We start from the raw sequence: 72089 nt of genomic DNA, 5'->3' as shown, positions 1-72089 counted from the left end.
AGTACTAAATAGTAAGTTAGGAGGAGACGAAGCATTCCCACATACACCACGTCCTTTAGAGATTCTCAGTTGAGTTCAAAGAGTCAGAAGAGTTCAAAGGCCAGTGACGAGGGATTCGGCATGCACCTCAGAAGCAAAGATCGCAATCCGAGCGGCACGTTGGCGTATACAGGAAACTCCGCCACGAGGCAAAACAAGTGGTTACAGCCTTAAAATGTGTAAGTTGCTGAGCTCAGTTGCAATGTGGACCTGCCGTAGAGAAGCTTCCGGGAGCCGGTGGGGGAGGGACGCACCGCTGTTCTCTGAGTTGGGGTGGATTCATAATCACGTACCACCAGGCAGGCACCGACGCACCCAAATAAAACAAAAAAGAGCAAATGCACAACCGTGTACACACGAGAATGATCAGACCCAAGAAGCGACGCTACCCTGGCATTATCTGCGGCTACTGAGTAAATCTATAGACCAAATTGGCACGGCAGCCCGCAGGGGGCACTGTCATCCATCAACGCGGAAAGTGTGAGAAGATGCCTAATGGGGCCGCAGCCCTTAGGTCTGTGTCCTGGGTGAGACCCCCGCTGGGGTGGACCGCAACAACCTGGAGGTACCTGCTGGTGGGACCGATCAGCGGGTGGCCAAGGGTTGCTTCTTTACCGAAGTCTGTGGGCATGAATCTAAACACCTCCAGGGGCCAAGGATGAGCACGGCTGGACCAGAGGGGAGTCTGACACACTCCTGAACTCCAGCACGTTAGTCACGAGAAGCCCATCTTGCACCTGCCTCTCATGGTGGACCTCCTCCATCCAGGCAGGCTCAGTCTTCTCCTTGGGTCTTGCGTCTACTATGAGCCATGTGGTGACCTCTTGAGATGCCTGGGGTTCCATCATTAGTGATCTGTTCCGAGGAAATATCGGTTTTTCTAGTCTTCTCTCTAGCCTTCAGCATTATGAAGGTACTATTTTATTTTCTACCTTGTAGAATCTTCTGAACACTCATCACTTCCAGGAAAATTTAACCTTTTCAAAGGTTAAACATCTCTTTGTACTTCCTTTTCAGGCTGAGATTGGTTGAGAGCCGCATGCCCTTCGTGGAGTTACCACAAAGGGATGTCTTCAGTTTCCTGCGGGAGAGTGGAAGGAGAGCACCTAGGAGTCAACACGGTGCAGGCTGGCTTGACGTCCAGGGTATGGAAGCTCAACTGAAATTCGCCGTTACAGGCTATAGATCCCTGAGGGGCTTCGCTCTCTCAGGTCCTTCAAAGCCTGTTTCTTTATTCACTGGAATTCCTCCTCTCTCTGGGCACCGGCGTTGTAACTGTCTCTTCCTATCCACCATCAACAGGGATTCTAGATTTATACAGAGGACATGAGAAAACACAAATACAAAGCCGTAAAGCAATGGCTGAAATACGTAGGGTTGATATGATCTCAAAAGGAAGAGTGCGCTCCTGATTCCAGGAGATCTTACACGGGCAGCCGTGCTCTGATCCTAGGCTTTCTGATGTCAGCTACCAACTACCCCAGAAATGCCACCACACACGTTCATGAAGCAAAGCTGAGTTTTTATTATAATTACTGTAGCAAGGGGAACACCACCTTGACAACAATGTCTTTTATTTTTTATTTTTTTAAAATGTTTATTTATTTTTGAAGGAGAGAGAGAGAGACAGAGTGTGAATGGGGGAGGGGCAGAGAGAGAGGGAGACCCAGAATCCGAAGCAGGCTCCAGGCTCCAGGCTCTGAGCTGTCAGCACAGAGCCCGACGCGGGGCTCGAACGCACGAGCTGTGAGATCATGACCTGAGTCGAAGTCAGACAATTAACCAGCCGAGCCACCCAGAAGCCCCAAGCATTCGGGATGTCTTGCTAGGGTCAAGGCAAGACAGAATGTGTGTTAGGTTACGAGGTCTCTTGTGCAACCAGTCGCTCGAGGCCTCGGAGGAACAGCGGGCTCGGAGGGTTTATTGACCAATTTTGAGGGTGCCCCATTTTCACATCTGTACCACCTCTGGAACCACACAGCGTACAAAACGTGGCCTCTTGAATCACTCCGTGGTATCCTGGATGCTCTTTCTCGTCATTTAACAAGGAATAAAGCCTGTTTGGCCTCATCCAATGGATGTGTCATCAGGTTCTCCATGTGTTATCCTTCCCACCCCCTAGAAGAACTGTTTTTGCCCTCAGATCAGAAGACTACGGAGGGCAATGCTTAGTCTCAGAAACTTCAGACAACTCGACAGAAGACTTCGCTCACAGAACATCCAAAACCTGAGCACAAAGCAGAGGCATCCCTCACGGGGATGACTCATCAGGAACATCTCTGCCAAAAGTGGCTTTGGCTGATGAAACGATCCGAAGTTGCTATTTCTGCCCTGCAGTTCCCTATTTCTCCTTCTCCCACACTCCTGTGAAAGAGGCACGGTTCCCTGCAGGATCTCCTTGAGCAGAGTAACTGACTGCTCTCTCTCATTTCTCTTGCCGAATGTTCTCGGCTTGATCGGATGCATGGCTCTCCTCTGCCAGAGAATTCACAGAGCCTTACACAAGCAACGGGAAGGCTTGTGTAGATCCCGAAAGATCCCCTGATCAAAATTAGCAAGCAAACACTCAGCATAACAAGCACTGAATCCGCTCCTGGTGACTCAGCCTCTGAACAAGTGGGCCTCTAGTATGCACCCTTGTGTCGATTGTTGAAAGCTGAGCCAACAGAATCAGAATCAAAGGTTTTGGGTCATGTCCCTTAGGGGCATAGCGCATCATAGAAGAGCCCCAGTGAGAATCAGGAGAGCAGGGTCATCTTTGGGGCTGCAGACGCGATGGGTGGTGAGTCAAGGGCTCACACCGCTGCCTGCCCATCAGTGAATCTCCCCTCTGCCTTGTCGATAAAATCCTGGAGTAACTCAATGGCGTAATATTTAAAATCCTCTTATAAGAATGTCATCCTGCCTGGTGCTAATATTCCGGCAGTTTCCAGCATGGAGGGGGCGCCCGGTACCTGTTTGCAGATTAGATAATTGGCACATTGGAATGCCAGTCTTTCTCGGGAGTGAGGCTGGGGTCTGCTTATTTGTACCTATAGAAAGTCACTTGTTTGCTTATCTCTCGAGTTTCTAGCACGATCTCTTTGGAGGGTTGGCATTCTGGAAGGACCACAGTTTAATAGCCAGATAATCCAGTCACAATGACAGGCGACCTTCAGAAAGACGAAAATCGCTTGGCATTGGGATTTAGCTCTGAAAAGCTGTTTGGAGGCTGCTGGCCACACAAAGAAAGCAACGTCTGTGCTGATAAGGGCTGGGGGGGGTGGGGGCGGGGGGAGCTTTCCAGTCAGTGCCGCTGATAATTAAGTGGCCTTGTCAGAAAGTTGAGATATACGTAGATGCAATTGGGGATATTTGATTTTAAAAGGGTATAAACACATAAAAGGGAAGAAAAACGATTTTAAAGAGTTGCCTTTAAGACTCTTTTGGTGTCAGTCAAACTTAAAATACGTTGCTGCCCAAAGACACTCAATCCCTGATTCTGAGGCTCCTTATAAAAAACGTGGCCGGGCTTGGCAAAAGCTTACAATGTACTTTTGTTCGCTTTTTTAACACTTAAATGTGTGCGTCGTCGAATTTTTAGTATGCGGATCTGCGTTCTGTAAGGATGGGGGCTGCTCCTGTAGCAAACGCGGCCACAGGACAGTTAAGGCAATTAGAACAGGAAGAACGTTCCATCAAAGCAGACCACGCTGGCGCAGAAATTGCTTTGTCCCGAAACCCGACGACAGCAGCGACACAGAAGGTAGTTACCAACATGCTGCCTTCCTAAAAACCAACGATCCTTGTAAAGTCGGCCATTAGCTGATTGATTTATTGCAACGAAGGAGACCTTGTCAACAGGCTTTATCGCTGTACCTCCCGATTAAGAAACAGAAGACAATAATTCCGCATCGTTCCGGATAATTTGCTCGAATCCGGTAGCTCCCGTGGTAGTTTACAGTTAACTCTACTTAGGTTTGGGGGAAAGCATCTTAGTGCAGGGGGGAATCACAGCTTTGTCACCCTGCACTGGCGGGCGGGGGGTGGAGGGTGGGGGGTGGGGTGCGGTGAGACTCAGAAGCCAGAGGACCTGTGTTCAAATTCTGGCTCTGTCACTTAGGGGGCACCTGGGTGGCTCAGTCAGTTGAGCGTCGAGTTCGATTCGAGCTCAGGTCGTGATTCCAGGGTCGTGAGATCGAGCCCTGCGTCCAGTTATGTGCTGGTGTGGAGCCTGCTTGAGATTCTCTCTCTCTTTCTCTCTCTCAAATAAAATAGAAACAGAATACGAAGAACTTAGAATAATGCCCAGCACATGGCACATGCTACCCTGTGCTGGCTTTCATTATGCCCTAAGGACCAGCCTAGTATAAATCAAGTGCCCCCAAGTGCTTCTGTTTTCCACTAGCCCCCTTCCTCCACGAGGCCACGAACAAAGGGCTGACTCTGCTGGACAGGAAAATGAGACATAAAGGGGGAGACAGGAGAAGATCATTGAAAAATGGTAGTATCTCAGGAAGCTATTTTAGCCACAAAATAATGTGATGAAATTCCAAGGAAATGTTCATACTCTGTGCTCGCCTTACTGTGACTTCAATGAACTTTTATGTGAAGAGTTACGTATGTGGCTTTTTTTTTTTTTTTCCATATAAGAAAGGAAGTAAGCAAATTTTCGACTACTTGGGTGTCCAGAGGTTACGGGCCACTCTGAGGGCTTTCTGTCTTGCTCTTTCTTTTTTCCTTCTTTCCCCGCTCTTCCCTCGTCCCTCCCTTTCTTTGTTCTTCCTTTTGTCCCTCCTTTTCATCCTCCCTCCCTCCCTTCCTCCCTCCCTCCCTCCCTTCCTTCCCTCCTTCCTTCCTCCCTCCCTCCCTCCTCCCTCCCTCTTCCTTCCTTCCTTCCTTCCTTCCTTCCTTCCTTCCTTCCCTCCCTCCTTCCCTCCCTCCCTTCCTTCTTCCCTCCCTCCCTCCCTCCTCCCTCCCTCTTCCTTCCTTCCTTCCTTCCTTCCCTCCCTCTCTCCTTCCTTCTTTCCTTCCTTTCTTCCCTCCCTCCCTCCTCCCTTCCTCCCTCCATTCCTCCCTTCCTTCCTTCCCTCCTTCCTTCCTTCTTTCCTCCCTCCCTCCCACTATCATTATCTGATATTCATCAAGAACCAGCAGTCCTGTTTGGAATGTACAAAAATAGCTTCCTCCAAGTGGCTTTTTCCCCCTAAGGGATGATAGATTGCTTTTCTCCCCTCAGTACAAGCCAGAAATTGAAACAGATGAAGCGTGGCTTCCACAGTGGCAGGCAAGGGAGTGTGGCCTGTGGAGAGTCTGAGCCCGGACATATTTGGCAAGCAGGGAGGGGAGAAGTGATCCCTGTCCACGACTGGGGGTGGGGCTGGGGGAGTCTGCTCTCTCCAGGGCTGCGAAAGATGCGGGCGCCTTCTCCCAACAGCATCCTCACTGCGCCATATGCCTTTTTATGGATTTTGCACATTCTTCCCAAGATAGCGACAGTGTGACTGTTCAGCGGTAAATAAATCAATTCGGTGGATTTAGGAAATTTATTATCAATACTCGTGGCACATTCACAGTTATTCGAGGACACGTGTGGCGTGGAGAAAACATCGAAGTGGCCCATGTGGATGTTCCCAGCTGAGGGCGAGCAAGGCCACCCTCAGCCTTTGGCTTCAACTCTCGGACTGTCAACACCGTGCTCTTTCCACGATCTGCGTAGTGCCAAGTTTTGGTTCTGGTTTATTTATTTTTTTGTTTTTTGCCTTTTTATGCCGTTGGGGATGTCTTGTGCAGCTAGTGTTGACGTGTTGCCTAGTGACCCTGCACGCAAGAAAGCTGCCAGGCGCCTCCCAGAGAAGGTTCTCTAGAAAAACTCCCTCAAGTGCTAGCTTTAACGTTGGCCCTGAGTTCCGCATTCATGAATCAGCAATATACGTTAAATAACGTGTCTTTAATCATAAAGGAACATTAAAAAAAGGTCATTTTGATCAGCTAATAAAAGTCAATAAGAGACACCCAGAAATCTCTATCTGTATTTCCCCTAGAAAAAATCGCTAAGTATTTGCTAATTCAGTGCTGGTCATGACTGTCTAGAACGTAACTACCGTGGACCATGAGAGTTGCCTTCGACTTGGGGAAACAGCAGTCTAGATTATTTTTCTTTCTCCATCCTTGTGTAACTTTTTTTCATGCCAAGAAACAGAACGTCATTTCAGGCTTAACGTTTGCCCCCACCTTCTATGGCGGACCCATCCTTTTCAAATACACTGACTTTTATTTCAGAGCTGGCTTAACTGAAACGATAACGATGAGGTTAGGAAAGGAAATGGTATTTCCAGGTCTGTGCATATGGTAACCTGCCTCGTTCTCGGCTGCTTGTGATATTTATTGTTCTTGGTCGGTTGGCACGTTTACGGTGCTGAGTCAAATTTTATAGCTGTTTTACTGGGCTAATTTTTCACACTGCGTTTGGTCAGCCCTTTCCAGACACCCAACGAGTTAACTCTGAATCACTTGCTGCTGTGGATTTCATACCCCCCTCCCCACCCCCCAACCATCTAGAAAACCTCTAGTGCTCTGCGCTCTCCAGCAGCCTGGAAACGGGTCAAGGAGGAGAGAAAAAGGTACCGTAAAAAAGATCCCCTAAACCTTTCCTCGGATAACTGTTAGGTGGTGAGGATCCTCCCTTTTCCCTGTAATATTTCTAAGGGTTGTTGACAGCTGTAAAGAACGGCCATGAAACGGATGGGGTCAACGTTGGATTGTGTACCAGATCTCCGCCACAATTAGTTAACATGGTTGAATTAATATTCTTCACTGTCTTGACAACAGTCCTTGGTGCAATCTCACTGCAATGTGGCTCAGATGGGGTATGATTTCATTTTCAGCTAGGGCAACAGCAAAACTGTAGTTTTTTTTTTCCAAAAAACGTTTCCAAAAAACGAGAGGTTCCAAAACTCACCTCTCGACTGTAAGGCTGGTGACCACGTCTCCCTCAACGACCCCGACCCAACTGCCGTGGGCGCCTGTTTGCATCATAACAGTGGCTTTGCACAAAAGCAGGTCGGGCTCTGTCCTGCGAACATCTCACGTTCCATCCTCTTGGTCTTCCAGTCCTTCGGGAGGAGAATTGTAAGCAGGGAGCATTACCTCTCTGTGTCCGGCTGTGTGAAAGCTGAAACAGAAGTATTCTAAACCTATGGGGACCGAGCACCCGGTGTGCTTGAGACCGTGGTGTTTCCCGGGGACACGGGGTCGTCAGTGCCAACCCTGGGAGGTCCCAGACAAACACAGGAGTTAGATCCTGGATGCAGCGAGATTATTTGCAAATCAGATGTGCCCTGCCTTCCTTTGGGTGTTTCCATAATAGAAGCCATCAAAGGAGCTCCAGACCACGGAGAGAAGACCAAAGAGGAACACTGAACGGGGGGCCCTTGTGTCTGTGAACTCACTCGGAGCGATGTGTCAAAGAAGTCCTCCGCCTCAGCCATGGTTTATCGCCCCGGACACAGCGGCTGAGGGCAGCAAGGGACGTTGGATGGCCGCTGCCCATCCAGTATTGAAGTCCCCCCACTGTAGAGGTTTCGAACAGAATTGGAAGAAATAAGAAATGCAAAAAAAAAAAAGGGGGGGGGTTGCATTTTAATCTATGTTCTTGGTTTTTTGTTTTTGTTTTTTTCGATTAAATTTATTGGGCATTTATACACACAAAAGAAGGCAAGGAGGACATCAGGGCTCCCAGCTGGGGGCTGCCCTCACTGGTCTCAAGGACTGTCCAGGCGCCGGCCACCCCATCCCCCCGCCAGGAAAGGAAGGTCTGCGCCAGAATTTCTGGCTGACGAGTTATTAATTCACGACTCGACACCTGCGAAGCCTGTTCTCATTAGTGGCCACATCTGAACAGACCCAGATCGGCACACTCTTATGATTATGCTTGCTCACATACACGGGTTTTAAATAATAGATGGTCTTGAACGTTTCCCAGGTAGTTTTATTTTGTATCATATATTTTATCCAAACGTCTTTGAATTATTTAGTTAGAATTTAAAAAGGCAGTAATCATGCCATTTACCTCGTCTGATGTCGCTAAGCAGGGTTTTGAAGGAGGGTCAGGAAATTTAGACACTACGACTGTTACTAATAATGTTGGTAATAGGAGTTCTGTTGGGCTGAAGACGATGGGGGCGGGGGGACTTCTTCCTGCCCCCAAATCTTGAGACTGTGAGATTCGACAGCCCCGAATGGGAGCACGAAAGTGGCATGAATGGAGAGATCCTCACTGTCAGTGAATCTCAGCACGCAGGGCAGATTTTTGTTTTACATGAGCTCCATTGCCTTGACCTCCATGGGTCAGTAGTTCAGACTTTAAGGATCATGGTTCATAGAAACTGCTGTCCGCTTTTATCCGTTGATTGAATTTCTTGTAAGTCTGACTGAAATAAAGCAAAACCTTCCGTCCACCAGCCCTGACAAGTGGAAGCTTCTCACCCTGTCGATGCCCAGGGTACACCTCACAGATTCTTATCGAATTGCACAGGGGTGGGGTCTGGGCATGGGGGATTTTTTCAAGTTCCTCAGATAGTTCTCACATATACCCTGGGCTGAAAACCACTTCCAAAGAGAAAGACCCTGGGTGCTGACATGACTCGGTCAAGAAAATGACTGTGCCTTCTTTTCTAGCAGAAGGTTGGTCCCCAGAGGGTGGGACGTGCGATTTTATTCCTTTCTCAAGGTAAAAAAGATCACACTGTGGGCTTCTCTTCCTAGAGATCTACATTTTCCTGGGCTCAGAGAAGAGATAAGGAAGTTTGACTTTCTGGGGTGCCTGGGTGTCTCAGTCGGTTGAGCGTCCGACTTCGGTTCAGGTCATGATCTCCCGGTTTGTGAGTTCGAGCCCCGCCTCGGGCTCTGTGCTGACAGCTTGGAGCCTGGAGCCTGTTTCCGATTCTGTGTCTCCCTCTCTCTCTGCCCCTCTCCCACTTGTACTCTGTCTCTCTCTCTCTCTCAAAAACAAATAAACATTAAAAAAATTTAAAAAAAGAAAGTTTGACTTTCAAAAGTCTGGGTGTTTGGTGGTGGGTATTTTCAACTGGATTTTCCTGGTTGAAGGGTGTAGCCCAGTTAATGGGTTTCTAAAGTAAGTCACCCAATGTGGAGCAGAATGCAGGAGCTGTGGTTAGGTTGACCAGTTGTCCTGATTTACCCAGAACTGGAGGGTTGCTGGAAAGTGGGGCTTTCTGATGTTCTATGCTAAAATAGGAGTGTCCAAGGCAAACTGGGATGATTGGTCATCCCATCTTGTCACTCAAGGATAGCACTCAAAAGGGCCAGAATGTCAAGCAGAGGCAGTCGGGAAACCTTCCCAGGCACGGCGAGCATCACATCTCCAGCCCCAGTGTGGCTCAAAGGTGGGAAGCTGACGTCTCTGAGTGGGTCGTATGGACATAGGTCGGGGGACCCCCAAGAGTGGCAGCCATGAGGGACGGAGGCCCAGAGGATTTCCTCAATTCTGGGTTGATCAAGCTCCAGGAATCTAGACAGTTCCATGACAGAAGGGGAAAGAGTCCCTTGAAAATGACCAGGATTGATTCCTGCCAAACCAGACAGATGGATCAGAGCCCAGCCTGGACTCGAGCCCTCTGAAGACTCTGCTCTAATTTCCTACATATTTAAAATTTTTTTAAATGTTTATTTATTTTTGAGAGAAAGAGAGACAGAGCGTGAGCAGGGGAGGGGCAGAGAGAGAGGGAGACACAGAATCTGAAGCAGGCTCCAGGCTCTGAGCCTTCAGCACAGAGCCCGAAGTGGGGCTAGAGCCCGACGCGGGGCTCGAGCTCACAAACAGTGAGATCGTGACCTGAGCCAAAGTCAGACGTTTAACGAACTGAGCCACTCAGATGCCCTTTTCCATATATTTTTTTTTAATTTAAAATGTAAAATTTTTATTTGAGAGAGGGAGCACGCACGTGTGTGTGAGCTGGGGAGAGGGGCAGAGAGGAAGAGAGAGAGAGAGAGGGAAAGAGAATTTAAGCAGGTTCCACACTCAACACGGAGCCCAACGTGGGGCTGCATCCCACGACCCTGGGATCACGACCTGAGCTGAAATGGAGAGTTGGACACTCAACTGAATGAACTGCCCCCAGGAGTTCTAATTTCCCATTTTTTAATCCTACCAAGACCATCTAGATGCTGTCCTGGCTGCAAAATACTTAACTGCACTTGTCGACACATTTTTCTGTCAGTCCCGTCGTGTTGACATTGATAAACAAGGAAATCTTTCTCTGCTCCAAAGTCTTTAAAGGCTTGAGATCACATAATGCCAGTCCACAGAGAGGTTTTAAAAGAACACAAGGACAGTTGTCCTAAAGGAAGGAGGAGGAACAGGCAGACTCCTGGCATCTGGGATGTTTGGATTTTAATGACCATGAGGGTGGAAATCTATGACCACAAGTGTAACCAGTAAAACCCAGTGAGATGGGAAATGATCGCCATTAACGTTCTCTTCATTTGGCTGGAAGTTGGGGAGAAAAAGAGTCCCATTGGACTCAACTGTTTCTTGGAAGACCTCGTTTCACTTTTGTAACTTCAAAAGAAGTTACAAAAATTAACCTTCATTTTGAGATAACATGACAAGGACATCTGTAAAGGGGAATTTACTGGGAATTATATAAGAACGTGGAAATCATTTCTTCTTGTAGTCAGGACCCGAGTTATTTTCTATTTATATGCAAATGTCAGATTCGTGAGCTTATTTTATTTTTTACAATGCTGAAATGGTATTTATTTCCTAAAATTTACATGAGTGGAGTCCTGATACGATAGCAGAGCCACTCTGATAGCAGATTTAGGAAATGCACAGGGAGTCAACATTGCTCATTTTAATTTTCCGATATGATAAATTATCCTATTTGTCACAAGAGCATAATGATTTATTGATTTTTAAAATCGGCACTGAATTTTGAAAAGAAGTACTCACCTCTTAGAAGCAAAGCCGATGGCCAGAAACACCGGCTTTCTCTTTAATTACCTGCAACCCGCTCTCTGTATAATGACTTCTGGCGGGGGGGGAGCCCTTTCTTCGTTGCTTTGTGTTTCCCTGGCAATCTGCGTATCTGAGTGCTTCCATTTTAACTGTATCTTAAGTCCTTTCTGGGAGAGCAACTTATAATTAAAATGATTGCTAATTGTGTGCTTTTAATTAGCAGACGCCTAATGAGAAGTGACAAAACAATTTGGTCCCTGCAGGGAGCTGAGTGACCAGAGAATAATTGCTATTTAGGGACAGTGTTCTTTGTGTGTAGCCTCCCTTCTGCGGACGAGAGCTCCAACGATTATAGCGTATTTAGAGCATGGTGGAGTATAAATAGGAGAGAAAACTAGGCAGTCAGACTTACCCTGCCTTTTCTCATAGTCTTTCACATGCACACAAGGCCAGGAAAATCAGGAGGGGTCTGAGACGTCTGCTTAGGACCAGCCCAAATTCAGCCTGGCCAGGCAACAGCTTCGAGAGGTTCTGCAGAACCAGAGCCCCCGCGGCCACCTGGTGATAATGTCAACACCAGCCTCAAAGGAAAGGTGACACTGGGAGGCGATGATCAGACCCTGTTGTTTTCTGGACTGTTAGTAGCAGGGCAAAGCACTTGCTTTATTCCCCCTCTCTTTCCCAGGCAGCCCCAGTCCTCATCAGCCAGGCTCCTTCCTACAAGATGAGAGATGAGAAGACAATCCACTTGCAATGAATGAACGTTATCAAGACAGGCGTGCCTAGCGACTTGCCTGCGACTGTCATGTCTGTGTGTGCAAGGGATTCACCAAAGTACCTGTGTCAACTTAGTCTGATCAATGCGGGGACTCACCTTGACACACAAAAGCAGAAGGAGATCCCAGCTAGAGATAACAGTGCCCCTGACGTCACCAGAGTGTGATCACTCCCAAGGCTGCCATCTTGGAACTTGCATAGAGATGCTTTTGTGAAGGAGCAACCCATAACACGCTTTCAAGCATGCTGTTATTTTAACACCCCCCCCCTTGGGAAGGTATCGTAGGTCAGTGGTTACCAACATCAGAATTACCTGGAAGGGTTGTTTGTGCAAACAGACAGCTCGGCCCCCACCCCCGGAGTTTCTGACCGGGTGGGTCTGGGACCTGAGAATTTTTACTTCCAACAAGATGCTGGAAGTAAAGAGACCACTCTGAAAACAGCTGCCTGGGTTACGAAGGATGTGGCTGGAGACAGAATAATTCCATCTGGAAGATACGGGAAATTAACGTGGGGCTTGGAAACAAAAGAGGCGTTGCAGAAGAATGGAGTGAAGCCGACATAAGGAGGGAGGACAAACATTTAATTATGGCAATCATGCTCACTCTTTTGATGGTGACTTGAAAAATAAATAAGCAGAATTAGAAACACATCAGCCTAGACGGGACAGTCGAATTATCTCAGGATCCTGCTGCCATGACTCAAGGGCCCCTGTGGTCAAGGCTCTTTGGAAGTTTAAGCCATAGTTCTCTCTCTGTAAAATGGCATAACAATACCACTCACGTTGCGGAGGCATCATGGCGAGTGAGTGGAACACTGCTTAGCTCAGGTAAGCAGGTAATCTTGGGAATTAGGAAGCCTTTCTAATACCAGTAAGAGAAAACTGCTATCGATGGGAGGAAGTCTGTTCTGGAATAGAAAGAAAAGTAGTGTCCGTGTAGGCTTTTACTCAGTTGTAAAATATGCTATTTATTTACTTATGATTTATTAACAATTATTTATTAATCAAATAATCATGCTAATGAGTGAATAAATATAAAAAGAGAGGTGTTTTCTGAAGGCAAAAGAAAGAACTGAGGTGGTTTGTGCAGTTATAACATGGGGAAAATGGCCCACACCAAGGGTTATAAAGTGGTATTTCATGACCTGGGAGTTAGGAGAGAAATCAGGAGAGTAGAAAAATAAATGACCACCCCACTATCCAAGGCTCCCGTAAGAGTGGGCTCCAACCTTCCTTTTGCCCCCGTCCGTATGCTTCTCACTCACCTGCATTAAAAAAGTTTGCTCGTTGGGGTGCCTGGGTGGCTCAGTCGGTTGAGCGTCCAACTTCGGCTCAGGTCACGATCTTGCGGTTCGTGGGTCTGAGCCCCGCATCGGGCTCTGTGCTGACAGCTCAGAGCCTGGAGCACGCTTGGGATTCTGTGTCTCCCTTCTCTCTCTGCCCCTCCCCTGCTCACGGTCTGTCTCTCTCTGTCTCTCAATAATAAATAAGCGTTAAAAAAAAAAAAGTTTGCTCATCTGGTCTCAAGCTCCCTGAATATCCTGATCTCAGCACCTTATTTTGTTCCACATCTTTCTAACTTGAACAATCTTTACTGTGCCTCGATTTGCTCATCTGTAACGTGCAGATAATAATACCTTCCCCAATAGAGTATTTGAACCGCCCTGGTTTTGCAGTCAGCGTGATATGAATGCTTCCTGCTGCTATTATCATTATTATTATTATTATTGTTACTTTCTCTGTGATTCTTCAAATGCCACTTCCTCGTGAGCTTTCCACAGTGGTCCCAGCTGAGTAGCCATCTCCTCTGTGGTCTGACGGGATCACTGACCAGAAGGACAATGGGCTGGATTGAAACAGGAAGTGTATTGTCACACAGAATGAACCTATAAAACGTGCTGGGTTATCATCTTTCTAAAAGTATAACTGAATAGAGGGCATTTCCAGTTTTGTTGTAAACTGAGGAGTGTTACATCAGGGGACACAGAAAACACACGTGCCCCACAAGAAGACGTGGGGAGGGGTCTGCAGAAGAAAACGGAGGACTGGCATTGGTACATTCTCTCAACCCCAGAGCCAAGAGTCTGGGCTGAGACACAGCACGAAGCATCACGTGCATGGGGTTGTCCTGGCGACAGGCGTCTCCTGTTCTCACAGGGATGATGCTAGAAGGAGAAAGGAATACACAGAAGAAATGACAGTAATCAGAGACCACAGCAGTACGTGGTCTGTGAGCTCCTTTTCAGGGATAATTTGAAAGGGAGTTCAAATTCGTTTTCAGAGATGATGAGAAGTAAAGGTTCTGCGGAACAATGAAAATGCTTCATGGCATCTCAGCACTGCCACCCGCTCCCCAGATCTCTGGACCACTGAGGGTGAGCCTTGCCGCTCCCCCGATCTTGCCTACACATCTGTAGAAGTAGGTACCTTTGGCTCTGAGTAATGACATTTGCGGAGGGCGTTTGAATTATGAAACCCAACCCTTTCTTGATGGGCACTACATAGCAAAATGGAAAAGTTTTTAATTGTTCCATTGATTGCCTAGTTATTTAATTCTTTGGCTTCCTAATGGAGCCAGTGTAGAATTTTATTGCCTGCACTTCTGTATTAGATAATAAAAGGAGAGGAGCCTTTAATGACCACATTAGATTAAGTTAAAACAGATTGATTTCTCCATATCTATTAGCTCTTTTTAATGAAAGACAGAATGTCTGCACTCAACAGGTGACCGCCTTTCCACAGCTGAGCTCCAGGAGCTCAGCATAAACTTGTATGGATTAGATCAGTGGTCAGTAAACTGGTCTATAAGCTGGTCACTAAAAGGGCCAATCTGGTCTGCTACCTAGTTTTGTATCACCCAGAAACCGAGAATGATTTTTACGTTATTAAATGGTTGAAAGTAAGTCAAAAGAAGGTATCGTGACATTTGAGTGTAATGTGACATTGACATTCTGGTGTTGTCCCTTCCCGTGTGGAACCTGTAGTCAACTGGGCAGTCCAGGGTTGCAAAATTGAGATAAGTAAACACAAGACCATTGGGCAATCAAGGGTTTAATCAGGTCTTTATAATGAGCAAGAAAAGTGTAAAACTCATGACTGAGCCACTAAGCGTTCACAAAATTAAAGAACTGTTAGATGGTTAAATGCTGCGGTCTCCTGAAGGAGCCATGATCTTTCCCTTCCCTACATGTGGACTGGGGCCCTAACTTCTCTGCCTGGACCATTTCTTCTCATTACAGGCATCACTTACCTAAGAATTTCCCCCTGACCAACACCACCTGTGTTAAGACCCCCTTTTTCTTCAGCTGTGCAGCCATTTCTGTATGAGACACATATTGCTTCATTGGAACTGATTATTTGGTGTATTTGTCTGTGGTTGACTCTGTTCTTTCAGGGAAAGAGCAAATTCCCTTCATTTCTTCATTTCTGGGGCTCAGCACCATAAGCTTGGGACATAATAGATGATTAAATATTGTTGATAAGTGAACACGAGAAGGGGTCACACATGGAAAGGCTTTCAGGGACTAAGCCTGTCATGTACTGAGCAGTCTGGGCATGAGAGACAAGACGGGGTGTTGGGGCTGTTGAGTGGGGAACCCCATTGAGAGGGGCAACAGATCTTCTGTTCCAGGTGATTGCTGCCATGGGGGCAGGTGGGGGCCAGTAGGGTCAGACTTTCCAATTTTTCAAGGGAAACAGTAAATTTTCTTTGTATGTCAACAACTATTTCAAAAATTCCACAAACAAACCAACAAACAAACACAAAATTAGACACAGATCAGGCCAAGAATTCAAAGAAACTTTTCTGTGAGGTGTTTCTGGCCAATGAGAAGCCATATTGCTATCTCTGCCTTCAACCTGGGGCATGCCAGCTTTGAAATATACTCGGACAACGAGGAAAAAGCCTGGGTCCCTACTCGTTCACTGTAAGCCGTACGAGCTCCAGATGGCCTGGTTCTGGACTTCTTGTTGGAGGAGAAAAATGTGCCACTGCTGGTTTAAGCCAAGGTTATTTGGGTGCTGTAGGCAAATAATTTCTAACTGATCCATTGGAGTTCCCTGTATCTCTTCAAAATTGGAACCCCATGATGCCCAGGGATCATTTTGTCAATGCCAGGCTTTTGTCAAGGAAAAAACAAAAACAGAACAATCTAATTTTTTTCGTTTCAAAAGGAAATATTCTTTCTCCCAATACCTTCCCACCCCTCTTCAGCACTCCTGTTTTGTGCAGACCCACCTGCCTTAAAGCTCATCTCTGGAATTACCCCAATGGTAGACTCTCATGTTACATGAGTCTCTTGGTATAGAGCTCCTAAGGGACAGTATACCTGGGAAATCAGTCCATCTTGGAACTGGTGATAACATACAGAATGGAATTGGGAAGGTCGATCACTAACCATCCTATTGTGGTCACTTCCTCCAGAAGAGCACAGAGAGAGGAGATACACCGTACCAGCATTGCATCTTGAGAAAAATTTCCCCTGACTCTTTTGAACTGAAGTTGTTGCCTCTAACCACACCTGACCTCTCTGTTCATGCCTCTGTGAAACTAGGAGTATAATTTATCACGTAAGAGTGTAATTAACTGCACATAAGGCAGCCTTACTAAGGAGCTCTTTGAGGTTAGGCTCATCCCACTATTTCCCAGAGAAGGCAAGTGACAAAGGCACTTGGATGGGGACTGTTGGAATGATAAATGGATATATGTATGGATGGATGTATGGATGGATGGATGGATGAGTGGATGGATGGACAGATGGATAGATGGTTGGGTGGGTGGATGGATGGATGGATAGATAAATGGATAAATGGATGGATGGATGGATGGATGGATGGATGGATAGATGGATATGTGGATGGATGGATGGATGGATGGATGGATGGATGGATGGGAGAGTGGATGGATGGACAGATGGATAGATAGTTGGGTGGGTGGATGGATGGATGGATAGATAAATGGATAAATGGATGGATGGATGGATGGATGGATGGATGGATGGATGGGGGAGTGGATGGATGGACAGATGGATAGATGGTTGGGTGGGTGGGTGGATGGATGGATGGATAGATAAATGGATAAATGGATGGATGGATGGATAGATGCATGGATGGATGGATGGATTGTTGGATAAATGGATGGGTGGATGGATACATAGAAGAATAAAAAATGAAAAAAGAATAAATTAAATGAAAACTCATAGTAGGTGTTAAAATATTTTTTGAAGTTAAATTTGAGCCATGAGTAAGTTGACATTTAGCAAAAGGCAGGGGACCTCATAACTTAAGTAACAACATTGTAGCAGGAGCTCAAATGGATGAGTCTTAAATGTCAAATGAACCACTTAAACCAATCTGGTCACTGTTCTAAGTCCAATGACGCTTTTTCAGTGGTCACTCCCTGGTCTGGTTCCAGACAACTGAGCAACACTTGTGAGGATGTCACATACAAAATACCCAGCTGGCCAACCGGAGTGAAGTGCCCGAAATACTTCTAAAATAAAGGAAATGCTAATGGCCCCTTTGACGGGTGGCAATTGAGTTGTGTCATTTATCTTCCTGAGCTAATGGAAGGGGGATCTCACATTAAGCCATCTTCTTGACTACGCTTGCCTTCATCCATCTGCAGAGATATTAAGGTTTTGGTATGCTGAATTTCTAAAGGCCAAGATGTGCATTTGGCTTAATGGTGTGACACCAACCAAGGAAAACAAGGCCATAAAGATAAAGAGAGACACTGCTCCCCTAATTCATGTCCTGAGGGTCAGGAAACTAGGAAAGAAGAGGGAGCAATTAGGATAATGCGGATGGACCCTAGCTTGGTCTTCCCCCTCTTGGCACAACTGGTTTGTGGTGGGTAACCAACCGCACAAGTGCCCCTGAGTCTGTGTGGATGGGACCCTCGCTCCACCTGAATAACAATGATAATAGTAATAAATACAAAAACGGCATTTGCACATGCCGATACCACCACAGGGGTTGTTCTCCATTCGTTAGCTCGTTTGATCCCCACACTGGCCCAATTTGGTAGAAAATACTATGATTGTCCCCATCTTCCAGACAGAAGAACTGAAAGCTAGACAAGCTAAGCAACTCGCTCAAAGTCATCCAACCAGGAGGCGCTTGGACCCACCTCACCCCACGTGCTGAGGACGGTCCTCTCCTGGGACCAGAGAGGGACCTCGACCCACAGGGGCAGCACTGAGCTGTCAATATAATTGCCCTCGCCATCTCTCTACTCTCCATGTCCAAACAGAAAGTTCACATAGGTTCTGGGCAAACACAATTATTTATTTGTATTGATTCATTTCACTTGCCTCAGAAGTGCTGTTAAAGTGACAGCCACTTTATAAAATCACCTTATGAAGCAAACGGGAAGCGGCACAAACCCGCAAGGACAAAGCAAAGGAAGTTGACAGATATCAGACTTGGAAGTGGAAAAACAGACGGATACCCCTTCTTTGCTCCAGTGGCTGAAGGTCACATGTGAATGACCAGAACATGACATTAAAGTCCTCAACGCATCCACTAAGTGGATTTCAGGAAATTAAAATGCATAATGAGAGAGAAACGATCATTTTTCTAAGGACTCCAGTAACCCAAACATTACCTTTCACCTTTTCTGTTGTTCCGTATGAACAGCTCTTAGCCGTGGTCAGAGAGGATGAAGTTACAAGAAGGAAACACGCACACACACACGCACACGCACACGCACACACACACACGCACACACACACACGCACACACATGGATTGCCCTGGTTCTAGAAGCCTTGGGAACCATGCTGTTCATACACAGACAGCCCAAAGCGTATAATGACATAAAGACATCTCTGCCACGATCTGCCACGAATGCTGATTGTTCAGCGAGACCAGTCTCATTAAGCATGCTGTGTTTCATTTGGATGTGCCTCTTGACTTGTTTCCTGGCAAAGAAAATTACCAGGGACTGGGCAGGAGAATATTAGTGTTAATAGAAAAGTTTATTCCATTGCCATCTGCTGACTTCAAAAAAGGAAGCTGGCGAATGAATGACAACTACTTCCCTCGGTCAGGTGGGGAGGAATGAGCACAGTGGGTCATGGAGGGAACTTCAGATGCAGGCCAGCTGGACACATGCTTGCTTGTTTCTTGTTAAAACTCCTTCCAACCCAAGCGGCCGTATTTTCAGCAGAAGGTAGGCTGGCGTGGTCGATATCTGCTCTCTTTGCCTCCCCATCATCAATTTCTCTTCCTCTGCGGCACTCCTCTCCCAGGATATCCCCAACAGGAGAGGTGGGGACAGCAGTGAGGAAGGGAACGCGTGTCCCATCCAAAGGAGACAGCTGCTACTCAGTAGGCATGAGATCCCAGTGGTGCACGGCTCTGATTTTCCAAAGGAGAGATCCTGAGACGGAAGCCAAATCGTAGGAAGACAGAGCCAAGAGTTAATGAGAAAGAGAGATGCCAGTCTTTGAGTCCCTTGATCAAGCAGTGCCTAAACCAATACTCAGAAGTTTGCAGTCATATGGGCTGTTTAATGTCTTCATTATTTTTTTTTTAAACGTTTATTTATTTCTGAGACAGAGAGAGACAGAGCATGAACAGGGGAGAGGCAGAGAGAGAGAGGGAGACACAGAATCGGAAACAGGCTCCAGGCTCTGAGCTGTCAGCACAGAGCCCGACGCGGGGCTCGAACTCACGGACCGCGAGATCGTGACCTGAGCCGAAGTCGGACGCTCAACCGACCGAGCCACCCAGGCGCCCCATTCATTATTTTTTTTTTATTAAGTTGATTTGAGTTGGCACTAGCAACAAAAAGGGGATCAAAGTCAACAAAGTCAACTCTGGTATCAAAAGGGTTGGGCCAGTTGAAGAACCAGACCAGACATCACTAGACCCACACCAACCGGGGACCAGGAGTCCTTACGAAAGGGGTGGTATTGGGCCTGGATGGGACATAATCACAGAAAGAGGAGAGGCATCCATGGAGAATGGATCGTAAGAGCTAAGGCAGGGGGGGTTCAGAAACACTGCCGAGTAGGATGTCCACACATTTCGTTTCGCCCCGGACAGTCTTGACCCGTGCCCGCTGTCCTAAGATGGGGTCACACTCTCAGTGCTGTCCTGGATTGGCCGTAATTATATGGTCACCCTTTGTTTAGTGAACTCAAAGAACCCAGGTTTCTGATACCCTAACTCCCAGATGCCCCATATATCCGATTCAGCCTTCTCCACATAGCCACCAGTGCTGTGACCGTCCGCCCCATCCAGGGAAGCAACATGGAGTCAGAGAGAGAGCGCGGCATCCTTAAAGCGGGCCAGGAATGAGCTCATTTTGGAAGCAGATGAAGGAAGTTTGCCTTCCTGGAAACAGCGGTGCCTGGAGGACAGGCTGTCGGTGGGAAGGATGACTCAGTTGTGAGTTGATGCTTGCCAGAAGTCTGCCTCTTTGAACGAATTATTGTCTTCCCACAACTGACAGGCATTTTAAAATAATGAAAAAAAAAACCCCTCGATTCAAGGACACATGTCAACTTGGGGCAATTAACATTCTGAAAGGTCCATTAGTGCAGGAGGCTTGGGAAACATCTTTTCTTATAAACTCCTAATCGTATTAGGCATTTCAGAAACAAGAGTTAGGAGGGAAGGAGTCGTATGTTGGTTAAATAGCACTTCCTGAATAAAGGGTGTCCCCGGAGACCGGGGTCAGAGCTGGGGAGAGTATTTGGTTTTGCAAAATATATGCTTTTCTCAATTTGCTGGTGTGTGTGTGTGAGACAGACAGATGGAGGCAAGGAGAATCATTATTTGTCTCCGTGTGTGGACATATGTCATTTCGTGCATGTGCTATCTCTTTCCTAAAGCTATGTTGTGCTGTGCAGGATAAATGTATGCAAGTTATTTTTTCAATCTAACGATGATGTTATATTTTAGTCTAGCATGTACTGGGAACACCCAGAAACTAGGTTCTAAGGATTAGGAGGTGCTCCTGAGAATCTGGGAATATTTGCAGGCACGCTACACCCTGTGTAATTGAAGTGATTTATTTATTTTTTCTCCCCTGGGTTCCTATGCCCTGGTTCTGGAAATATCTCCCTGATTTTCCATGATCAGACCACCCCCATCTCAGTGACTGCAACCGCCCTCCAGGGTGGGAACCTGACCCCAGGTCCAGCCAATCAGTCGATTCTATCCAGCTGGCATCGGTGATTGGCTTGGCATGGTCTTGTGACCCAGCAGCATCCCACGCTGCATCCTGCCGAGGGACAAAGGCAATGGGAAGTAAAACCTCTCTGCACACCCACGGGCTTCCACATGGTGATGTCAACCTGCCCTTGGCATTTGCCCCAGCCCAGCACTCGGGAGCCTAGCCTGTCTCAGGCTTTGAGATTTGGGTTAGAAGCCAGGTCCTGATGTGGTCGGTCGGGGAGGCTCCACGTCTGACGGCGTGCCGCCCTGTTTCCTCATGAAGGCTTAATTAATTGCACCAACATTTCCGGCATTGATTTTTTCCTATTCAGTTTTAGCTGTGAAGTAGCAATTCCTTCCCAGGCAGCCTGGAAGGCAATGTCTCAAGCAGTCACATGTCCAATCAAGCTGTTTACTCCGGTCCCTTCTGGTCCGAGCTCGCACCTGCACGTGCTCCTGTCTGATGGATGCTCGTTACATCTGGAAGAGGGAGGAGGCACCCTTGTCACTCTTACTGAAGCCCCTGTTTAGGGTCGTTCTGTGCTGGAGACTGGCTCAGTGGCCAGGGGGAGCTGATGAGGTCCCTCACAGTGGCCCTGAAAGGAACCTCAGCATCCAGAGGTGGCCTGGGGCTGCTTTCCCCCTTAAGGCAAGGCGAAGAGCCTTCAGCCCCGAGCTTTGGCTAGACTAGAGCAGTCGCCTATTCCTTGGGCACCCTGAGACAGGAAATGACTTCTGGGCATAGGGGCCCGGATCTTTGACAGGTCTCAGGTACATATACAGTGAATCAGCAGTGAATGCTTCAAATCTAAGTCTCCCACCTGAATGGTCCTAGAAAGCTCAGGACAGTGATAATTCACAAAAGGAGAGAGGAGAAAGTGGCTAGATCTGATGTGTGTCTGAACTATAAAATATTCCACTTCCAAATTCAGTGGCTGTTCTTTATCTTAGGTCTAAACGGGGGGTCAACTCTTAGCCATGACATTAATTTAAGGGACCTCATCTATCATTTTTTTAAATACGTGGACCAGGATAAGAAAATATCAGGGTACATGCTTGGAACAAACTTACACATTCTTTTTTTTTTAAGTTTATTTATTTATTTTGAGGAAGAGAGAGAGTGAGCCAGCAGGGGAAGGGCAGAGAGAGAGGGGGGGAGAGAGAGAATCTCAAGCGGGCTCCGTGCTGTCAGCACAGAGCCCAACGTGGGGCTCGAACTCAAGAACCGTGAGATCGTGACCTGAGCGGAAATCAAGAGTGAGATGGTCAACCAATTGAACATATTCTTTCTAATGAAATTTGCATTTTTAAATTAAAAAAAATTTTTTTAATCCTTATTTATTTTTGAGACAGAGAGAGTGTAAGCATTGGGGCAGAGAGAGAGGGAGACACAGAATCCAAAGCAGGTTCCAGGCTCTGAGCTGTCAGCACAGGGCCCAACGCGGGGCTGGAACTCAAGAACCGTGAGATCATGACCTGAGCTGAAGTCAGACGCTTCACCGACTGAGCCACCCAGGCGCCCCTAAGAAAATGTTCATTTAAACTGTGTATGCGTGTGTATGTGGAGTGTTCCAGCAAAGATGCCTTTCTGGTTGTGCCTTATGAAAAAGAAGCTGGGAAGGCACGAGACTAAGCCACTGCTCCCAACCCAGTCTTGCGGCTCCTTCGAGGCCATTTAGATAAAGTCTTACCATTTCCAGCAGGTTCCTCACTTGCCTCCAGCCTCCTCTGAACGTTCTCAACCGGCCGATTCCAAGCCTGATTTTATAGTTCCCTGTATTGACCTTTATTACTCTGCAAAAACCTTCCATCGACCGGTCAGCTGGTGTGCCTTCCCCCGCATAGCTGTTCCCCCTGACCTCATACAGCGCCTTCTAGCAGGAGCCCAGGCAGAAACCACTCAAGGCCAGGCTGGCGGGTGAATGAGTAGAACAGAACACGCCTCTCGTGGCACAGACACCACGGGCACAGGGGACAGGAAGGAGGAGTTATCCGCTCCTTTCCGTTGCACCTGAAACGCAGGGGCCCCTCCCTTGTCTTATTCTCTCCTGAGGATAGGGCCATTGGCACAAGATGTATTTTATCATTCTCGTAGCTCTGCTGTGCGGGAATAACAGCAATCGTAAATGGCCCGGATGCCCAGCTCCTGTGACAGGGACAGCGGGGAGAATTGCGGACAGCAGGGAGGCAGAGGGCGCACGACCGTTGCTATTCAGTGGGCTTGGAGGGCCACGGGAGCCACAACATCGGCTTTCCCGAGGGAATCCAGGAACCTCTGTGCAGAGGCCACCACGCTTGCGTGTGCCCTGGGGGAACTTCCCCGTGTTGGGGACACGAATGACAGATGCCGCTTGATGGGGCTGCACGACACTCAGGGACAGCCCGGGGGGTCAGGCAACCTCTGAGCTCTTGCCGGGGGTGAAGACTCTGGCTAAGGAGCCTCCGTGGATGAGGCACACGCACCCACATTTTGCTACAGATATGAAACCGCACAAGAAAAGCAGACTCGCCGATTTGGGGCGGCGACCCTCCTGAGCATCCGGCTGTTTTCTCCGCGTTTTCTCCGTCTTCTGGGTACGTGGGCCCCTTTGATGGCGAAGGTGACAATTCTCCTCCCCCTCTCGTCTAGCTCTGTTCTAAGCAAGTCCTGGGAGGAACCTCAGCTCCCTTCCTGTGTGTGGTTAACCAGGGCTCGGCCCCTCTCTGTGGTCTTGGACCTCAATCCAAACTCTTCAGGCTGGATCAACACCACCGGGTTCTCAGCAGGTGCACCTGTCTCCCTCTGACGGGGGGAGGGGTTTGTGTCCGTGGAGTGTCCGTCCTGCAGGGAGCCCGCCCCGGGGTCCCCACCCCTCCTCTGGCGCCTGGTGGGTGTTGACATCATTCTTCCCAGCTGCTGCCTGCGTTTCTTCCCCCGTGGCATTCGTCACCGCTCACCCATCTCCGGCTCTCGCAGAAGCCGGAGGGGACATGCTGTTTCCTGGGCAGAATAACTGAGAAAATAACTATCATTTGGGGGGACGTCCTCGGAGCCCATCAGGGCCTCCTCCTGGAGAATCGATCTGGATGTCCGAGCTCCAGTGTGGGGAGCAGCTGGCAGGACCGCTTACGTGGGAGGCTGGTTGGGGTCATAACTGTGAAATATGGCCCAAGAGAGGGGTTTCCAGTGATCGCACTCGGAAACCAGGCGCTCTGCTTTTGCTGTCGGAGGAACAGCCCCCGGGACAGGCAGCACTCAAGAAGCAACGTGCGTTCTGTCCTGCTTCCTTCACCCTGAGTCCTCTCAGGGCTCCTGGCAGGCATCCGGGCTTGGGGCCTGCGGAGCAAAGGTCCCTGCAGGGCCAAAGTGGGTCACCTGAGGATCCGTATCTCCTCTGTTCTTTGCCACTTGTCACTTAGGCTGTGGTATCTCCTTTGATTAATTCAGTGGGCATTATAGTTAAATTGTAAAATCGTGGGGCGCCTGGGGGCTCAGTCGACGAAGCGTCCGACTTCAGCTCAGGTCATGATCTCACATTTCGTGGGTTCGAGCCCCACGTAGGGCTGTGTGCTGACAGCTGGGAGCCTGGAGCCTGCTTCAGAGTCTGTGTCTCCCTCTCTCTCTCTGCCCCTCCCCTGCTCATGCTCTCTCTCTCTCTCTCTGTCAAAAATAAATAATCATTAAAAAAAGTTAAATTATAAAATTGTATCTACTCATTGTAAAAAGAGAAAAACCCCTAAAACTATACTACTTAAAGATAGCAGACTTATGTTTTAACTGACACACCCCAGGCCCGTCCTCTTTCTACACGCACACACACACACACACATCCCCCTCAGCTAAAGTCAGTGTGACCCTCAGAACTTAGCTAGCTAACCAACATGCCCTTCCTCCTCCACATCTTTGGGGGGGTACCCTATGTTCACCCTGCATTTCTGCCGAGGGAATTAAAATTCATTCTGGGAATTGTTGTGCGGGTCCCATGCCCGGCCCCCGGGGTGCGCATGGCAGGCAGAAGGGCCCCTGCCCCATGGGCTGCTGCTGCAGAGCAGACCCCCAGCTCTGTGTCTGGGTGGATTCGTGCCTTCTCCTCAAGCTTCTCCTGCTGTTTTCTGCTCCACCGATGCTCACGGGGACAGCCCCGTGCCGATCCCAAACGCATTTCCTCTCAGCTCTAAATTCACCTTTTTGGCCTGGTCTGTTTCATGGTTCCTTTTATGTGTCACCTTGACCGGGCTAAGGGACACCCAGATAGCCGGGGGACGTTACCTGTGATGTGTCTGTGAAGTGGTTTCTGGAGGAGATTAGGGTTTGATTCAGGAGACTGAGGGACGAAGATCATCGTCACCAGATTGGACGGACATCGCCCAGTCCTCTGACGGCTCAAATGGGGCAGAGTGGAAGAAGAGTGAGCTCTGTGTCTCTGTTAGAGCTGGGGTGCCCATCCCCCGCCCTTGGACACCCGCTGGGGTGCCCATCCCCCAGTGTCTCTGTTAGAGCTGGGGTGCCCATCCCCCGCCTTTGGACACCTGCTGGGGTGCCCATCCCCCAGTGTCTCTGTTAGAGCTGGGGTGCCCATCCCCCGCCCTTGGACGCCTGCTGGGGTACCCATTCTCCGCCCTTAGACACCTGCTGGGGTGCCCATCCCCCGCCTTTGGACACCTGCTGGGGTGCCCATCCCCCACCCGTGGACACCTGCTGGGGCGCCCATCCCCCGCCCTTGGACACCTGCTGGGGTGCCCATCCCCTGCCCTTGGACACCTGCTGGGGCGCCCATCCCCCGCCCTTGGACACCTGCTGGGGTGCCCATCCCCTGCCCTTGGACACCTGCTGGGGCGCCCATCCCCTGCCCTTGGACACCTGCTGGGGCGCCCATCCCCCGCCCTTGGACACCTGCTGGGGCGCCCATCCCCCGCCCTTGGACACCTGCTGGGGTGCCCATACCCCTCCCTTGGACACCTGCTGGGGTGCCCATACCCCTCCCTTGGACACCCCAGCGCCTGGCTCTCAAGCTTGTACCACCTGCTCTCTGGTTCTGCTGCTTACAGATTTCTCAGCTCCTGCGACCACCTCCATAACCAGGAGAGCCAGTTTCTATACTAAATCTCCTAAAAAAGCAAGCAAGGGAGGGGCAGACAGAGGTGGTGTCAGAGGATCTGAAGCAGGCTCTGCTCTGACAGCACAGAGCCGGACTCGGGGCTCGAACTCACCAACCGTGAGATCATGACCTGAGCCGAAGTCGGACGCTTCACCGACCGAGCCACCCAGGCGCCCCTAAATCTCCTCTTACGTATGTCCGCATGTCCAATAGGTTCTGTCTCTCTGGAGCCCCCGCTATAGCACAGCCTGTGAAAATGGATCTCAGCCCTTTGTGTTTTGCTTTGTTTTTTCCTTTATCAGCTGACACGGAAGCTTTTGCAGCAGAGGGCGCTAGAGGGACATTGAGGAAGAAATGTATGGGGCCAGGGTCCACTGTGTGCAGTTCATGGTGGCCAGCAGCGGCCCCGAAGCCCCTTCAGCCAGGTTTGCTGTGAGGCGCCTCTAACCCCTGAAGCACCAGGCTCCGGGGGCGGCTGCTGGCCCATGGTCACCGTGGTGAAAGTTCCAGCAGCTTCCCTGTCCTGTGCTTTTGTAGGGGATCACCTCTGGTGAGTAGCTTTCCCTGGCATCCTAGAGGACAGTTTTCCCAAGAAATCCAGGGGGTAGATTTCCAGCAAATTCCACCAGCAGGATACCGTCTGGCTGTGCCCTCTCCAGCGAGACCTCATCTGCAGCGGTGGTGATGAGTGGGTTCTGTCTCAGCCCTGAGGGTAGTGACGCTATTCTTACATTCCTCACAATTCCCTGTCCTCGTTCCTAGCCAACCCACCATGACCCCCATCTTCCCACCATTTCCCATCTCCTGTTATAGTTAAGAAATCTTTTTTTAGGTGTATTCATTGATTTTGAAAGAGAGGGAGAGAGAGAATCCCAAGCAGTCTCCAGAATGTCAGCACAGAGCCCGATGTGGGGCTTGAACCCACGAAACCTTGAGATCATGACCTGAGCCGAGACCGTGCCCTGAGCTGAAACCAAGAGTCGGATGCTTAACCGACAGAGCCACCCAGGCATCCCTATAGTTAATACATCTTTATATTAAACATTTCTTCTTCAAGGTTCCTTCCAGGTTGCAGCCGAACAGATACAAATTCTATTTAAGGCAAAGATGAAAAAGAAAGAAAAACAACTATCGTCATTTGTATGCATAGTATATTTCCCTGAGTATTTGGAGAGAAGTGGAATTTCCATCACATCATGGCCAACAAACCAACCTCGTCTTTCCTCCTTCCTCTCTAACCCAGCCCCTGCCTGCTGGCTGGCTACGTCTCCCTCTTGTTTCCCTCCCCCATTCCCCTCTTCTCTCCTCCTCCAAGGCCAATTTGTTTACAGAGCAATTAAACGGTTTCTTGGTTGCAAGTCACGGCTTCAAAACGTTCACATTCTACCTGAGAGAGGTCACTTTCCTAATGCATCCCTCACGCTCACAGAAGTGCATGCACACACACACGGACAGAAACACAGGCACAGGCACACACACATACACACACACACACATCTGCTCACACCCATTCTGAGGGTACCTTTGGGTGTCCCTACCCCCTCCCCCGCCCCCCAACCCAGGACAAGAGCAGTGTGGAGCTGCGAAGTGACTGTCAGAGCCCTGGTGGTCCGCTGGCTCCTCACAGGGGGATGGGCACCTGCGCGGCCAAGGGGGATTATCTGCTTTGTGTGTTTCAAGGGTTTTCTTTAATGTTCTACTGGGTTTATTTGTCTTTGGGGGAAAGAGATGACCTGAGAGCTTGAAGCATACGAACGTTGCGTATGATGTTTATGTTTTGATCGTGAACATAGACTTAAATATATAATCACTCTAAAGTACTTAAAGAGATAATGGAGACAATTACAGAGTCATTATGGAAGGAAAAGTGCCTTGTGTTACTGTTTATGGTAATCAGTAGCTACTAATTGTGGTATTTGGAATGGGTTCCAAAATCTTCCCATCGACATTAAGGGCACCTCTGTGTTTAACACACGGTCGTTGGAATAGCAGGGGTATTTCAGGAGAGTAACACACAGGTGAGGTAAGGTGGGGGGTCCTGGACTCTATGTATCTGGAGTTGCTTTCCAATGAATCTCGAGCACCCAGATTCAGGTCAGACATGTGGTAGATACTCAACGGATGTTTGTTGCATTAATTCGCTGCTGTTATTCATGCTTTTCTGGAGTTCCTTTATAGTCTCCACTCAACAGTGGGGAGGGAGTGAGATGGTCTTGGGGACTGGACCGCCTCAAAGGCAAAGGGAAGGCAGGTGGCTTTACCCTGAAAGCAGACTGTGAGCTGTTGAAGGGTTTCCGGCAAGAGAGCAAGCGATGGGATCTTGCTGTGTTCCTCCAGTCCCTCTTCCGTAATGTGAGGGGAATCGATGAACGGAAGCAGGAGTGGGTTTGGTTCCAGTAGCTGGGACTAGAGACAGTGAGGTGGGGAGATTTGAATGATGTCGTCAGGGTAGAGCCAGCAGGGTGTGGTTGGACTGGGCGAGGAAGGGGATCTGTGAGTGGATTCCAGAGTGATGGCTTGAGTGCTGAGTGGAGAGCGACGCAGTTAGCACCACAGGAAACCCTGGAGGAGGGGAAGGGTGTGGAACCCAGGAAGAGATACTCTTAGATCAGCTCTTAGATCCTCTTATGACGTAATTCCCCTAAGAGATGTGCACTAAAACCAACGCGCATGGGCTCAAAGAACATTTCTGAAAACTTCCTGTGTCCAGAGAGCTCTCTCCCTGCCGCTTTTGGGAGATGCTAAGTCATGAAACTGGCCTTTAAGAAATACGAGGACAAATGAAACGCAAATGGCATTTATGTAATAAGGGAAATAATTATTTTCATGAAAACGAATAAGAGAATTATGAAAGAGAGAAATGAAGTCCATATAATCATTAAATAAATTTGTCCGTATTGCAAGAAAAGCATTTGCCTTTCTATAAGAGAAACACACTCGGATTGGGGAGCCTGGGTGGCTCAGTCGTGAAGCGTCCGACTTCGGCTCAGGTCATGATCTCACGGTTCGTGGGTTCGAGCCCTGCGTCGGGCTCTGTGCTGACAGCTCAGAGCCTGGAGCTGCTTCCAATTTTGTTTCTCCCTCTGCCTCTCCCCTGTTCGTGCTCTGTCTCTCAAAAGTAAATAAACGTTAAAAATTAAAAAAAAAAAGAAACTCGGATTAATGATGACATGATACAGATGAGTCTAATTTATAAAAAAGAAATTTAATCTGACTTCAATGGTAATGGAGTATAAATATTTGCTTGCTTTTCCCTTTACTTATCTAAATAGTCACGTCCATAGCCTCGTAACGTTGCTTTCAGAGTTGTTAGAAATTGTTGTGATTTTGTCCGTAATTTTAACTAGGGCCGACTTAAGAAATCGGTGGTTAATTTATAATCCTTATTGTTGCGTCTACGTTTTGTCTTTGATCAACCCGATAATAAGAACTGGGATGCCCAGACGGTTAGAGATGAGGTTTGGGTCACTACCCGTTTGATTTATAGCTATTCCACAATCTTCCACCGTGTATGCCTCAAATAATAATGGAAGTTGCAGTGAGTTCTTGATCGAGTTAGTTTCCCCAAGATTCCATTCATTTTCTCCCTTGTTTTTTCTCTACTAATTGTCAGCAAAATATTCTTTTCTGTGGGCATGAGTCTAGCATTGGAATTTCATCAAGTTTGTTTTGTTTTCCTCTGTGTATTCTTCTGTTTTTGCCGAAATATTTGTTTTGTCTACATTAATCTGACAACCTGGGTGGGAATGGATTCAAATTTATATTTTTGCTGTTTTTGTTGCTTCACTTACCCTGACTGCAAATGCAGTATAGGAATTCACGCTACTGTCATTTATTTCATATGGTACCTTGCTTTCTGGCCACCGATATTCTATGAACTACCAGACTAGCATTTGTCCTCATAATAATAAAGATAAGGAATAGACCCAATTTACTAGCACATTTGTGGTATTTCTGGTGCCGTATTCCGGTTTATTCATTCACTGATGCCAGTATATTTCTTTTGACTATGTGATTTTATAATTTCTCCGCACTAGCGGACTATTAATTCAAATCCAGAACTGTTCCCTTATATACGATATATGGCATATTGTATTTACATAAGCAACGCTGTACATTTCCCCTACAATCCCATTTTAAAATCATTTTCCATCCACTTGTGATATAAAATATATGGATTCCCCGCCCCCCCCCCATAAATATCTCCTTAAAGAAATACGACTGTGTTTTCTACTCTATTATGTCTTATAGACTAGGAAATAAACTTCCAGATTGTCCTGCAAGGAATACTAAATGGATGAAAAGAAACTAGCATTTACTAAGCACACATGTTTGTCAACTCCTTAGTTAACCCTCAGTAGGATTGTTAGGCACACTATAGCACACCTAGTTAAATTTGAATTTCATATAAACAACAAAGACTTTTGTTTAGTATAAGTATACCCCCAAATGTCGCATGGGATATACTTACACTAAAATCATTTGTTGTTCCACTGAAACTCAAAATGATCTGAGTGCCTTGTATTATATTTTCTAAATCTGGCAACCCTCTCCTCAGACGACCCTGGACGGCTCCTACTTGCATAGCTTTGTCTACTCTCCTTTTATTTCCACGTCCCCCAGTCTAGAGGAGAGTTCTTTGGGAGTGTGTGGGAAACTTGAAATAGCTTCCACAATGGAGACTTGGATGCTTAACATTTTTAAATAAGGTTATTTTTATATTCTTTCCTCCCGTGCCTGAATATATAGCAAAATGAAGACTATCCTCACTTCATACGGCATCAGATTACGGTTTAGAAGGGACAATCATGGCACGATCGTGCTGGAAGCCACGTTGGCGGTCCCCTTACCCGCTGAGTGTGTTGTGCCAATGGAGGGCACGTGCCCTCTTCGGGAGGCCTTTCGGTCATCTCCAGCATGGGGGACATTTCTACTACAGTGATTTTTGCTGACATGTGATTCGTGGACGATGTGTGAAATAATACGTAAATGGCATCCTGACCAAAGGAAAAGCGATACAGGTTGAGGATCAGACAGGGGGTCGGACTGAGGGAAGAGGGGAGAGGAGGCAAAAGGATGGAGGGGGAGGGGCTTGCGGAGCCACACCCTATATGCTGTCTGTGCTCCTAGACCCTTGTGGAAGGTCCCCCAGGCTCTCCACCCGTTTCTCCGTTTTGGGGGGTGGGCAACAACGAAAAATGCCCAGAGACAGACCTCCTTTGAATATCCTCCCAAAAAAAGCCCAAAGGCATGTTATGCCACAGACACAGCTCTGGGACATAATTCTGATAAATCCCATTCCTTTCTTTTCACGTTAGCAGACAATGTGGCCTCTGTCTTTGAATCTCCAACGCAAACTTAACACGTTAGCTTTGTATTTGCCATATGCTCCCACAACCTGGCTTTTAAATTCCATTCAGCACCACTTGAGCATCCGCATCGGGCCGGACTTTTGTAGCTCATGATCTGTAAGGAAATACAATGCTGCGGACCAGGAGGGCTCACCCTGAAAGAAAGAAAGGGAGTCTCTTTTGGAATGTGAATAAACCATCACCGTCTTTATTAATTCTCCGAATGCAAGCTTCCACGCTGAAAGTCTTTTCAAAGTTGGACCCAGCTGGGGACTCATTCATCTTACTGCGCATACGCTCATTCCAGACTAAAATGATATCTCTGATTCAAGGATAATTACAATTGGACACGGCACCAAATAGCTCCCTAACCGTGTGTGCTGAAATTCAGGAAAGGAGTATCTGAAGCCATGAGGGCTTTCTGAGTTGATGGAATAATTCTTTTTTGAAATAAATTAAAACTAGGGAGAATATGGGTGACCCAGAGTCTGATCCCTGCATTTATGAAAACATTTGGAGATTTCAAACTAGCTTCCCAGCCCATGCCCTGCTGATGCGAGTATTAGAGATGTCTCTTCTCATTGATTTCAACAGGGACATGGGCCTGATTATCAGTGTTTTTGTTGCAAACATCTCTTTTTTAAAGAGCGCTGTCTAGGAAAATGCTTTCTAATCAGGCATTTGTTTGATTTAGTCTGCTGAATTAAAACTCAAAACCCCAAGACATTCTGTAAAGAAACACTAAGCATAGAGAGGCCAGCATGCCATAGGTTTTGTCTTTCTTCCTTTCCTTCTTTCTTTCCTTTTCTTTCTTCCTTTCCTTCTTTCTTTCCTTCTTTTCTTTCTTTCTTCCCTTTCTTTCTTTCTTTCTTTCTTTCTTTCTTTCTTTCTTATGATTATTTTTTGAGAGAGAGAGACAGAAAGAGACAGAGCACAAGCAGGGGAGGGGCAGAGAGACAGAGAGAGAAAGAGAGAGAGAGTGCAACTAGGGGTGGGGCAGAGAGAGAGGGAGACACAGAATCCCAAGCAGGCTCCAGGCTCCAAGCTGTCAGCACAGAGCCCGATGCAGGGCTTGAACCCACGAACCGTGGGATCATGACCTGAGTTGAAGTTGGACACTTAAGCGACTGAGTCTGTCTTTCCAGACCAGATATGCACACACCAAATTTCAATCTTTTTTTTTTTTTCCCAATCTAATTCCTGTCACTACTGCCTGATTTCACGAGCAGTCATCAAGCTTCAGAAAATAGTATCCTTCACACATTCATCTCAAATGTCCTCTTAAGCTTTTATTAAAACTTGATGAAAATGCTTGGTTTGTGGCAACAGACTCAAATTTTCATTGGAAATATGCTCTAAAGACAGTAGTGAATTCAGGAAGCATGAGATTTGTGTGTATTATTTATTTATTAAAAATTTTTTTTTGTTTATTTTTGAGAGACAGAGACGAAGCACAAGCAGAGGAGGGGGAGAGAGAGAGGGAGACACAGAATCCAAAGCAGGCTCCAGGCTCTGAGCTGTCAGCACAGAGCCCGACGCGGGGCTCGAACCCATGAACCCTAAGATCAGGACCTGAGCCGAGGTCAGAGGCTCAACCGACTGAGCCACCCAGGCACCCTGTTCGTGTGTATTTTTTAAAGGTGTACACTAGATATTTCAAAATCCAGGTTTGGGATCATAAAAAAGTATGACCAAAATACGTCAGTCAGAATAATTTAGGGAGGAAAGCAAAGATCGACCTTTTGGGAGTCATGTGATTTTTATTTTCCGAGTGTGTTTGGTGCAGGAGAGACGGGCTGAGGTGGAGGTGGGTCTGGGTGCAGGGGTATCACCTGACCCTGGACGACAGGGGGTCTCTGTTCTCTCCCCAGGAGCCCTGACTTCCAGCCATGCTCACGGCGAAGCTTGGACGGTTCTGCCTCTCATGCCAGTGAATGATGGCCAGGCCGCCGGGATTGGTGTCTCCAGTTTGCTCCGTTCAGGTCAAGGGGGGCATTCCGTGTCCCTCTACCAAAGGCCAGGGCTGCTGTCAGATGGCCTCACGCCTGCAGCCACCACTTCCTGGTTCTAGAAACTCCTCCTCCTCCCTCCTCCTCTTCTCGAGACACAGGAGGTACATACGCTCTCCACTCTCACTAGCCCTGTAGTCGGTATTTATTCGGTTGTAATAAACACTGCTCCTGGGGCGCCGGGGTGGCTCAGTCAGTTGAGCATCCGACTCTTGATTTCGGCTCAGGTCGTGATCTCAGTTTGTGAGTTCGAGCCCCAGGTCGGGCTCCGTGCTGACAACGCAGAGCCTGCTTGGGATTGTCTGTCTCCCTCTCTCTCTGCCCCTCCCCTGCTCTCTCTCTCTCTCTCTCTCTCTCTCTCAAAATAAATATGTAAACATAAAAAAGTAAGTAAACACTGCTCCTGCCTTGATTTAACTGTCTTCAAAGTAGCCGGTTGGATGGTGCACCTGTTTCCTACTAGGACCCCAGCTTATAACGTTTCTTTTATACTTCATGCATTTCTGCGATTGGGGAGCAGCCCGAGACTCTGGCCTGAGAGGCTCCGGTCCCTTGGCGGGGGGGACACCGGGACACTGGCAGGGAGGCCCCAATAACTCCATTGCTTCTGTTTCTCCCTGGTTCCAGTGTCATTTGATTGTTTTTCATCTGCTACGAAATCTCAGGCAACCACGCTTCCTTGCAGTGGCCAAGTGAACCCATCCTCCTCCGAGTGTGACCTTCCAGCTCTGTCTCGAGCCAAGTTTTAATTGTACACGGCTGTTGGCAAGTCCCTACCGGCTGTTGGCCAGAGACATCAGTGGCTTGCGACGGGAGCTTTATCCCTGGGCAGCCTAGGAACTGGAAGCTTGCTTTTTCTCAGAGCAGAACTCTAGCGAGAGAGCAGACCTTTCATCCAGTCCAGAGGTGATTGAATCCTGGACCGCGGCTTGATTACACCCTTGTCACAGACCTCAGTCACAGGCCACCAATTAAGCTGTCTCACAGAAATCAAGAGATGATAAATGGTTGCCGTCTTAAGCTATTATAATTTGAGGTAATTTCCCTCCATCTTGATCCAAGTGTAATTAACAAAAATTGTACATATTTAAGCCGTACAACTTGATGTTTTGATATACACGTACATTGTGAAATAATCACCAGAGTCCAGCTAACGAACGTATCCGTTCACCTCACATGGTTGTCATTTACTTTTCCTTTCCTCCTCTTGTTGTGTGTGTGTGTGTGTGTGTGTGTGTGTGTGTGTGTGTGTTGAGAACATTTAAGATCTACTCTCAGCAAATTTCAAGTGTACAATCCAGTACCATTAACTATAGTCACACTGTGGGACGTCAGATCTCAGACACTGGTTCATCTTATAACTGAAATGCTGTACCCTTGACCAACATCTTCCTACTTCCTGCCCCCCCGCCTCGGACCCCACACCCCATTCTGTGCTCTGCTTCTACGAAACAATCACGAAATGAATATTTTAGTACTTGTAAGTGTAGTACTGTCCCCACCGAAACCTACGAATTCAGGGGTGGGTTGGAGCCAGGCGGTGGGCAGGGTCTGTGAACATAAGAAGCCTGTCAGAGAAAGCTCACATCGCCTGAGTAGATGACCGCAGAAATCTGGTTCTGGATGCTGAGGACGATGGCAGGGAAGGTTCCCGCTGGGTGAGGAACATACTAAAACACGAGAACAGAGAGGGTCTCGTTATGTAGAGGCAGAAACCTCATGGCACCTGCAATACTCTGGAAAGTAGAGACTGTGTCCGACGAACTTGGAGATTTAGCCTAGGACGTTCTCTAGCAAAACGCTGAAAGTACTGTTTATAGTATAGTGTGTGATGAAAAAGACTAATAACAAAAGAGACAGTCAGTGGTTTTGAAAATTCTCAGCTTCTCTCAATGGCAAACGACACTAAAATTAAGAAATGATTCCCAAGCAAGGAAGAAATCCGGAGCACTAGCAGGAAAATGTTGTCTTGAAATGAGAGTGAGGGTTTGATCGTAAGATATTTGTTAAAATCTTAGGAAGTTCAAAGAGGGTGCCTTGGAGAATTATTCAATCGTTCAGAAAAGGCTCTGTAGAGAGACTTCACATCTGTCTCTAAATAGAACAATCAAAGTCTGTAAGATTATATCATATCAAAGAGGCTCACTGTTGTGGCTTTTATCAAATGGCGTGAGCCCCAGTGTGATTCACAGGAGGTCCACAAAGAGTTTGAGAGAATTTTATCAGCAGGAAAAACCACTCGCTTGAACTTAAAGAAATAGAGACAATAATATGCAAGAAAGCATATGGATCCCCCAAATTCTACAGGTAGGAAACCAGCCAAGAAAAAAAAATTCAGCAGCAAATAACATGTCTGGCTTTTGTTTTGTTTTGTTTTGTTTTGTTTTTTCATGTATTCTCCACTCAGAGAGTGAAACTGAGAGTCATGAGAGAATTATTCCCAGGCCTTTGAGCTCTAATATCAAGAAACTTCCAGTGTTTTCCTGGCTCTATTTTTGAGTTACTACAGTAGATCAGGGACTCTCGGTTTCCTTCCTTTTGAAGAGAAGTGTCTACAGTGATCATCCTATGTCTGTTTACACTTTGTACAGTGGTCTGTGGGAGGGAGCAGGTAACTTGCCCCTTTAGTGTCAAAAGTCTCCATATGGAAGGAACACACAGCTGCCTGCCTTTATGGCATCGTTTTGTGGGGCTCTCTTAGACGATGGGCTTCTGGACTGAGAGCCGATGTCACAAGATGGAAGGAGACGGGACTTGGGGGCAGCAATTTGTTATGAATCGATGCTACCTCATAAAGTTGCCAAGGTCTCAGCATCAGACAAAAGAGAGAGTATTCACCACCCGCAACGCCAATTCAAAGACTAAGAATGGTCAAATCTATTTTCATGGCTGTTGTGTTTCCGTTTTGGGGAGCGGAGAAGGAATCTGCAGTCAGGCCAGAAAGTTACTCTGCCATTTTGGTTGTCTTTGACATTATTACCAGTGTCAAGAATGCTAATTCACCTGCTTGATTTCCCACCTTCCTTCTGCGCCTCTGGACCTCCCGGAGAGCCCACATCTGACAGCCCAGGATGATCACTGTCCTAGAATACTGATACACATTTTGAACCTTTTCCCGTTAATTAAAATTCTCATCTGGTAAGAATTACTTACCCAGATCCCAGGGATTACACACTGGAATCGTTATTTCTTGTACAACCGGAGGGTTTTCTAAAGACGGAGTAAGATTTTATGAAAGCCATTTGACCTACTTGAGTGAACAGGCTTTGTTTAGGATGAATTAATGGTGATTTGTAATCACTGTTCCCTAAAGTCAGCACGATCTTCTCAGAACCACTTCATCAACCTCTGTCGACAGTAAGGAAGAACCAGATTTTTTTTTTTTAAGTTTATTTATTTTTGAGACAGAGAGAGAGAGAGAGAGAGAGAGAGAATCCCAAGCCGGTACCACACTGATAGTGAGGAGACCAATGTGGGGCTTGAACTCACCAACCATAAGATCATGACCTGAGCTGAAATCAAGAGCCAGAAGCTTAACTGACTAAGCCACCCAGGCAACCCGGAACCAGCTTTTTCTTTCTTTTTTCTTTTTTTAAATTTCCTTAATGGACACCTTCTGTTTGAACAGCACTTGTGACTTTTCTGTGAACTTTGGCTTTTCTCTTCCTTCAAAACCACCCTGTGACGATAACCGTGGTAACTGACATCGCCATTGTTCGGGGCAGGTGAAATCTCCCTGCAAAGTACACGTAACTGTGGAGGTGCCCCCCCCCCGCCCTGTCCAGGCTCAGGTAAAATTTCCACTTTGGTCAGTGGGTGAGGTGTTTTTCTCTTCTCACCCCCAGCATGTCCCCAAGATTGCCCAGACCCTGCACTCTGTTTCCGGTGTCTGTTTGCGTCTGTGTGGGGTGACATCCACAGAAAGTCCCCTACTCAAGGGAAGTCCAGAATGGAACGGTCGATGTGCGGCAGATGACTTAGGGCTCATCCCCAGGGCCCCCCACCATCCCTCCCCTTCTAGTCTCAGCCCCTGTCCTTCCTTCTGACCCCCTTTCCTCCACCCAGTCTTTCCTAGTCTTTGGGATCAAAAACTGACTTCACAAGTAAGCACTGGGAGTTTTTGTGTCAAACGCCTGTGTTCTCGATCTACTCCCTCCTGGATGTGGGCTCCTGCAGAGGCAGGCTTGCTGCCCTCTGGCCCCTTCCACCTGCACGGGCCACGGGCGTCACCCCTGGAGGTGCAACAGCCACGTTGCCACCAGGATGCAACGGCCCTGATGGCGATGGGAACACAAAATGGACCGGCCCTGGGTCCTGCGATAAAACTGGGACACGACACACATCCTGGGCTCCCTACCTCCACCGCCCTTGTTATGTGAGTCGAGCAGCCCTTCTTCGTTCAAGCTAACTCTAGTGAACGGTTCTGCTCGTTCTGCCAAATCCCACCTGATACCCTGGATGTGGTTCTTTCCGATCTTCCACGGATGTTTTAATCCCTCCCAAGTGCACCCATGATTCCTCAATCGGAGGGAGACCAGGCAGCCAGAGGCGATTTCTCCTGGGCTCCAGGGTTCTCAGCATCGAAGGGCACAACCCAGGAGAAGTGAGAAGGAGGATGCCTTTCTCACCGGCGTCAGGGACTCCAGCTTCACCACCCAGCTCCCCCTCGCCCGTGGTAATGACGCCTCTCCGTGTCTCTTCTTCCGCTTCCCGCGTGCATGTGAATTCAGAGCACCGACCCTCACAGCAAAAGGCGTCACCTTATTCTGTCCCTTCGCCAGCGAGGAGCCTAATGAGATCGTACAGGTGATAGAGTTTCCTCCTGCCCCTGACCTGTCAGGGCAAGTTGAGTCTGATCTGATTCTCATTTCATTAAAGCAGGCTCCGGAGGGTGACGAGATCTAATGATTTCCCTTTGTGTTCGAGAAAGGGCCCTCGGGTTTTGTTTTGGTGGTGAAATTGAAGAGGCATCTCCGGACCTTTCTGCAGAACCTGGGACCTTCAACTCTGAAGTTTCTGCTGTATTCCGCAGTATTGGAGAAAACATCTTCCGAGTGGTCTATGGGTTCCTACTTCGTATCTATGCAAGTCGAAGCCAGATGTCCTGGATTCCCAGAACCGGAGCCAAAGGAGACATGACTCTCAGGATCCAGCTCACGTCTGTGATAAGGTTCCTGGCAAATGAGCGGGTGAATCGAAGAAGATGAAGTCATGACTTAGGAGTTCAAACACATATTTAAAATTACTTAGACACTTCTATCTGAGCCTTATACCTCTTTTTATTATGGAAAAGCCAAACACAATGGATCCCGCTTACAAAGGCACTGAGACAGTGTGATTTATTCACCGGATGAAATCAATCAAGTCCTGAGTCACCTCTCCAGAGCTTATGAATTGCGTCTTCTGGCAATATTATCAGGAGGCTGAACGGCCTGATTGAATTTAGTGGTGATGAGAATTATTATATTGAGTCCAATCTCTGAAGAGGAGGGAGTGGATGCCGTGTAGACAGGCTGAGTGGCTCATAGTGACTCAGTCTCCTTGCAAGAATGTACGTTTCACACGGGGACTAGGAATCTTCCTAGATGTCAAAGGCTCTTTTTCTTTAATTCTCTGTCATCCCAAACATCTGGGTGTTCAAAAACTTTACAAATACAGTGAAATCTGAAAATGGCTACAGTGTAAAAAAACAAGTCTCACTAAGGTCTTAGGGAAAGGCGATCCCTTTCCTGCTCTCCCAGGGAGGGAAACAGGAGTTTCCTACAGGTGTTGGGATTCAGTCAGACCTGGGTTCCAAGTCCTGCTCTGTCCAGCGGGGTGCCCTGTGACAATTGACTAACCCTCTCTGGGCCTTGATGATAATGTCTGTAAAATGGGACATGCCGTAACACCTGCTGGGGTTACTCCGATGGGTTAAGTGAGGCATCTTGTTTAAAGGGCCCGGAGAATGACAGCTGCTCCTTCTTGCACCTCGACTCCCTCCAAATTGGGTCCTGCTGACAGAAAAATCCAGTGTGCTTTAATCCTGGAGACGGAATGAGTTAAACTCTGAGAGCTTAAAATGTTAGAACTCACACGGTGCTTAGAAGTTGTCTGGGGTTAGACAGCCACTTTACAGACACAAGGGAAAGAGAGCCAGTGTGGACTCGTGACCCGCTCAAACTCACACGCACGGTGAGCCGCGGAGCTGGGCTGAGCCTAGGTCTAAACAGTCCTGCGTCTGCGGACTGGGCTCCATCACAGAAAAGTCAGGGACGTGGCTTAAAGGATGATATTTAGTATCTCGGATAACAAGGGGGCAGACGCACGGCTGATGAAATAGCTCTGTGTTACTATCACAACCCATGTCTCCCCCTGTCATTTGGTTGTATCGTCCCAAATACCAGCAGTGTCATCAACCAAGCTCAAGTTCAAGGACCTGCATCCACCCTGGCCATGCGCACAGGAAGAAGACCAACCCAGGCATGCTTAGGCTCAAGATAGAACAGAACGGCTACTCTTGGGGCACACAGGAAATCCTGGAGGGTCTGGAATGTACTACGTGAAGTTAAGGGATCAAGGAGGCAGAACTTTGACTCCCCAGGGCATCGCGATGCTGGCTGCCCTTTTACTTGAAAGCCCAGCTCCTGGGCACCTGGGTGGCTCAGTCAGTTAAATGTCCGACTTCGGCCCAGGTCATAGTCTCTCGCAGTTCATGAGTTCGAGCCCCGCGACAAGCTCTGTGCTGACAGCTTGGAGCCTGGAGCCTGCTTCGGATTCTGTGTCTCCCTCTCTCTTTGCCCCTCCCTACTCACCCTCTGTCTCTCTCTCCTTCAAAAATAAATAAAGATAAAAAAAAAAAAAAAACAACCCAGCTCCAAACGCTTTATCCAAGAGGGTGCCTGTTACTTCTCTCAAGCCTCTGCGATCACTCCAGCAGGACAGAGAGGACAGTAACCAGGATGACATAGTATGTGTGCAATTCTTTCCCTCCTAGCATGTGCTCAATGACAAATGCGTGCAGAGTGATTTTAACAACGTTTGAGTATTCTCTGTGCCACATCTGTTGGCCAAAGAAATGTGAGTGGAAACCATGTGGGTCCCATCAGGGCAGAAGCTCCAATGGCCAGCGCGTGATGTCCTCTCCTCCTGGCACATTCTCTGCTCCATCCGCCTGGGTTCCAGAGAGGAGGACGCAGGGCAGAGAGTTCAGCTGATGTGCAGGGGACACGAAGCAAAAGCGAGGACCGAACTGTGTTTCTTTACGCCACTGAGATGGTTGGGTCGTTTCTCGTCCCGGGGTGACCCAGCCTGTCCTGGGTAATAAAGACAGTGCGTTGGGACAAGGGGGTTTTGTGTTCTGTTGTTGCTAAAGCAGATTGCTACCCACTCAGGTGCTGAAAACAACACAGACTCATTGTCACGCAGCTTTGTAAGTTCAGAAGTCTGCTGGGCTCGGCTGTTCCCCCGCCGGGAGTCTCGTGAGGCTGAAAGCCAGGCGTCATTGGGACTGTGTTCTTTTCCGGAAGCTCTGCGGAAACTGCGTTTCCTCGCTAGTTCACATGGTTGTTTGTCTCTTGTTCCTTGTGGTTTAGGACTGAAGTCGCCATATCTTTGCTGAAGGAAGGCTGGTCCCAGGTCTTAGAGGTCTCCACGTTCCTTGGCCTGTGTCCCCCTCTCCACCCCCCTCCCCTGTTCCGTTTTCAAAGCCACCAACTGCGCCTCAAGCCTTCACACTTAGAGTCTTTCCTGGATGGATCCTCTCCTGTCACGGTGTCACTCCGCACTCTTACTCTCCTGCCCTCCTCTGTCAACTTGCAACTGCCCGTGTGATAATCCGGGACCACGTCTCTGCTTTCAAGTCCTCAATCTTAATTTCCTGTGCAGATCCTTTTAGCCAAGAGAAGAACCATATTCTCTAGCTTCAGGGATCAGGACAGGGACACCTTTGGGGGACATTATTCTGTCTACTACCCTTGGGGTCACACTAGGTCCATCATGACACGATCTCCTTTTTGTGTTTCCACCTGCAAATTTGGGATTCTGTGTGTGATATATACTAAACAGGTATCATCGTTTGATTGCAAAATCAGTAAGGTGGTTGTAACAGAGCACCGTGGTTGTGCTAAGGCACTGAGGTGCATTAAATGCAAGGGTGTGAGAGAGAAAAAATGGGCTTACAAAAGCAGTACTTTTGGATAGATTAGGATTGTTTCCTGTGATACTGAGATATAATTAGATATATAAATTTTTGGGTCTTTGTCCCCAGTTCCTGACTCCCTCTTCCTAAATCCCTGGGAATTTCCTGCTGGGTACGAATGTCTTTTCTTCTAATGAGGTGACTCTTGGTGAGCCCCTGGATGGGGGCTGGTCACCAGAGACACCAAGCCATGATTAGAACCCTAGAAATTTCCGCCCCAGAGAGGGGAGAGGGGCTGGAAATTGAGTTGATGGTCTATCGTGCCTGTAGGAAGAAGCCTGTATAAAAACCCCTAGAACAAAGGGTTCTGAGAGCTTCTGGGTTGGTGAACACACAGAGGGGCTGGGATTTCGGCACGCCTGGGAGGTCGTGGAAACTCTTCATCCTCTCCCACCTACCTTGCCCTCTGTGTCTCTTCCAGCTGGTCGCCCTGCGTTCTGGCCTTTTGTGATGGACTGGTAACCTAGTAAGTTACTGTCCTCCTGAGTTCTGGGAGCAGCAGCTCAGGGGAATTATCGACTCCCCGGAGAGGGTTGCAGGAACCACTGAGGAGGAACTGGTTGGCCAGTAGCACAGGTGACAATCGGGAGGAACTGGTTGGCCAGTAGCACAGGTGACAATCGGGACTTGTGATGGGCGTCTTGACGGGGGTGGTCTTGTGGGACTGAGCCCTTGCCGTGCGGGACCGGACGCACATCCACCTGGGTCAACAGAGAATTGGAGAATTGCTTGGTGGGAGAAACACGCACGCCCTTGGCAGCCAGAGGCGTTTGGGGCGTGCGGAAGTGAAGGGAAACACGAAAGAGAGGTTTTCCCAGCTCAGGTGCCTGGCCTGAAGGAAGAACTTTAGAGACGCAGGCCAGTGGGGTGGTTTCACACGCGGACTCTGCAACCAAATTGCCCGGGTTTGAACTCCGTGCCTTCTCATTGCCGGTTTTTATAAATAAGACTCCTGTCTCTACATTCTTTCCCCTTCAAAAAAAGATGAGGAAAAACAGTAACCTGGTGGGGTTGTTGTGAGGTTTCGATGAATTAATGTATTGAAGAGCAGTTCATCAGAAGGGCCTCGCTGTCATGAATGTCGGCTCTCACGATACGGGGAACGTCGGGGTGATGACTCAACTCCATGGTCACAGAAGCTCTATTACACAATCTTTGACACTAGATGGGTGATTTCCTGACCTGGAACCCAGAAGGGAAGGTCGTGGGTAGACATCTGGTGCTCTGAAACTGGCAAAACCCTGAGCTTTAAGCAGTCACCCAGCGGAGACAGGCTGAGGAATGGGAGGGCATTTGGTTGGCGATCATAAAAAGCTGATTGCTCAGACAAAAGCTGCCCGAGTCTTACTCAGAGAAGCCGAGTGAGCTTCCCTTGTGGGGACAGGGATGTCCACAAGGACTGATGTCAGGATAGGCTTCAACCCCTGAGAACAAACTGCTTGGGGATGCTTTCCCACGCTGCGCAGTAGGAGTGAGAAACCAACGTTTCTCCTTTTCTTCAAGGCAGAAAAATCTGGCTGAAAAGACCCGACACAGAGGGGTGACCCAGGAAGGGAGAGTCGACACAGGTCATGAAGATACTTGGTGCAAAGGATTTTGTGGGATTTCTAGGCACTTCCTAGCACAAAGGAGCCTATGAAGGGGTTACCAACGTGGGCTCTGAAGGTAGGCTAGCTCTGTCTGAAGCCCAGCTCCCACACACGCAAGCATTACCCTTGGGCAATTTATTGAACCTCCTTAAATCTCAGTTCCTTGCCTGTGAAATGGGTATAACAAGAGCCCACGCACGCAGGTGTTCATGAAGACGGGCTTCACCCAAATGTTACACTTAGAATAATGTCGTACTTGAAGCCAGTGCTCAGTAAATATTACCGTTAGGTGATTTCCACTTGCCATTTCTTCGTCTAGATTCCCTCATTGGTAGAATGGGCCCTGATGCTATGTATGCAAATGCACAAGATTCATCCATTTGACGATTGTTTACTTGAGACACACTGTGTAAGTTGCTGAGAATTCGGGGAGGGGGACAAATACGAAGGTATCCACGTTGAGCTTACATTTGGGATGGGAGGAAAGGCAGCAACAGGAGTTGAAGACAGACTATACGCAATGCCCAAATAAATAAGCAGGATGACAGACAGCGAATTGCCTATTCAACAAATGCTCTGTAAACTGGGGTTACATTCTCTGTATCTAAATTCCCTGACCTTTTGAAAGGGATAATAAAAACAGCAAACCCCAGGGTTGTCCGTGAGCATGAAATGGATTTAATAGATGTAATACCAGCTCCTAGGGGATAGATGGCTGGGGGATAGAAGTCTTTACCTACAGGGGAGGGAGTGGGCTTCTCTCAGTCAGTCACTCCCCCGCTGCCTGCGGGGACCTCCGGGATTACTCCCTCCCGGTAGTGGATCTGGGATCTGCATTTGGCTCTCCAGCTGGGAGGGGGATATTCTCCCCGGAGAGGAAAGAAATGATGAGTGTTGGGAACTGCAAATCATAAACCTGCAAAAATATGGCACTTCAGGGAGTGACAGTGAAGGGGACACATTTTCTGGCTTTTAAAATATTACCTTTTCGGACAGGAGGGACGGTGAAGCAGGCCCCGAGCCCTCAGCCAGGAATAATGGGATCTATTTTATTTCCCACTGATCGTGAGAGGCCAAAAATATTGCCTACGATTAAACAACAACAAAAATCCTCCAGCCCTTTAGGCTGCAAAAATAAGCGTCCCTGTCGCTATAGGGCGCCACAGGCAATAGGCCCCCCGGACTTCTCCCCTGGGTCCTGTCTGCAGCAGACATCAAAGTGGACAACGGGGAATTAGCATCATTCCTTCAAGACAGTAATTCTCTGCTATCATCGGAAACTGCGCCCGGCCTAGAGGAATTCTCCCCGCCGCGCCTCGCGCCTGGAGGGCTCGCGTTCTCTGCCTTCACTTCGCGTGGGGCCGGACTAGGGACTGGGCACAGGGCACAGGGGCGCGGGGAGAGATCTGGGACCCGGATGGGACCAGGGTCCCCTTGTTGTGGCGCGGGTGGGCGGGGCGAGATCTGGGCCCGGGGCGGGTCGGAACGCAGGTGGGCGGGGCCGAGGGGCGGGTCGGAACGCAGGTGGGCGGGGTGAAATCTGAAGCAGGGGCGGGGCCGGGGCTCGGGCGCAGGTGGGCGGGGCGGGGGCTGGGACCGGGGCGGGTCGGAACGCAGGTGGGCGGGGCCGAGGGGCGGGGCGCCCCGCAGGTGGGCGGGGTGAAACCTGAGGCAGGGGCGGGGCCGGGGCTACGGCGCAGGCGGGCGGGGCGGGGGCTGGGACCGGGGCCGGGCCGGGCCGCGGGTGGGCGGGGTCGGGGTGGGACCCGGGCGGGGCCGGGGCGGGGCGCAGGTGGGCGGGGCGGAGGCGGGAGGCGGGGCGGCCCCGGAAGCTGGAGAAAAGTTGCAGGGATCCGAGCGCCAGCAGCTGCTGGAGCTGGAGCCGCTGGAGCGAGGACCACCCCGCAGGTACAGAGCGGGCGGCGAAAACTTGGGGTCTGAGGGAGCGCTCCAGACCCACCTCCCGGGGATGTGCGGGGCGCGGAGCCTGGCGCTGGCGCGCTGCTGGGCACAGATGAAGCTGGAGCGGGCGTCTGTCGCGCGGCCCTGCGGCGGGCGGGGCAGCCCCAATTTGGGGGTTTGTTGGGGAACTCTGGCGGGGGCGCTGATGCCACCAGCAGTGCCTCTGCGGGGCTCAGGGCGGCCCTTCCCCTGGGTGGGGACAGGGGTTTGGGACAAATTAGTCCGTTCCAGGATCTTCAGAACCCTTACCCGGAACCTTGGGAAGCACCTGGAACCAGACCAGCTTCTGTTCCCAGAAGTGAGGAGGGGGCATGACTCAGGGGAAGGGTTTACTGTCCCCCCCAAGCGGTTTCCATGGGGTCTACCCCCACTCCACACCGACCACATTGTGGCATTTAGGCTCCAGGAAGTGGGGCAAGTTACGTGAACCTCCGTCCGCAAAGCACAGGATCACATCCTGACCCCGCATTCGTACCGCAGCTCGTCACACTGGGACTGGGGAGCCGCCGCGGATCGCGGGTTTTTGCATCTGTTCCCTCCACGCCAGGTCCTAGAGTTGAGCTTGGACCACCGAAGAAGAAGGCGCGTTCACAAGGCAGCTCACAGCTAACTCTGGCTTGGCAGAAATCTGGGACCCAACCCCTGACACCCCAGATTGAGTCCGATGTGATTCGGGGGTGTCTTGCAGTACAGCTGGTCGCGCTCAGCGACGCTGGGGTCTGGGGCGAGCAGGTGTGAGTCTACCTTACAGGACTGGGCTTCCAGAAGTCCCATACCTGAGGCTGTCCCGTCCTCCACGGAGGGAATGAGCCTTTTGGAGTTGAGGGGATTTTAGAGGCACGTTGGGCACATAGCAAGGACCTGGAGCGTTCCAGAGATCAGCTGGCATTATGAGTCTTGCTATTTTTATTCTGCGCACGTGGGGCCAGGGTCAATGCCCCCGCCTGGCGGGAGGGGCGGGGAGAGGTGGTCTCTCAGCCCCAGGAGCACCCCGGCCCTTTCCCCGCACAGGTGCCAGTGGTCTGGGGGCGGGCAGCAGTGAGGTCTCACCTCCTCAAGGATGGTGCCTGCTCCTACAGCTTATGCCAGGGTCCTGGGGTGCACATCCAGGAGGAGAAAAAGCAAGAATACCTCTTTCTTGCTGCCTCGCAGGGGTGAGGGTTTGCAGGACCTCATGGATTCAACTGTCCGCAAGGTGAACACATTTCTGTGTCTTGCTTGTGGGGCCACTGGTTCCACCCCCAGCCTCTGGACTCGGTTGCCAAAAGCCAAATCCACCTTAGTGGAGATCATTTTTTCTCTTCTTCCTGAAACTGTTTGAGCTGGGCTAGAGCACTTGGTAGAACGCTGGGACGTGTCGCCAACCGATGTTGAAAAGTTGCATTTGCTTCTCAGAAGTCTGCGTGCACAGCCCGGAATTCCAGAGAAATCCACCCTCCTTGCCAGGTTCCTTGACAGCTTCATACCCTCAGTTCTCTCCAATAGTGTTCCCTAAAGCTTATAATCGTGCCCCTTGCCACAAACTCCAGAAAAAATACGGCCTCACATACGCAGAGGTGTGGTAGTGTGTAAGGGGGTTATCTTTCTGGTCTGTTTCATTTGAGTATATATGTGTCCCTGGAGTGAGCCCAGCCCATCTCTCTCCTCCTCTGTTGGTTTTATTAGTCTAGTCTTTAGAGACAAGATTTAGTGTGTGTGTCTGTGCGTGTGTATTTGTGCACACACATTCACTTGTGTATTTATGTTTTTTATTGTATAAAAAAGTTGCCTAAACTGAAGTTCGTCTAGAGATGGGTCAAAGAAACAGCGGTCTGGCACAACACTAGCAAAAAAACTGGTTATGCTGGATGTATTAAGAGTTGAAATTGTTTTGTCCTTAATGGGAGATTTAAGATACTTTTCGAGAGTAACTTTGATCCCCTACTTGCAGACTTTAGAAATTGAGCCCCGCGTCACATGAGAAGAACGGGCTTTGAAAGCTGTTTCAACAAAGTGCAGCTTATAATGTCTGGGTAACTTATCCTCTGTGAAGCAGGCTTCTCCATATACCTTATTATTAAAAAAAAATAAGTTGCCAGGGTCAGGTGCAAAACAAATCTTTCATATCTATGACTCAGAAAAGCCATTGCACCACTGGGTCGACGCTTAGTGTGTAAAACCATCCTTATTTTGGAAATTCTTTCTTTATAACGGTCTTATACTCCCCTCCCACTCATACATGCAAATAGCTCATCTTGTTCAAGGAGACTGTATAGAAAAAAGAAACACCTTTTGAGAGGTTCCATTTTAAGTCAGCGAGGAGGCCAGATCAGAGAAAGTGCTTGTAGCATTGGAAAAATAATGCCAAGTGCAGTTGTCACATGGGAGCAGGACAAGGAACCCGCGTGGAGTGCAAGTATTGCTAAGTTCTCTCAGCTCAAGGGACTATACGCAGTTTATTAAGAACCAAACATCCGGCATCCGGAAAGGCATATAACGAAAAGCGAAATTGTCCTTGTCGGTTTCTCCTTCATCCCAGCCTTGCTCCTAAAGGGGAGCCATTTTAAACCCTATCGGTTTTGTTTTTTATTTCTTTCGGTGATTACCTCCTCGGAGGGCTATTTACTGACGTGACTGACGCTCAGTTACTTTGACAGTAAGTCGTCTCCCTTCTTCACTTCCAGCCTCCGGACTTTGTTTGCAGAGCAGCGTGCCACGCTTAAGGGGGAACACGGTTCCCAGCTACCCTTGCAGCTCGCGGTGGTCACGTGACACGGATCTGCCCAATGGGATGCTAATGAAGGTCTGGAGGCGGGGCTTCTAGGGAAGACCAAGGCCCCGGATCCAAGACGGCAGCCCAGGAGAGCCGCTGGCCCCCGGGTTCTTGGTGGCTCGGCTTCTCGCATGAGCATGAAGGTTCCAACCGAGAGCAAGCTTCCGTTGCCCGCGGGTCCCCTGCGGCGTCCCCGAATTAACTTCCGTGACCAACTCCCCGCCGACTTCAAGGTGACATCGGTAGACACGTAACGCCCACCGCCAAATGTGGGGGAGAACGCGGAGAAACCGGATCCGTCCCGCATTGCTGGGCGGAATGTAAAATGGAACGACCAGTCTGGGAAAAGTTGGCAGGTTCTGAAAAATTCAGATCCGTCTACCAGGCGGGCCAGCTACTGCGGTCCTGGGCGATGGGCACAGATGCAGACTTACGCCCACACGCAGACCTGTCTGTGAATATTCACAGCAACTTTATTGGCAGTCACCCCACACCGGAAACAACCCGTGCGCGGTCTCTAATGGGTGAACGATTGATGTGTAGAACATTCCTACGGTGGGATGCGGGCTCTAGCTCTCTTCTGGAACCTCTGAACTTAATTTTTATGTTTATTTTAAGTGCGTTTATTTATTTTGAGAGAATGCGTGTGCAAAGCGGGGGAGGGGCAGAGAGAGAGAGAGAGGGAGGGAGAGAATCCGAAGCAGTCTCCGTGCTCAGCGTGGAGCCCAACAACGCAGGGCTCGATCTCACAAACCACGGGATCATGACCTGACCTGAAGCAAGATTCGGATGCTCAAACGCAGAGCCCCCCGGGCACCCTTGAACTTATTTTTATTTAAGTCGGAGGTATCAGTACCAATCACTCTGGTGATAGATGGGCAGATAGATAAATGGGCGGATGGTTGTGTATGCACATAGATGCATGGGTTGATATGCACCTGCACATTCCCCAGCTCATGGCTCGTAAGGAGGGCAGTGACAAGGCCCGCTGGTAGCCGGGCCTCACGAAGGCTCTGTCACGCTCTCCTCTAAGGACATGCCTCCTGCAGCGGAGTGGTGCAGGCAGTCTCAGAAAACGCTGGAGCAAATACAGCTTCATTTCTCATTCAGTATGTGGACAAGCAGCCGCGGCACCTATTAATGGAAAAAAGACTGATGGTGCGGTAGCGGGTTTTGAGATTAAACAGAGGGATGATGGCTTGTCCGGGCATGAGGCGTTCTATCAATACACGTCCCTGTGGCTTCATAACATGTTCCTAAATCCTGATGGAACATTTTGTGGTCAGCTGGTTCTGGGACAAAACGAGGACCTGCCACCTGATGTTTATGACTTTCCATATAAGCTCTCGGACAAAATTTGTCTTACGTTATGCTTGAGGCAGAGCGAAACAGAAGTATAAACCACCTCCAATTCCCAGGGGGATGGGCCACAGTCCTCAAGAAAGAGAAGGCGCCTGAAGCTTGTTGTAAATTGACCTCTGGGAGGTGTAATGAACCTGGCTGTAGTTAAAGAAAACTTTATGTAAGGTTCGTATTTCCTTGCGTTAACTTTTCTGCATATGAGACCCCCAGAGGATTTAAAGGTTTACTTAGAAGATCCAATCTGAACCTTTTACCCTCAAATCTGGCTGGCTGTGTGTCCACTTACTTTAAATGGAGAACATTCTTATGCTGTGCCAGGGGTTTTAAGGAGTGTGGTCCAGCACTGCATTTCACTGGGCTCAGCGCTAGGCTCCCTGGGTGTGCCTAAGCCCACTCTGTAGAGGGCGCTAGGAAATGTATGTGTGCACGTATCCCGACACACACACGTCTGTCTATCTATCTATCCTTTTTGAGAGAGAGAGAGAGGGAGAGACAGAGGCAGAGCATGAGCAGGGGAGGGGCAGAGAGAGAGGGAGACACAGAATCCCAGGCAGGCTCCAGGCTCCGAGCTGTCAGCACAGAGCGTGACGCGGGGCTCGAACTCATGAACCGCGAGATCATGACCTGAGCCGAGGTCGGACGCTCAACCGACTGAGCCACCCAGGCGCCCCTACATCCTGACTTTGGAAAATGGTGTATGTATTTATTTTTAGGATATCTGAAGTTCTGAGTCAAAGCTACCCACGACGTCTGCTCAGGGGGGATGTGCCTTCCGTTTCATCTCCACCCCCTGCTCCCCCACCCCCTTCTTTCCCCACCTCTCCACACCACCCGAATCCCCTTCATTTCTGGTTTATCCTTCCTATGAGCATTTTGCACCACTGAGCAGATGCGTGTGCGGGAGTGTATTATAGACAGCATGTCCTGGAAATTACTCCCAATTCAGTTCCTTGTTCCTTCCCCTCTTCCTTTTAAACAGAGTTTGGTCTTTAGAGCAGTGTTAGGCTCACGGCCAAACTGAGTGGGAAGTACAGAGACTTCTCATATGCGCCAGCTCCTGACGGGCACAGCCTCCCCCGATTCCACCCCCCCACCCCCCATCCTCTGCTGTAGCTGCCTAGTACTTCGCTTGAGGATGTACCACAGGTTATTCCAGCACTCCCCTTTGTCTGGAGATTTTTCACGATCTCCGGTAATTTGCGGCTACAAACAGTGCCATAAGGAGTCAGCTTGTGTGCACGTATTTTTATATGTTTGGGGGAATATCTTGAGGCGGCTTCCTGGCGGTGGGGTCTCTGGGTCGAGACATCAGTGCATGAGCAGTTTACCTAAGACTTGCCACGTCGTTTCCCTCCAGAAGGGCTGGGCCAGTCTCCCCTCACCATCCACATACGAGAGTGCCCGTTTCCCAACAGCCTCACCAGCAACGTGTGTTCGCATGCTTTGTGATTTTTGCCTGTTCGTTAGGTGAGAAATGGGATCTCCGTGTTGTTTTAATTTTCACCTAACTGTGAGTGCGTTTGGATACTTTTTTGCATGTTTAAGAGCCATTTTCCTATCTTTTCTTGTGAATTTTCTCCTCACACGTCACGTTCTATTTCAGTCTGAATTCGAGATATTTCAGTCTGAATTTGAGAAGCCCCAATTTCAGCAAGAATTGAATTTCTTTTTTAGTGACGTGTAATTAGGTTCAGGTTCAGTATTGGTATCTAACTCTGACAGTGCCTTGAGAAACTTCCAGCAGTGGGGGTAACGCACTGTTTGGAGGGTGTGTGGTGCTGGGGGCTGGGCGCTGTTGTATTAGAATTGGGTTGATTGTGGTACTAAGAGAGTTTGAAGGAGGCCTGGGAAAATTTATTCCTGGATCCTAGTAACAGCCCTTTCCCCTGTCACAGAGGCCGCTCAGATCTGTGAGAGCTCGTGGGACAGGGGCAGGGGGGCTAAGAGTGAGGACTGACTTTGGGCGCATGCGAGTGAATCCCAGTCACCTGCGGAAGCACGTGGGCTGAGGCCTGTTCTCTCTCCATTGGAAAGGAGAGGAACCAATGCAGGTTAGCCCTGAACCGAGATTCTCCTTGAGGTCCAGATCAGAGGGGCTGCGGGAGAACTTGGGCATGATTGTCTCACTCTGTGACTCGGTGGAATTTAAGGTCGCGTCTGTGCTCCGCCAGAACCACATGTGGATCCGGAAGCCACATCAGGCCGTGGAAGAACCGGCCCACGATGTTTTCATCATCAGAGATTAGAATCATCCAGGCGCAGACATACCCACGGCGGCCCCTTGCTGGCCAGCCCCAGTTGCCCAAGGTCCCGGCTGCTGACTCCAGAAACCCCATCCAGTGCTGTGGGGTTTGTGCCCCTGTGTGCATAGTTCCTACGGGCTGCTAGAATATACTTTCCATCATACGGGTATCTCTGGCCATGTCTTATGTGTAAATCCGGGTTAGATTTTTCCTCCCTTCCTCGCTCCTTCCCTCCTCCCTTCACCCTTTTCTCCACTCTCTCTCTCCTCCCCACTTCTCTCTCTCTCTCTCTCTCTCTCTCTCTCTCTCTCTTTTTCTGAGAAATAGTCCTGGCCCTCATGGAACTCACAGTCTCTATGGAAGGAGAGGGAAGGCCAATGCATACGTTAACAGGTACTTTTCCCCAGGCCAAAGTGCAACTTTTGAGTAAATGAGTCTAGAAACAGCACTCCGTTTCAGTAGTTCTGTTTTAGGAATTAGAGAATGAAGTGAAGCAATAGTAATGAGATCCCATAGAAGGCACCAGAACTGTCTAGCTGGGTGCCTCATTGGAGGAGACTGTCCGTCGGCATGATTTAGCTGAGCATCTACTATGGAGGCCTGTGTGGCGGGCTTCAAGGGACATAGACCCTCTGAGCGAGGGACTATCTCAATATGCACACTGCTGTTCAAGTCCCGGAGGAACAGGATGCAGACAGGAAATGACCTGAGAGAAGAGAGAGGGCCGTGCAGTCCCGACGGCTACCCAGAGGAGCCTTCCTGGAGGAGGAGGCTTGGCAGATGAGTAGGGCTGGCTTGATGAATGCAACCAGGTGAAGGTCCACTGCTTTTCATGGGGCATTCGGACATGGGGATTGGACATTCCAGTCCCTGGAATTTCAACTCTGTCCTGTTTCAGCATTTTGAAGACTTGGGACTGCTTTTCACCCAGCCGTATTACTTAATTCCTCACCCCAGCCCTTGTGGTTATGATCCCCATTTTCTGGATGAGCAAACAGAGGCTCAGAAAGGCGATGTGGCTTTCACAAGGGAGCCAAGCTAAGGAGGGCGAGTCTGAGCCGAGCCTTTTCATCCCCAGAATGTGACTTCCCACCAGTCCGCCGTGCTCAGAGAGGCAATATCTCCAGGCGCGTGAGCCGCAAATGAGAGGCAGACACACATTCCTGGCTGGATTCATACAGGGAAACCCCAACCAGCCTTGAGCATTAGTTGGTGCTGCGCGTTTTAACGTGGATAAGTCTTTAAAACTTAAAGTGGAATAAGAAACTTAAAAAGCAAGTTGCCAGGGCATGCCTAGAACAAGGCATCATTGTATGCAGCCTAAAACACGGAGCACAATCTCGTACATTTTTGTGAACACGCAGTTAGGCAGTGACAGTATGAAACAAAATATAAACGTGGAAATCGTACACGCGTCGGGATAGCGGCTATCTCTGGGGAGGGCAGGAGGTGGGTGGGATGAGGTGGGGGTTCCCAGGAACTTCAGCACATCTGCGTCTTTTTTCCGAGCTGGGTGGGGACATGGGTGTTGTGTTTTTCTGCACTATTTAGCTGCCTGGTGTATATAGTAATTAAAATGGTAATTAGGTGATGGGTTACAGTGGTCAGTCTGGTACATTTTTCTCTCAGAATTATTATCTCTCTAAGTTTGCTTGTCTGTTGGGAAAAGGGGGGCATTTCCCTTGAGGGGAAACGAGACAAGAAGCTTTTCCTGAAGCGATCGGCGACATAGATGGTCTAACACATGCTGTGGCTCAGCTTAGCATGTGATGCACATTACCTGTTTGGTCCACTGACCCGAATCTTGCATCAGTGGCCCCCACCAGCTGGCTAGGGCTTTCTCAGAGGCCGAAGAGTTGTTGTTGGCACCTGCTTCTGGTTCCATGAGACTGAGGGTGTTGTACTGTTCCCAAGTCAAAGCATCAGAATCTGAACTAAATTCCCAGACAACTCCAAACGTAAAATCCAGGGAGAGCAACAGTACTGAGGCCAGGAATAGAGAGCGCCATTCATTCATTCCATGAGCGTCTCCTGCACCTACAGTGTTCCAGGAATTCTAGATACTGGGGCTACGGCAGGAAGCAACAGAAATATCACGCTTGTCCTGGTAGAAACATTTGCTCCCTCAAGGGAAACATCCTGTGTTTCCAAAAAACAAGTAAGCACGTACAGCGATAGTGATTCCAAACATTACTTAAACGATTGCCAACATAAGAGCCTACATTTGGAAAGTTTGATTTGCTTGCAACTGAACAGCAGCGCACATTAATTTTCATTCATGTGTTAAATGCCGTTTATTGCGCACCTACTACGTGCCAGCTGCTGTCCTAAACACCGAGGATGCCGCGAAGATCCCAGGACTGCCTGTCATTGGTCTGATCTGAGCCAGAGGCGCACCCCTGAACCAATGACTGTAACCCAGAGGACGGGATATTCTGATTGGCTATGCCCGGTCACGTGTCCACCCCTGGACCGTTTGGGCTCCGTCCGAACCACACAGACCAAATCGAAACAGATCGGTTTCCGAGAAAGAAAGCAGAGGGCTCTTCCGTGGGGTTTCTCTTGATGCCCCTGTTGGTCACACAGGTGCCCGTGGCTGGGTGCGTCTCCGCGGCTGACGGCCACAGTGCGCCGAGCTGAGGTTGAAGCCAGGGCGCTGTCTGCCGTCCCTGCTCCTGCCAATCGAGGTGCGTCTGATTGACGAGGACACCCGCCGCAGCCTCTGCTGCTGCCTTTGCCGACGTGAGCCGATCCATTCGTGGGACTCCTTGTCGGGTAAGCAAAACATTGTTTTCTGCCTCAGTCTGCATTGCCGTTCGGTCGCAAAGTTAGCGCCTGCGAACAGCAGAAGTTGTTTGGGAAGCTGGAAGTCGGTGAAAAGCCGCACCGGGTTGAAGGCAAGGTCTCTGCGCGGCTGCGTCTCCTCTGCAGGCTCCGGAGAATTGCATTTTGTCGCGCATTCGGGTTGTTTCTGACGGTGGCGGGCTGGGGTCCCGGCTCCCTTGCTGGCGGTCCACTGAGGGTCGTGCCCAGCTTGCAGAGGAGGCCCTCGTTCCTGGGTCCGTGGTCCCCTTCCTCTCAAAGCAGCAATGGCAGGTGAGTCCCCGTCGTGCTTCCCGCCTCTCCTGCCATTACCCGTCTCCGGCCGCCTCTCTTGCCGCCTTCTTGCACTTTTAAGGGCTCATGTGATGGGGCCCCCCCGGGATAGTCCAGAACAGGCTGCCTGTCTCCAGCCCCTGACCTTAGTGCCACGTGCAAGACTTCCTCTGCCAGGCAGGGTAACGGCCTCACAGGTCGCAGGGATTAGGTCACGGACATCGTGCGGGGCATTGCCGGTCACAAGGGCTAATCAGAGTGTTGAAGCCCTGTGCGTGGCTAGGGTGAAGGGAAAATTGAGGTCCTCCGGCCTCTGACCGGAGCTCCTGACCGTCCCCGTGCAGACGGATAGCCTGCTGCTAGCACAGCACGTGTGTGTCTGTCCCCTCCCCCCCAGGGGACAGAAGAAGCCCCCCCTGGCTCAGCGAGGCTGGTGGCCTAACTTCTCCATGAGCTGCTTCCCTCCGGGTGTGAGTGGGGGGCAGTGGGGCCTCCTGGCTAGGACCGTCTGGGCTGGGATCCCCAGCTCCCCTGGCTCCCCAGCTCTGGATGAGTCGCTAGTTGGGGACTCGGCCTTAGTTTCTTCTCCTGCCGCGTCCGGAGGCTCAGGCCTCCCACGGCGCAAGGCTCACTTCTAGGCCACAAGGGACCCAGCAGAACCAGGGCCGACCACGTCCTGCTCCCGAGGTGTCTGCACTGTAGCGGGAAAGTCGCTGCATAGGCGGTGCAGGATGTGAACCCTGGGAATAAGCGAGCGTTGTCAGCAGGACGTAGGTGGTGAAGAGAGCTCGTCAGAAATCGTGCTTTAGGAAGGAAGGCTTTGCGGAGACATCTGGACAAGGAGCAGGAGCCAGCCGCCGAGTCCGAGGGAGAGCAGTATGGGCGGATGAGGCCGACAGGTGTAAAGGCCCTGGGGCAGAGCAGTTGACAGGCCATCCGTGTGAGGGGGGATCTGAAGGAGCCTCGGAGCCCAGAGAGACACCCAGGAGCCCTGCCGAGCCACACGGGGCCACCTGTCTAACTCAAGTCTCCTCGCGTCAGAGATGCTGACAGAAGCCTGACCGTGTGCAAAGGCAGAAGTGTAGCTTGGGCTCTTTCTCGAGGGTCTAAAGGATCTCTCAGTTTTCCCTGTGGGGCTTTGCTCACTTGAGAGGTTTTTGTGTTTGCTTTTGTTTTTTACTTAAAGTAATAGTAACAACAAACCGACTTGTCTGCCAAGTAGATCTGTTCTTTTTTTTTTTTTTTTTTTAGTTAAAAAACCTCATTACTAGGTAGCTGGTTCAGTTTACCTATTCCACATTTTATAGTTGGAGACTTTCTTTGCCATGACCCTATGCAGTAAGCAATTCTTTAAAAAAAAAAAAAAAAAAATCCAAAGGGCCAGCTCCAAGCAGGCATACGGGTGCATTTCGCGATTTCACCGCAACCCGAGGTGTGTTGTTTGGGGATCTGCTCACAGCGGATCCCTTCTAAATGGGCTGTGCCTTTATCTCCAGCAAATTCCAGCTTAAAAATACTTGTGTCGTGGGTTAGGTTGACTCCTGTTCACTGTCATTTAGACAGATGACTTCAGGGATCACTTCATAAGAGAAAGGAAGAAGAGAATGTATTTCATGCCATTATAATTTATAATCCCTAATTATAGAATGAGGTACTTTAATTATGCAAAAGTGCATGCGTTTTCATCCACACGGTCTAGGTCCGTGCAGCTCTTTGCAAATGTTTATCACACCCTTCTCTTTGCTGCCTGCATTTTGTTCACAACGCCAGAACTTACTGTCTGAAAATGTGTCTGTCACTTTGATTACACGCTGCTTGCCGAGCGTTGCCGACTGGGGCTCTCCGCATCCCCAGCACAGAACTGGCAGCTTGTTAGAGCTCATTAAATATTTGTTGAATTGAATTACATTTGAAATACTATATTAAAAATCTTGCACCAACCTGCAGGGTCCTTAGCGGTGAGTTTTGTTCTTACCATGGCAATACATTTGCATTCATATTTAATAAATACATTGCAGCTTTCCCCTCTAAGTGGCAATAAAAACTTTTATGCAGTATTTGGGCTCCACTGGGTTTAGCTAAAGGAGCTTTCTACCCGCCCTTGGGGTCGGGGCGTCAGGATCAATGTTAGGAGCTGTTTGTCTGGAGGAAAGAGAAGTTTCACTGAGCCAGCAAAGTGACCGTTTTGAATTGCTTGGGATCTGATTTAATGCTGATTCGAGCATTTGAAATTTTGCTTGGGTATAAAGTAGAAAGGGCCAGTTCTTCTCTCTGCAAATTTGAGAAGGATTTGATTTGGAATGGATGAGTCATGGCAGACTGCGAGGAAATCCAAACTCCGCGCCCCCAGACTCAGGCTCTTCTCCGAAACCTCACCATCCTCTCCGACCTCCTCTTGCAACGTCCCTGCCCCTGCCGTCCAGCCACGTGGACTTCCGGGGGATTCCGTGAATCTCCACGCTGGTTCCCGTCTCAAGGTGGTTTGTGATCGTTCTGCCGTCTGCTGGGAGCGCTGTGCGCCTGGACTTCTGCGGAGCTGGCTTCTCCAACTCAGAGGGTTACAAGCCCCGACACCCCCCCCCCTTTTTTTAAACGTTTATTAATTTTTGAGACAGAGAGAGACAGAGCGTGAGCATGGGAGGGGCAGAGAGAGAGGGAGACACAGAATCCCAAGCAGGTTCCAGGCTCCGAGCTGTTAGCACAGAGCCCGACGTGGGGCTCGAACTCACAAACTGTGAGACCATGACCTGAGTCAAAGTCAGAAGCTTAACCGACTGAGCCACCCGGCCGCCCCTCGACACCCCCTTTCTTTAAGAGCCCTGTTGTTCCAGGCCAAAGAGGCCCCATGCGAGGCAGTCTCTCCCACGACCCAGCTTCGTTTTCGGCACTGTATTTATTAGCCCGTGGGGTCATCTTATTGCTTATTTATTTAGCATCTGTGACCCTCACTAGAACATCAGCGTCATGCAGGCAGGGACGTGCCTGAGTTCCTCAGCTTTACCCAGGACCAAGGACAGGGCTTACCATGTAAATATTTGTGGGACAAACACCCCTTCAGCTTTCAGAGCCAGCAGTGAACTCGTGTGCTGTGGGACCTCGTGGTAGGAAGTAATAACGTGGGATCTGACGAGCCCCATCAAACCTGAGATGCTGAGGTCAGGACTCCCATTCTGTGTCCCACCTGTAGGACTCTCCTGTCTTTCGTTTGTGCTCGTTTATCGCCAACGTGAAGATTTCGGGAGGGCAGATGTCGTGGTGGGACGGATCGGTTCGTGGTGCCTCCGCCTGACAGGTGGGTGACACAGGGGACCCCGCTCTGGACTTTGGGTTTCCTCATCAGGGACTTTCCTTTAGGATCTCTGCGGAAGAAATGGCTAGCAAGGAAAGAGAGGCGTATCCAGACCCTCTGACTCCCCGAGACTCCTCTCTCTGGAATATCTTCTCCCTTAAAGTCTGACATCCCGGGATCCCTCAGTCCATTGGGGAAGACGGAGTAGATTAACATATGAGCCGTAGACCTGGTTCATCCAAACAGTCACGAAGGCACTTGAGGGCTGGGGACTCGTCCGTGATCACCTTCCTTGATTGTACAGCCTGTCTTCTGGTCCCACTCACCAGGGCTTAGATTTGGGGACGTAACATGATTTCTTTGGGCCTCAGTTTCTACGTCTTCCTACACGAAGGTTTGGTAGAACCAATTTAGAGATACTAAAAATGGGCCACTTCCCTCTTTCGGCAGAGTTTCTGGAGGACTGGGTGAAAGGTACGTGGCGGAGGGTGTGATGGGAACCTGAGCCAGAGCCTCTCAGGAAGGGCTTTCCAACCCAGTGGACGTCAGACTGCTGGTAACTGACCTTTTGGGCCCAAGGGATGCCGCTCATCCATGAAATGTTGTTGATCTAAAGCAGTGGTTCTCAAAGTGGGGCTCCAGGGACCCCTGGGGTTCCTAAGACTCTTTGACCATCACCGTTATTATCAGCGGCCGCATGTTACTTGCTTTCTCTTTTCTGGGTTATTCATGTGTATACGGTGGAATTTTCCAGAAGCTGCGTGATGTGTGGTATTGCAACAGACTGAATGCAGAAACTTGTGTGAGAATCCAATTGTCTTCTCCTGAGTCAGACATCAGAGAGTTGCAAAAAATGTGAAACTGTGCCCCTCTTGGCACAGATTTTTTTATTAAAAAAAAAAACAAAAGTTATTTTCTGTAAATATGTCACTTATGTTAACACCTCCTGGGTTTATTGTTGTTATTTTTTTAATGCGTTAATAGTTCTTTTTTAATTCTCAAAAAAAAAAAATCGGAAATCTGAAATAACTTCTTAAATTTGAACTCCACAGAGGCACACGGGAGTTTTCCAGTATTTGAGTTATTTTTAGGGTTTGTAGGGTGCACACCTCAGTTCACCTCCTCTCAACACAGGATTTTTCCTTCCTTGTCTAGAAACGGAAGGCAGCCGGTCGTGACGGGTAGCGGTAACCGGGGACTGCTTGTCATTTGTTGGTTCTGCGACTCTGACCTGCTTCTTGCCGGGATCCAGCCTGAAAGTGGGAGAGAGGGAGCCTCCGTCCCTAAGGCCGTTCTGTGGGGCTTTCTTGCCCGGCTTCCTGATGCGACTGCTCCTGCAGACCCCTTCCCTTTCCTCTGGCTCGGCCTTACGGCCGCTTGCAGAATTTCCAGGTCTTAATTGGTCAACTCGTATACCTTCGTGCTGGCTAGCCAGTTCTAATTATGTGCTGGAATGGAGGGAAGAAAGGAGAACATTTGCGGCCTAATGAGGAATGAGATTGGGCAGATATTCCTAGCTCTGCTTACAGCGTAAATTCAATAACTCAATTTTGGTGCCTTTGTGCTGGAGGGAAAAAAAAAAAAGCCATAGGAGTTAGATTCCATTTTGCAGCTGGGCCGGATTGCACAGCTCAAGTCACAGGATCAGAAACAGCATTTCCCTCGCCAAGCAGGCTCATGAAGCCCCTAATAGGATTTACTGACCAGAAGAACCACAGACCAAGAAACAGCAGCCAGGTTCTACTGACTTGCCATTTGTATGTAAATTTCACATATAACGGATGTCGTGTCAGAAATTTTATTGCAGAAAAAATAAAACCCAACCCGAGAGGTTGGGATGTGGGGAATGAACTTTGAGTGGAGCGAAAACGGCCAAGTCTTGCCTTCTTAACAGCTCTTGGAATGTGATGCCAATGTGTACTTTACCAGTGACGCCTCCAATGACTGTAAAAAGTGCTCTGTGCCCATTCCTTCACTGGTTTATTTGTTTTTCGGGTGTGGAGTTTGGGGAGTGCTTTATGGATTTTGGATACTAGCCCTTTTGTCTCATATGTCATTTGCAAATATCTTTTCCCAGTCCGTCGGTTGCCTTTTAGTTTTGTTGATTGTTTCCTTTGCGGTGCAGAAGCTTTTTATGTTCATGAGGTCCCAATAGTTCATTTTTGCTTTTAATTCCCTTGCCTTTGGGGATGTGTCAAGTAAGAAATTGCTGCGGCTGAGGTCAGAGAGGTTTTTTCCTGCTTTCTCCTCTAGGGTTTTGATGGTTTCCTGTCTCACATTCAGGTCCTTTATCCATTTTGAGTTTATTTTTGTGAATGGTGTGAGAAAGTGGTCTAGTTTCAACCTTCTGCATGTTGCTGTCCAGTTCTCCCAGCACCATTTGTTAAAGAGACTGTTTTTTTCTGCTGGATACGCTTTCCTGCTTTGTCAAAGATTAGTTGGCCACACTTTTGTGGGTCCAATTCTGGAGTCTCTATTCCATTGGTCTATGTGTCTGGTTTTGTGCCAATACCATGCTGTCTTGATGATTACAGCTCGCAAACTGGTACAGCCATTCTGGAAAACAGTGTGGAGGTTCCTCAAAAAATTAAAAATCGACCTACCCTATGACCCATCAATAGCACTGCTAGGAATTTACCCAAGGGATACAGGAGTGCTGATGCATAGGGGCACTCGTACCCCAATGTTTATAGCAGCACTCTCAACAGTAGCCAAATTATGGAAAGAGCCTAAATGTCCATCAACTGATGAACGGATAAAGAAATTGTGGTTTATATACACAATGGAGAACTACGTGGCAATGAGAAAGAATGAAATCTGGCCCTTTGTAGCAACGTGGATGGAACTGGAGAGTGTGATGCTAAGTGAAATAAGCCATACAGAGAAAGACAGATCCCATATGGTTTCACTCTTATGTGGATCCTGAGAAACGTAACAGAAACCCATGGGGGAGGGGAAGGGAAAAAAAAAAAAAAAAGAGGTTAGAGTGGGAGAGAGCCAAAGCATAAGAGACTCTTAAAAACTGAGAACAAACTGAGGGTTGATGGGGGGTGGGAGGGAGGGGAGGGTGGGTGATGGGCATGGAGGAGGGCACCTGTTGGGATGAGCACTGGGTGTTGTGTGGAAACCAGTTTGACAATAAATTTATTATATTAAAAAAAAAGGGGGCGCCTGGGTGGCGCAGTCGGTTGAGCGTCCGACTTCAGCCAGGTCACGATCTCGCGGTCCGTGAGTTCGAGCCCCGCGTCAGGCTCTGGGCTGATGGCTCGGAGCCTGGAGCCTGTTTCCGATTCTGTGTCTCCCTCTCTCTCTGCCCCTCCCCCGTTCATGCTCTGTCTCTCTCTCTGTCCCCAAAAAAAAAAAAAAAAAAAAAAAAAAAAAAAGGTTGAAAAAAAAAAAAAAAGTGCTCCGTGTGACTGAAGGGCGGATATTTTTGGAGTTAAATATAGCTAGTCGTAGATTAGAGAAACATTGTTCTTTGACTTTTTTTTTTTTTAATGCTAAAGAAAACGAACAGACGTGAGGAAATCAAAAGGTCCAGATTCAAATACGTGGATGGCGATTGGTTACGTAACTACTTGCGTAATTAACATCAGGGAATAAAGGAGCCGCAGGTGGCTGCTTTAAAAACTATACATCACTCACTGTACCTCATGGTTAGTAGGTTTTGCTTGTTGTGGGTGAACTACTCGTAGTCCTGTTGGAGGCAGAGGAAGGGAGATCCCGCCTTTCAGTGAGACCAGCATATAAATTAAAGCGCCTTCTTTGTAACTGTGTGTTTTTCAACTCTTCTCTCTCTACCAGTTATCAGATTGTGGATTGCCTTAGAATCAGTTTCAGTGGTACCGAGTGTGAGAGATATCGGATCTCCTTTTTAATTTCAGGTGATTAAACCTCGGGGCGTTGAGATGTCTTAACCCAACACATACTGCTGTCTGTTAGAGGTGCTTTCACTGCAAGTAATAGGAAACTCAGGTAACTTAACCCCCTTGAGATAGTGCTTTGTTTCGCTTACTCAGCAAGATGTCCGGATCTAGGCAGCTGCTGGCATCAGTTTGGGTTTTCAAAAATAGTAGGCCCTCGTACCATATGATCGTCCCTGACTTTCCCTCGTGGTCACAGCATGGCTGCCTAATGCCAAGCATCACAGCCGTGTTCAAGGCAGGAAGTAGGGTGGAAGGTGCTGAACCCAGCGATGCTGGTCTCTTTTATCAGGACAGTCAAGCGGTTCCAGAAGCCCCCAGCTAATACCTGGTTGTGTCTCACTGGTCAGGCACCTGGAAAAGTGGGCATTTACTTTCCCAACAGCCTGTGGGACTCACTCCCTGGATAATCAAATAAACTCTTACTGGCAGTATAGCTCCAGTTGCCAAGGGCTTACAGTAACGATCAAGATAAACATCCTTAATGTTAGAGGAATTACGGAGTTTTGAGGGGAGGGGCGTTAAGTAACCAATTAAGTGATTAAGTATTGAACTCCAGTTTGCTATTAAATGCACACCGACACGAAAGAGGTAGGCCAGAGCTCTGTGGACACATGGGAGTCCATGCTTCTTGGAGTCTAACCCCTGAGCTGGGTCTGAAAGGATGAACACCAGTACACTGAGTGAAGAGAAGGAAATGACTGTTTTCGGAAGGACAGTGTGGACAGACAGAGCTGTGTGGCCAACCAGCGCCGAGGTCAAAGCACAGGCAAGGAGGGGCCTCCGTTCCCATAGGGCAGGATGTCGGTGTCATTTCCGAACACCCTCCAGAGCCGCTGCTGCGTGCTGGGAAGGGCCATCCTCCGTCCACGCCGGAATGGTCGCTTTGGGGCACGCGAGTCGCCTTTGCTGCCTTCTGTCTTCTGCAGGTGGTAACCGCGAGCGTTTGCTGTACAAATGATTGAGTCCTGCTGCATCTTCATTGTTTGTACTTTGCTTGGACCCCAGGAATTCTCCGCTCCCCCTTGGGCTTGTCTCAGGAAATCTTGGCTCAGTGTCACCGAGTCACTCTGCTATCGTTCCCCCCCCCCCACCCCCAAGTTGGCTGCAGTCTGCCCACGAAGGCATCGAAGATGTCGACGTGACTGGTGACGGTGGCTGTCGCTCCTTCCCGTGAGACTAGCTTATTGGCTAGTCATAATCATGAATTTAGGAGTAGCAGTAAAAATCAGCGATGTGAATGTTGTTTTAGGATCAGGGCAAGACGTGAGCAGCCCGGGCTCTGAGCTCCCCTGTGCGTCTGTTCCCAGTGGCAGGAGCCTCCAGCTACTTGGAATCGTCCTCAGGAAGTGAGCTTTGAAAACCTCGCACCGCTTTTCACTCAGCTTCAGTCCATTCAGCTCACGTCTTGATCTCGCGGTCCGTGGGTTCGAGCCCCACGTCGGGCTCTGTGCCGACAGCTCGGAGCCTGGAGCCTGCTTCCGATTCTGTGTCTCCCTCTCTCTCTGCCCCTCCCCAGCTCATGCTCTGTCTGTCTCTCTCTTAAAAATAAATAAACATAAACAAATTCTAAATAAATAACAAAAGAAAGAAAACCTTACGCCGAGCAGGGGTGGGCCGTGTCTGGTTCCTCCTGAGGACTGTGTGCCCCCTCCTGCCCTCCTCCCAGTGTGGCCAGGACTGCTCACTTCCTCCTGGGTCCCCTGGGCTTCCCCAGCCCCCTCCACCTCGTGGGGACCCCTCCCCACGTCCAGGTCCCATCCACACCTGCCCGGACACATCTGCCCCGTTTCCATCGCTCGCGGTCCCCGCAGCAGACAGCACCCTGGTTCCCAGCATGTCCGTGAAACAGAGAAGTAACACGCGCTTGGCAAAATGCACGTTAGAGCTCCTTCTGGGTGTGGTAAAAGCACCTTAGTTTTCAAAGGCAAAGCCATTCACTGCTCCCCTCCCCGTATCTCCCGGAGGAAAGGGGACATGTGAGGATCGCCTTTCGCCAGTGATCAGCTCTCCTCTGATCGTACCTTTTTAGGAACAAAATGATTTTATGGATACGTCCAATTAGTGTAAGGAGGACAGTCGCTGGAGCAAAAACGACGGCGTGAGGACCTGTGGGAAGCCCCGGGGGAAACAGAAAGTAGCAGCACGTCCACAGCCCCTTTTAAGCCTCACCCATGGGGGCCATCACCCCAACACCCAGACGCAGGGGATCACCCGGGCGCTCATGCAGCAGGAGCCCGTATGTTTGTGGTGATGAACGAGTGTGCACTCGGGAAGCGGTGACTGTCTGCTGACTGGGTAACACGGGGCTCCGTCACTGGCTTCCGGATTGTTCCATTACCGGGCTGCACTGCTGCGGGAGGCTTTGATTCTCTGTGCCTTTTTATCCAGGAATGACCTAATTCTATTTAAGGTGGAGAAAGTTACTTGAGCTCATGGTTGCCATAAAGATTTCGACAACATTTTTCAAATTGGTTATTATTGTGCTCATGCTTTTCAGTGCAGATTTGAAGACTGCAATGGAGAAAATAGAAGTGATTCATGAGGCAAGTGCGAGACATGCATTTTATGTGCAAGGCCAGCGTGGCACCCGCTAGGCAGCAGTCCTTTGATTTTTAAACGCTTATTTATTTTTGAGAGACAGAGACAGAGCACAAGCACAAGGGGGGCAGAGAGAGAGGGAGACACAGAATGTGAAGCAGGCTCTGGGCTCCGAGCTGTCGGCACAGAGCCCGACGTGGGGCTTGAACCCACGAGCTGTGAGATCATGACCTGAGCCAGAAGTCGGACACTTAACTGACTGAGCCACCCAGGTCCCCTCGATTATAAATCTTTTAAAAAAATTTTTTTTAACATTTATTCATTTTTTGATACAGCACAAGTGGGGGAGGGGCAGAGAGAGAGGGAGACACAGAATCCAAAACAGGCTCCAGGCTTCCAGCTGTCAGCACAGAGCCCGACGCGGGGCTCGAACCCACGAACCGCGAGGTCACGACCTGAGCCGAAGTTGGACACCTAACTGGTTGAGCCGCCAGGCGCCCCTCTGTCCATCCGTCCTAATGAGCACGTATCTTCCAGGGCTGCAGAAGTGGTCCGGCCAATGTGCATCTCTGGACCAGGCCCTCCCCTCTCAGCGCCCTCTGTTTGGGGTACGGCGCTGGTCGCATATACTTTGCTGCCGTCTCTGTTCTCCGTTCTCTCCGCCACAAACACCTTTAAATCCACAGTGCTGGAAAGAAAGTCATTGTGGGAACGAGTGAGTGAGTGAATGAAGAATCGCACGGTGGGGGGGGGGGTTTGCCTTCACCCCTGCTGGGACACAGGGGTGATGCCTTCCTGGAAGCCCGGATGAGCCAGACTTCGTCCGGAACTGGCTCCTGCCTCTTCCTCAAGGGTTCCTCCAAAGGGAAAAAGTTGGGCGAGCAGACTGGCGGTGCCCATTCCAAGATCCCCGTCCGTCACAGCCGTTGGGAGAGACTCTCAGTCGGCCAGCTCACTTCAACCGCAGGGCATCTGGAAATCGCTGTCCTGGATCACGTTCAAACCTCAAGCGAAAAATACGGGGGACAGAGCCTGTAGTTCTGTCGTTTGCTTTCAGCCCCATGAGGGAGAGCATCTGATTCACCGTGGCTGAAGCAACGTGGGTTGTTCTCTCTTACCGTAGGACGTCCAGAGGTAGGTGGTTCCACTGGTGGTGGGGGAGGGGGGATTCTGCAGCAAAATCATGACATCCAGAGGCTTCCCTGGGTCTTCCCATTCAACCACGTCAGGGAACCGACTCCCTCACGATCCCGGTGTGACCGCAGAGCCCCCAGACATCACTGGGACACACAGCTCTAGCAGCAGGAGGGGACGACGTGCTCACACATCTTGTTTCGACCGTGGAGGAAAACCTTTCCCCCGGCATGAAAATTACCCTGAACCACACCCCCCCTCCCCCACCAAGATGCTCTTCGGTTATCTTACGTCATAATTTGCTGCCTCAGTGATCGACATCTCTGTATTCCTGCACAGAATACATACTTGTAAAATGAAAAAAAAAAATCCGTACTTTGTTGGACCACATGACTGAGTGAGCTGTGATGTTTTTTAAAAAAAGAGAGAACAGCACGAATCGTGGTCCTTTTGGCTCTTGAGGACGGATGCTTCCTTTTCCGTGAATGGGATCAAGGGTTACGGGAGGAAATCGGCAAACGGGAGCCATCGGTATGAGACACGCTTACGTGTCGGTGTCCTGGGCCTACCAGGTGGCACGGACAGGGGCTTGCTCCTTGACTGATTCCCGCCTGTGTCACCCGGAAGCAGTTCTCAGAGGGAGCGAGCTACATCTGCGTGGCCAGAAGCCACCACGCGGAGCCTGCCTCCACCTCCCCGTGGACCAGGCGCGGAGTGAATAGCTCAGTGGTCCTCCCCGGAAAGCGGAGCTCGAGTGTCTCTCGGGCTCGGGAGAAGAGCAGAGCCCTGAGACCTGTTTGTTCAAAGCTCCCACCCACTTTGTCCTGTCAAACTCGCAGATACCGAGTTTAACCTGAAGGCTGAGAGCGTGCAGGCCGTGTGAAGCCTTGGGAGCCGGGAGAGGGACGGCAGGAGCTCGGGGCCTAGGTGTTCCCTGGGGCCTGCCCCGTGAGGTGGCCGTCCACACGGACAGTGTCAAGGCCACCTGACTCCTGAGTTCCCGTGAAGGCCGAGTGACCAGTCCGGGGAGGTCAGTCCGCGGGACGCGTGAGGCTCCCCCGGAATCCTGGTGTTATTTTCTGCAGCATGAGGGCTCTCTCCTCACCTTCTGTCCTTTCTCCCGCCGACCAGATGCAGAGGCCTTGTGCACGGGTCTCCCGCTCCCCCTGAACCTCCAGGCCTCCACATAGCCCGGATCGGCTCACCGGGAGAGGGGCAGCCTCGTTCCTCCGCCTGGGGGCTGTCTCTGCACCGCCCGGAGTGCGGTGTGCCCGGTCCCGACCTCTGGCAGAGAGGGGGCGCAGAGGAGTCCCCTGCTACGCGCACTGAGCACACACAAGGTCACCTTGAAGCACTTGTGGAAAAGAGGGAGGCTGAAATCATAATTTAAATAGAATCCTGCCTGTGTTCCACTCCAGAGGCACCTGCTGCGGGGCGTGGGGGGTGGCGGTAGGGTGAAGCCATTCTTCTGGGTTTGTCGCCGTTTGCTCGGGAAGCTCAGGGCCCAGGCATCCCCCTCAGGTGAGGCTATGTATTAGGTGCCTTATGTCTGGCTTAAGGGATCTTCAAAGGTGCTTTTTAATAATGGCTTTTTTTTTTTTATCTTGTGCATACTGAGCCCTAAACTCTCCTATAAGATTCAACTCCATTCACCCTTGGTAAGGCTCTCTAAGAATTTAATATATTTTTAAGACTTCAGGAGGTGATGCCGTTTCACGGAAGCTGATGCGTATGAGTTTCCAGCAACGGGTCGATAGGAAACTTGGCAAGGATTCGTGGAGATAGGGACACGCCATGCATCCAGTCTTGAACGGGTGCTATCCTTGGAGAGCCAGGGAGGCAAACAAAACCATCCACTGCTAAGACACAAAGCAAAATGGGAGGCCAACAGAGAAAAACTAAAAACAAAAAAGATAGCTCCTTCCAATCCTGCTGTGGGTTCAACGGCGTGTCCTGCATCATCTTGCAAGCAAAAGGCCTTCTCCTCGCTCCAAATTTTGTTTTCATTTTATTTTTTAAATTATGAATTAACTTCACGTGCACTTAAATATGCAGAAGTTATCGTGCACCTGTCCGTTTATCTCACATCCGGCTTTGTTACAGATTAACGTTCTGCCATTATGGCTTTGGAAAAATTTTTGAGCGGGGGGGCAGGGGGGGCATCACAGACATGGTGGACCTTTCACTCCCTTCCTGGAAGGAGCTGAGCCCCCTGTGGCTGTGTGAAGGGCCTTTCTGGACACCCGTTGGGGGATTATCCAGAGTTTTCAGACCCTCTGGTTTTCGCTTCCCGCCCTGTAGTCTGAGAGCTGGGGGAGGGGGTTGCTCTAGGACAGGTCCCTCCTTCTCAGCTCTGACTGGTGGGGGGGCGGGGAGGGGGCTCCGTGCTCGGGTGAGCTCCTCCCAGGCCCCCCTCTCCCCCAGCACTTCCCTGGCTCCCCTACCTTCCCTCCGGCCTCTGGAAGGTCTCAGGCTGTGAGGGACCTGTCCACATGCAATCCTGTCCCAGCTGCTCCCGAAGGGACTCCTTGTGTAGCACTGCCACCTGGTGGCCCTGTGGTTTACTTGTCAGCCCCAGGTCCCTGGAACTTGCCGCCTGGACGGATGCTGAGTTACAGAGCTAGCACACGAACCCTGCCAGACCGGCCTTCCGGGAGGGTTTATTCTTTGTCCATCAACCTCCACCTCTGTTCGCTTCGTGCCCACGGGAGGCTGGTGAAGACCTAAGGGGGCTCCATGCACTGACCCTTGGACATTGCAGGGGGGTGGCGTGCAGGGTACCAGCCCCCTGCACAGTCAACAATTTGAGCACAGCCTTGGGCTTTGCAGAAACTGAACTACTTCTGGGCTGCTGTTGACGGGAAGCCTTCCCGGTAACAGCAACCGTGGACGAACACATATTTCGTATGCTGTGTGTAGCAGGTGGTGTGCACCCTTCCGATAAAGCAAGCCAGGGGAAGTTGAGAAATTTATAAGGGGGAGAACATGCGTTTACAGCACAGTAGCGTGTTTATGGAGAAAGCCCCGCACGTGAGTGGATCCGCGCGGTTCAAAGCCGTGCCGTTCGGGGGGTCAGCTGTACCTCCTTCGCACGTGACCGTGCAGCGCAGCAGCGTTAGCTGGAGGACGTGTGTAAAGCTGGGGCACGATGATGAGCCTGCAGCTGGGACGGACCAAGCTTTCTCCTGCACACGGCACACCATCGGCACAGTTCCCAGCTCCGATCTCTCCGGAGCTCGGAGGAGAGCAGACACGCGTAGCTTCCGCTTGTCATCGTGTGTGCCCTTCCTGCGTCTTACTGGCCGAGAGCTGACCTGCAAAATTGACTGACCACCTGTTGTTTTCTCTTATTAAATCAATCCGCCCCCCCCCCCCCCCGCCGAGTATAACACAGCTCGTTGCTGGACAGGACTCAACCACGCCTCCGTGTCCACACCTCTCAGCCCACAGCCCTGACTTATTGGGGGGATAGCAGCTGCCAGGTGGCCACAGAGCTTCTGGGGGGCCCCCGCTTTTGCTCGGTTATCATTGGCCCCGGGTTTGAAGGACACTCCTCCCTTTGGGGTCAATCTACAGGCTGCTCGGCCCAAGTTATTCACTACAATTAATACAATCCAGTCTTGCTGTCTCGCTGGCGACGTTGTCATGGTTCCAGGCTGATGTTGTGACTTTCTTGTAAATGCCACAGACAGCGTACTTCCCAGAGCAGGGACTATTCCTTCCGTCTAACCCAGAGCCTGGCGCACTCGGGATACTCGGCGGCCACTGCTGAATCAACAACACTCCGTGTTTAAGAAACCAGTGCAGTCTCGGTGTGTATCAGTCGTCCTTCGTGCCTTATGGCCTGCGGCACACTGGGTAATTTTGCTTTTGCTCTAATATCTCCTTGTATAAAGCAGTCAGTTGCCTTGAGCGTGGCTCAGAATATATTTCTCGTTAAATTGAGTTCCAGACAAGTCTGCAAGGGTATTCGCCTGATGTTCCAAAGGAGCAGTGAGCCTCAAGGGCATAGTGTAATTATTCATTTGCTAAATAACACAGACACACAATGGCTTAATTACAGTATTTTGCTGTGAAAAAGAATTGTAGTGATTTCCACATCAGAGTATCTCATTAATGAGATTTGCTAACTGTTATTGGCAATATTCGGAAATGCCCTTTTATTTTAAATCATTTTCTAAATTGCTAATGTCGTTTGTGGGAGAGGAGAGCTCCTCATACCTCTTGTGGAGGTGAAATGTTAGCGATTCAGAAAATCCTCAATGTTAATTTCTTCCCAGGTGGCAAGACTTGATGGTGTGAAAAAAAAAATGCATTTTTGACATCTCTCTATGTCTCCACATCATCAGTATTCAGGTTATTACAAGCATCAAGAATTCAAATGTAAAAAAAAAAAAAATCCAAAGATGAGGGTTATTTCCCCAAGAGTCCACACATTCCAGAATGTTAACTGTCAATGTCATAACTTTGGGTCCCAGCCCTGCCACTAGTGACCTTTGTGGCCAGGTTAAGACACTTATCATTCGTGGGCCCCCATCTCCTCATCCGTGACATAAACCGGTTTGTTCACTGATTGAACAGATCTGTCTGGGTGGTCCGGGCTCTCTTCTCAGCACTGGGAGTTCAGCAGCAAAACGGGGCTAGAGGAGGCCCCTGATCTACAGGAGGTTCCCTCCTAGTAGGAAAAAGCAGACCATATGCCTAAGATAGCTCAAGCTGCTTATATATTTATATATATATAAATATGTAAGTATTTATATATGTTATATATATTTATATATTTTTATATTAAATATAAAATAACTTTTATATATTATATATACTTATTATATATTATATTATATACATAATATAATATATAATATACATTTTATATTATTATAAATATATATATTTAATATAAATAGTATATTTATATTAAATATAAAATATATTTTATATATTATATATACTTATATATATTATATATATTATATATTATATAATATATAAATATATATTATATTTTATAAATATATAAATATATATTATATTATATATAAGTATATATACTTATATATTATATAATATAAAATATATATTTTTATATAAATATTGAAATATTTATATATAAATATATAAGTGTGTGCGTATACACACACACACACACACACACACACACTCACTCATGCAAATGAGTTTGGGTGATTTGGTTGAGAAATACTTGGGAGCTCCCACTACAGGAAGGATGGCCAGGGGAAGCTTCCTGAGCATGCCGACATATTAACAGACACTTGAATAAGAAGGGAGTCAGCTTTAGACATTTTGGAAGAAGAACATTCCAGAAGCAGGGAGTAATGAGTACAGAACCTGGGATAAAAGTTCACTGATCTCTTACAGGGACATCAAGCAATTGAATTCAATGATTTCTACATGGGGCACTTGAAAATAGTGTCTCATATTTTCCCCACGCTGGCCAGTGATAGCCCAGATTATCCATTTTCATGGGTTTCATTTTCTTGTCCTTACCTGGCCTTAGTTTTCCTCCCAAGTGCTTCATCCCTAAGTAGGCATGTGTGTGAGTGCACGCCCAGGAGCGTGTGCGAGTGTACAGGTATTTTTAAGCCCCGTTTCTTGGACTGCATTTCCATCCTTCCTTATCTGACCACACACACCCCAGCCCTCTCAGTTACCCAGCGTGACCAGCCACTGGACAATAGAACAAGAAAATTCTTCCGGTCGAACCTTCTTAAAGATCCTTGTGTGTTGTTTCTCCTTATAATTAGGGATTGCCAAGAAAATGGGTGGAACTTGAAGGATATCATTTACCTATTATTTTTTTGTCAGTTCGGAATATGAAAAGTGCAGAACTTAGATTCTGGTCCCCATCGTTTCAGACCCTGTCGCCAACCGAGGGGCTCTTTCATGAAATGGTGCCGGCGCCTTGGCGGCCCGCGGTGGTTCAGTCCGCGGATTCACGCGCGCCTGTATTTGCCTGGTCTTTGGAAGAATGTGGGAGGGGGTGTGGAGCGTTGTGTGGAGGGGCTGTCCCCTCTCATCTCGGCCGTCCCAAGTTCCACGACCGTCTAGCTGCTCACACTGTTCCTTCCTCATGGCGTTGGTCACCGCCACACGTTGTGGATACCGGGGTGTAGGTCTCACTGCAAAGAAGACAGTGTCCGTAAGAGCGGCCACCACTGTCTTCAAGGCCGTGTCTCCAAGGTCTGGAGCCCGAGTCAGCTGTTGGACAAATGGGTCTCGTCATCCTACCCTGCGACATCTCACCGTGATGTGGCTAGGAGGCCATGCGGGAACGTGTGAACCGGGTAGAGAATTCAGAACCATAATTTCAAGTGGTGCCCCATACGTAATTGACATTCTGCTTTTTTTATTCTGCTTTGTATTGTAGCTTTATTGAGCTATAGTTGACATGTAATATTGTGTAAGCTTAAGGTATAAACCATAGCGATTTTATATACGTACATACAGTAGACCCTTCCCCCCTCCCCCCATCTGCAGTTTTACTTCCCACAGTGTCGGTCGCCTGGGGTCGACCGTGGTCTGGAAGCTGATGATCTCCTTCTGATGCATCAAGGGGTCAGTGGCCGCCTAGCGCTATGTCACATGCCGGCATCATTCACCTTGCTGCTTGTCACAT

This window comes from Panthera tigris, chromosome D3, assembly GCF_018350195.1.
Source record: "Panthera tigris isolate Pti1 chromosome D3, P.tigris_Pti1_mat1.1, whole genome shotgun sequence".
In the NCBI taxonomy this organism is placed as follows: Eukaryota; Metazoa; Chordata; class Mammalia; order Carnivora; family Felidae; genus Panthera; species Panthera tigris.
The sequence above is the reverse complement of the archived record's forward strand: the minus strand, read 5'-3'. Positions refer to the sequence as shown.